The sequence below is a fragment of the Pelodiscus sinensis genome, chromosome 9 (assembly GCF_052426305.1).
Source record: "Pelodiscus sinensis isolate ZL-2025 chromosome 9, ASM5242630v1, whole genome shotgun sequence".
NCBI lineage: Eukaryota > Metazoa > Chordata > Testudines > Trionychidae > Pelodiscus > Pelodiscus sinensis.
In genome coordinates, this window is record NC_143060.1 from 45,707,084 (window position 1) to 45,770,605 (window position 63,522).

The 63,522-nt window shown below is 43.4% G+C and overlaps 1 protein-coding gene across 2 annotated transcripts; it reads left to right on the plus strand.

Annotated features, from left to right (window-relative positions):
• Positions 1-16,819: 16,819 nt before the first annotated feature.
• On the plus strand, positions 16,820-60,027 carry EEIG2 (EEIG family member 2). 2 transcript variants are annotated; one of them, XM_075936647.2, is made up of 11 exons: positions 16,820-17,468; positions 31,370-31,490; positions 33,188-33,217; positions 33,791-33,907; positions 36,277-36,323; positions 48,570-48,676; positions 51,114-51,209; positions 52,702-52,888; positions 52,964-53,118; positions 53,865-53,934; positions 56,703-60,027. In XM_075936647.2, the coding sequence occupies exons 1-11, from the start codon at positions 17,320-17,322 to the stop codon at positions 56,743-56,745; spliced, it is 1,122 nt and encodes a 373-aa protein (XP_075792762.1). In that variant the 5' UTR covers positions 16,820-17,319; the 3' UTR covers positions 56,746-60,027. The 2 variants fall into 2 exon arrangements, with proteins under 2 accessions (XP_075792762.1, XP_075792763.1); XM_075936648.2 differs by having other exon boundaries at positions 16,847-17,468; positions 52,991-53,118.
• Positions 60,028-63,522: the final 3,495 nt, after the last annotated feature.

Here is a 63,522-nt window from a genome sequence, read left to right on the forward strand (position 1 = left end):
TTCTCTGCAGTGGTTTAGCAGTGAGGCTGAATGGGTCCAATATAGCCCAAAGGACTCTCAAGTGATAAATCCCTCCACAGGTTTAATATGCAGCAGGTTATAAAATCATCAAATTCCCTGACTTACTAACTAAAGGACACACTCCATGAATGAGGCTCAGGTTCAGAGATGACTCAGTCACTGCAGAGGAGCTGGTCTCTTCTGGCAGGGATCCTCCTCAGGCAGGAATCAGGCTGCTTTGGTCTCAGAATTTCCCCTCGCCACAAAGGGATGCAAGGCTCAAGGTGCAGGCCACACAATTGCACTAAAATTCAAACTGTAATCTCCTAGCCCAGCATTCAGACACAAACACAGCAGGCAGCAGCCCCGAACCAGCAGACAGAGCAGAGCTGATCATGCGGTGACTGGTCTCACCCAGGGAGCTGGAGAGCCAACTCAGCGTGGCTGGGGAAGCCTCCCAGCAAACTCCACAAACTGGGAATCAACAGTGGAGAAATAAAACCCAGCTGAGGGATCCTGCCTTCAGGTCCTTAGAGGCTAGTTCTCAGGGGGAACCCTGCATGCAGGCCTGGGGCTTACTAGCTCCCACACAGCCAGTCCTCCCCTTGCTCTGGCTGGCTCCAGACTCCTCTAACAATGGCTCCTCCTTACCCCCCTGAACTCTCTGGGAGGGGCCCCTCACTCCCTATGGGTTGCCAGGCAGGCTCTGTCCCTGGTAGGGAGGGGGAGCCAAGTCAAACTCAGAGTGCCTCTCTCTGAGCTGCCAGCAGACAGAGCCCTAGGAATCTAGGTAATATCCTTGGGGGTTACATATATATTAGAGTGTAGGGCTGGACCAGTAGTGATGGTGGAGGAGCTCAGTTCACTGAACTGGACTGGGCAAGAGCCAAGCTGGTATAGCCGACCAAGTGAATCCAGACAAGTTAGCTGTATGTTATAGCTGGACCTCGTGGTGTGGGCTTTGCTAAACTGGAACAGAGCCAACCTCTTCACCACCAGTGAGTCTGTCTGTATTGATGAGAAAAGCATTGGGTGGTGTCACGTTACTGGATTTTAAGGGGAGCAGCCAGATCACTGCTGCACCCGGGGGGGGGGGATATTTGCCTCAAATTGTATACAAAGGAGGCCATGTGAGGTGTCAAATGAGAGCTTATGGTCTACTGATTCTGTATATTCTATTTGTGTACTTGTATGATGTATGTGAGTGGAGTTATAAATATGTGCTCTGTGTTGATGCTGAGAACTAGGTGACTTTAACAACCTTGCTCTCGTGCTTTTCTTTCTTTTAGTAATAAACCTTTAGGCTGTGTCTACACTGGGCCACTTATTCTGGAAAATCAGCCACTTTTCCGGAATAAGCTGCGAGCTGTCTACACTGGCCCTTGAATTTCCGGAAAAGCAACGATGCTCTACTGTACAAAATCAGCCGCTATTCCGGAAAAACTATTCTGCTCCCGCTCGGGCATAAGTCCTTATTCCGGAACACTGTTCCAGAAAAGGGCCAGTGTAGACAGCCCAGTAGTCTTTTCCGGAAAAAAGCCACGATCACGAAAATGGTGATCGGGGCTCTTTTCCGGAAAAGCGCATCTACATTGGCCACAGACGCTTTTCCGGAAAAAGGGCTTTTCCGGAAAAGCAGCCTGCCAATGTAGATGCTCCTTTTCCGGAAAAACTGAAAATGGAATAGTATTCCGTTTTAAGCAGTTCCGGAAATTCATGCCAGTGTAGACACAGCCTTAGATTTTAGATTCTAAAGGATTGGCTCAGTGTGGTCTTGTGGGTAAGATTCAGAGTGTGAATTGATTGGGACCTGTGGCTGGTTTGAGGTAGGTGAGATTGGGTTCTATAACCCGTTTGAGGTAGGTGAGATTGGGTTCTATAACCCTTCTCTTGTGTGTAGACCCGGAGCTGATTGGGGTACAGGAAGAGCTGGAGTATCAGAGGGGTTTTGCTCGTGAGGCTTCTGGCTGGTCAGATCGGCAGCTGAAGTGCTCTGTGTGTGTGACTGGTTTGTGGCCTCTTTGGGAAGGGCCTCCAATCACGGGCTGTAAGGAGCCTTGAGCGGATGCCCTCAGCTGTGCCCAGACCCAGCCCGGTCCGTCACAAGTGGGTGGTCAGGGATAGTTTACCATTAAGGATTCTGAACCACAAAAAACAGGTAATTTATAGTAGTTAGAATTGTGTGCTCACCCATGCCCCTGATACTGTTTGGGATTTTCTCATTTTTATATAAATACTGTATCTTTTCCAAGTACAGTAAAACTCCATTGATCCGGCATCCAATGCTCCAGCACTCCTGATGGTCCGGCACCATCAGGAACCCAGAAGTGCTCTGGCTGCCGGACAATTGAAGCTGCTCTGCACCCGGCTTCCCCGATTCAGCCGCTGCTGAAACTGACCAGCAGCTGAATCGGGGAAGCCGGGGGCAGAGCAGCTGGGGTGCTGCCAGGTTGGTCCCGTAGAGCTGCCCCTCGGGGCTGCGGGACCAACCTGGCAGCACCCCAGCTGCTCTGCCCCAGGCGTCCCCAAGTCAGCCGCTGCTGAAACTGATCAGCAGCTGACTCCAGGAAGCCCGGGTTAGAGCAGCTGGGGTCAGCCGCTGATCAGTTTCAGCAGCGGCTGAATTGGGGACGCCTGGGACAGAGCAGCTGGGGTGCTGCCGGGTTGATCCCGCAATGCCAAGGAGCGGCGCTATGGGACCAACCCAGCAGCACCCCAGCTGCTTTGCCCCAGGCGTCCCCAAGAGCAGCTGGGGTGCTGCCGAGTTGTTCCTGTAGCGCCGCCCCTCAGTGCTCCGGGACCAACACGGGAGCACCCCAGCTGCTCTGTCCCAGGCGTCCTGGATTCAGCCGCTGCTGAAACTGACCAGCAGCGGCTGAATCGGGGATGCCTGGGGCAGAGCCGGACTATCGGAAGGGGGGGCTATGAGGGGCCTGGGGTGGCATCCCCCTACCCCACCCTAGACCCCTCATAACCCCCTCTTCCGATAGTCTGGCATATTTGATAATCCGGGACCCCCTGGGTCCTAAAGGTGCCGGATTAACCGAAGTTTACTGTAAAAAGTTTTTTTGGTTTCACATTCCCAAGAACTCCTGTGTGCTTTCAAGTGGGGAAAAATGCCTGTGATGGCATCAGGGGAATTTAAAATTTTAATTCCCTAAATGCTGGGGGACAGAGTAAGATTTGCATTTCCTCTTCCACGAAACACCCAGCTATGTCTACACTGGCCAGTCTTGCGCAAGAACATATGCAAATGAGCCACGGCGCTGAATAACGCTGCACCTCATTTGCATACTTAATGAGACGACATTTTGCACAAGAAGGAGCAGTCTACACTGCTCCTTCTTGTGCAAAAACCCCCTCTTGTGCAAGAGACGTTCTGCCTGAAAATAAGCGGCAGAACGGCTCTTGTGCAAGAGAGGGTTTTTGCACTAAAATGGCAGCTCATTAAGTATGAAATGAGGCACGGCGGTATTCAGCGCCATGCCTCACTTGCATATGTTCTTGCGCAAGACTGGCCAGTGTAAACGTAGCCCCGCAATCTAGTCATAGCCTGAGTGACAATAGCTACATCAACAGATGCATTGTTCCATCAACATACTTGCAACTACTCTGGGGGTTGGATCGGCATTTTAGAGGATTTTTTTTCACAAACCTGACCAATGTAGCTATGTGACCTAACTTTTAAAAGCAGAACCAAGCCTAAGAGAGGAATCAATCCCACAGATTTGTGCAGAAAGTTATCAGACAGAATACATTGTGGTTTAAAATATTAATGCAGAATGGTTATGTGAGAGTGTGTACCAGGTTTTGAGGCTCCCTACTGCAGACCTCAGCTGTAAGAGGAAATCTTTTTGGTTTATATTAGCAGCATCTGCATTCTATCTTGGATTTCAGGAACTGGCAAGCCGGAATCCTTACTGGTTGCTGTTCTTCCTCACCCCCACGTACACGTTGTCACCCTTTTTACTGTAAAGTGAGAGAGCAGGGCAGTTACCTGACCCAAGTCTGCCCAGTAGGAGCAGGATATTATATAAGAGCTAGCACATCAGTCAAACAGAACTGCCCATCTGAGTGGCAGAGTGCAGTAGTGTTGACTACAGTGTTGCATTTACCTCAGGTATCTAGGTCTGAGCTCCATTCCATAGGATTCAGGGAAGGATTATCTTACTTGCACGCAAAGGTGAGCTGTCAACAGCCATTCTTATTTGTGATCTTACTTGTACCCATGTTGATGCAGGGGAAGAACAGAAGAGACTGTGTGGAGATAAAACCTGCCTGTATCCTGAGATCCACTTTTCACTAGCTGGTCCACCTGGACAGAATCTGGAGCCACTCCCCATCGTGAGGGCTTTGGGTAAAGCTGCAAGAAGATGGTAGAGACCTTTTGATCCTCCATCGCCCTACTTGGTTTCTGCCTTGAGAAAGAGTAAACCCTATTGGGTCACAGTCAGCATACCAACAGTGTTACTCTGACCTGTTTTCCTTAGTCATCTCTGTTGGGGGGTGTGTGTCTTATAGTTTGCCTTTGTACACCTGCTTATCCTTACCTGGTTAACTGTTTTGGATAAATAAACATGCATTATGTTTGCATCTGCAGTTTGGTTAGTTTATTCTGGAACATATAAATACCATTGACAGATGCAGGATAAGGAAGATGGATCTCTAGGACTGGTCTCCGCCAATTGAAAACCAGTCAAGACAGTGTCCTCCTGTACACCATCCCAGAGAAGAGCAGAAGGAGTCAAGTCCTCCAAGTGGTTTAAGGGGACCTGCAGCCGCTCCTTAGCCTCTCAGGCCAGTGCCTGTGTTTTTCCTTGCAGCAGCCCCAAGATCTGCTCCCTGGGGGATTTTCTGCTTTTGGTCTAGCTAGAGATGCAGCCTGGATCCAAGTGCCCTAGAGTGGTTGGGGGGAAGTAGCCAATGAGGGAGGCTGCAAGGAACAGCCATTCAGGGCCCAGCAGGCTCACATAAAAGGAGTTGCAGGGCCAAAGTCACTCAAATGCTTCCTGGAGCTAAAAGAGTAAGGATTGTGGCTGGCTGATGGAACAGCAAGACCATGAATAGTTTATTTGCTGGCAAGGACCAGAGGAGCAAGAGAGAGATCCTGGCTAGCTTCTGGGACTGACCCAAGATAGTCCTCTGGAAGGGACTAGGGAGCACAAGGGAGGAGCTTCTAGCTGGCTTCAGGGACTGAATAAAGATTCAAAGAGGGTTACAGAAAGATAGTATTTCCAGGAAGGAAGTGAGAGTAGGGCTTTTCTTTTGTAGCTGTAAGCAGGGGCTGAACTACTGCATGCTATCAGCCAGCTAAAAGAAGAGAGCTGCCCTGGAGGTGGGTGTGCTCACCCAAATTGTTTAGGTCTGCAAGATACTTAACTGTTAACTGTTGATATGTAAATACAACTCATGCTGGGATGGGGAAGGAATCCGAGGTATGCTTATGTAAATCCAATGTAACTTCTCTCCCTCTTTCATTAAAAGTTTCTTTTCTACACTCAGACTCTGTGCTTGCGAGTGGGGAAGCATTGCCTCTCAAAGGCACCCAGGGGTGTGTGAATTTCCCAGGCTACTGGGTAGGGGCTCGAGCCGCTTCTGTGTGAGATGGATGAAGAGGGACCAGGGGCAGCCCATCCATATAGGCGAACTAGGCAGTCGCCTAGGGGACCAAGTTAAATGGGGCGCCAAATGGTGGCGCAATATCATTGAGGGGATTGGAGGTGGGGGTGCCGATTGCATGGTTCACCTAGGGCGCCAGTTGCTGGCAGCTAGTCTAGGGCTGCCCCTGAGAGGGACCCCTAGATATTGAACCCAGCCCTGGCTGCTGCCTACACTACCTGGCAGAAGAGTTACATAGCCATTTTGTAAAGCCTAAAACAAAGGTCTGCAGCCAAATTATAAGAGCAGCAGCCATTAGCTCAGAAGCAGGACGTCACAGCCTCATAGTCCATCTAAATTACAGTATAAAACAATGTATTGTGCTCTTAAGAGGGAGACTCTGTCCTAACAGCACCACTATCATCAGGAAAAGAAATAGCTCTTAAGATGGTTTAAAAAATAACCCCTTAGTTTAATAACATTCTGTGTGGCAAGCAACTACTTAACAATAAATAGTCTGGTAGCACTTTAAAGACTAACAAAACATGTAGATGGTATCATGAGCTTTCGATAATATCACAGCCCACTTCTTCAGATGACCAATGTTGCATGTCCAGAACTAAAGTAAATAGGGAGGGAACAAGAGGCTACATAAGTTATGGTTGTGAAATCCTTGTTTCTTCATAGTTTTATCTTTAGTCCTCACTTCTCTATTGTTTATCTGTACCGTCTGATTCCTTGATTGTTTTCTGTCTGTTACATAATTAATATTGATGGTGTGGAAGTAAAATGGAAGGTTCGAGAATGTGGCCCGCCCCAGAGAGGTGCAGAAACAGGCAGCCTTGTATTGAATATTTTTTAACTCTTATTAAAATGCTTTTAACTATAACTTTTTATTTATCAGCTTTTTACATGCGTGGGCGCCAGATAACTATTAACAGTAACAACAAACAAACTGCAATACAATAGAGGAAAATGCCCTGGGGTTTCTCTAAGTCTAAGTAATTATCAATAATACCCCAGGGATTTTTATCAGTTATATTTACATTAATTTCACTCATAAGGTTTAACATCTATTTAACTCTTAACTGTACTATTTAACAATTTCTAACTAACTTACTCTTAACACTATTATTTATCAACCCTTTAACTAACTTTACACAGCAATACTCACATTTATCAGACATACAAGAGACAACAGCATATTCGTTATTCGTCACGCTCTGCAAAAGATTCGGTGAGCGGGAGGGGGTCCTCGGGTGATCAGCCCTCAGAACCTGGCTCGTGTTCTGCCTTCCAAGTTTTCGGGAACCCTCAACTGCATGCAGGAGGGGTAGCTGTTTTATAGAGAGAGCAAGAGCTTTCCCCCGCCTAGTTGTGATAGGCTTGACAGATTCAGTCTGCCTAGTGACAGGCTTTGTATGACCCTTACCTGCCTGGTGTCTTACTCCTGGTTTTTACTGATTTTAAGTCACATAGTGCAGGATTTTTGGTTTGAGGGGAAGGTAAACTTGGGCTAGAAAGGCTATGTGCACGAGGCCTGGCCAGAAAAGAGCCTGTTTTCACAGATGGGTGTAAATCCATGGGTGAGGTATGCTTGTTAGAGGGTTTTGTTAGTACTGGTTAGCAAAATAAGTTGGTTAAAGTATAGCTAAGTAGGACTCAAGTTTCACTAGCTATACTGAGGTTCATAGGAAAGGAGGTTTTTTGGACCCAAGTCAAGATCTGCCAGACCTAAACACTCTGCCAGTGACACAGTGCAGAAATTGGAACCCACTAGATGGACCTGATCCTGACTGGCCATCAAGAACACTTAATCTGTCTTATTGGGTGTGGTGAGCATTGTATATATTGTGAATTCTATTTTGGTGATCGCTAATAAATAGCAGTTAAGAGGAATATTATTGCGTAAGGCTCTTTCACTGTTTAACCCTCTCCCACGCCCCAGAAACCTGCAAAAAATTAAGTTCTGAGTCCATGGAGGGGTAAAATTAGGTGCCTTTTGCCTGGAGCCCAAAGAATTGGAAAAGGTTGGGGTGCCTAAATTAAGAGGGTTATGTCTTGAGTCCAGGGCTGCCCCTAGGGGGCTGTGAGACCCAGGGCAATGCCCCCACCACTGGCCCTGCCACACTCTGGCTTTTGATGCCATAGTGAGTGGGAGGAGGGTTGACCCCTGGTGCTCCCTGCATCAGGCCCCCAGGTAATCCCATGGGCCCCAATCATCCTCTCTCTTGCATCCTCTCTCCTGGCCACACACTGCACCCTCCCTTGTTCCTGCTCCCTCCACCTGGCTAGACACTCTACTCCCAGCCTGTTTCTGCACCCCAGCTCCCTCCCACATCCTGCACCCCATCCCTATCCTCCTTGCTGGCAGCCCTTTCTCATGCACTGTACCCCTCATTTTTGTCCCTACCCCAGAGCCTAAGGAGATCCATAAAATCCACTAACTCCAGAACCCCAGAAAAGTAAATCTGGTCTATGGGAAGCCCTGAACCTCAGTTTCCCCCTTCCCTTCCCCTCACCTCGTGAAGTTGGGGCATCAGAGGAGTGAGGTGTCTCAGTTGGGGCCACATCAGTGAGTGCTGGGGGGGTTTGGAGGAGTCTCTTTGCTTCTCACTTGTGTGGTCCCCAACTGATTTTTTTTGTGGTTAAGTGACCCCAGGCGTAAAAAAGGTTCCCCACTCCTCCCAGAAATAAAGAAAACATTGAAACCTTTTGTGTTGGACATAATATTTTTTTTTAAATGCTTAAATCTGTTTCATAATTTAAATTAAACTGTTCTCACTAGCTGCAGCTGGTTCAGAAAATAAGGTCACCGTTCCCAGCACGGTAATTCTCAATCCCACCTTTTCCGCCCAAGGCCCCGCCCCTTCCAGGTCAGCCAGCGGTCATTTCTGAAATTTGTGAAGTGGCCCCCCTTCCAAAATTATTGCCCACCCCTGCCCTAAAACATGGACACTGGAGCAGCTGCCTGGAGCCATCCTATGTACAGGATGACTCTGCTTGTGCATTAAGTGCCCTAGAGAGTGAGTAACAGAGAATTTGAGAATTTTGTGCAGGTAACAAAAGACCTGGATGTATGTCTCCATACCAAGGCTGGACCTATCTAATAACTCAGTCTGGGGAAGGCTATAGAGAGGCCAAAAAAGGGGTATCGGGATATGTCCCTGGTGGACTGTATAATCTAAAAGAAGTCTGTTCTGTTTCATATATAGACTATGTGAGACTTAGCTGGAGGGCTGAGTCACATATGTGCTGTAACAATCGTAGGGGACGCTGAAAGCCATTATACAAAACTGTAAATGATGGTAAGTCAGTTCAAACCAGGGAGAGTCCCTGCATCACTAGTCCTCCAGCACCTCTGCTGAATCACTGAAAACCCACCTGAGAAACCACTGATAGGGGTCATCACAAACTGAGAGTGTAGGCACATACACTTGACCAGGAGGTGCTTGGGAAAGGTGGGTGACATGCTGTTTCAAGTTCATGTTCATTCTTTTAATATACACTTTCATCCAAGGATCTGAAGCACTTTAGAAACACCGATGGACTAAGCATCAGAAATATTCCTGTGAGGTAAGTATTCTTGTCCAACTACAGATGGAGAAAACTGAGACACTAATGAGGCAAGAGTTTTAGTGACTGACCTAGATGGCGTCTTAATGAGTCAATGGGCAGAAATACAATGCAGGCATTCCAACTAGGGATGTAAAATCCTGGTTAATCAGGTAACCGTTATGTTCCTGGGACTGATACAGAAGGTCTGGTGCTATTTTCACATATCCTGGCAGCATCAGAAGCATAAGGTGGAGGAAATGAAGACATTAAAGCTAAAATGCCTTTGTAACTATAAAACTGATCTGGAGAAACAGAAACCTTGTCTTCCAAGCTGAACACTGAATATTCAAACATAATTGTAAGTCAATCCTTTTATATGTTACTGAAACTTGAAGGCTTATTAAACCTTACCTAAACAGCTGCCTCAGACCAATCATCGATATTGGCTGACAATATAGGTGTTGGACTGGAACTCCCAAACAAGAGTTGATGACATAGACCAAGGATAACATGGAAACATACAACAGAAGTGGGAGGAGAGCTCAGTCAGTGAATTGCATTCCTGGTTCAATCTCCTGCCAGGAAGTAGTAACTGGACTAAAGAGGCATCTGTAATTTGAGCAACTCTTTTACCCAGGGTATGTCTACACTAGCCCCCTAGTTTGAACTAGGGGAGCAAATGAAGCCTGGGATTTAAATATCCTGGGCTTCATTTGCATGTTCCCAGGCGGGCACCATTTTAAAATCCCCTTAGTTCGAACTGACTGCCCGTGGCTACAGGACTTAGTTCGGATTAACATCTGACTGCTGCGTGTAGCCGCGGGCAGTCAGTTTGAACTAAGGGGATTTAAAAATGGCACTCCCGGGCTTCATTTGCAAGTTCGAATGCCTATATTAGCCACCCTAGTTCGAACTAGGGGGCTAGTGTAGACATACCCCAATATAGATTTAAAATCTTTACTACTTTAATTAAATGCTTACTCTGTGATTGTTTTATCCAGTGTTAAAACTAGTAAAACCCTGGTACGTTCAAGACCACATGGCTTGTATTTCATGAGTCTGGTATAATCGCTCACTATAAAAAAGGTTTTCCTGCCGCATGACCGAATGACATCATCAGCCTACTGGAAAATGGAGCCTGTGTCTCGCTTATTCGCACTTCAACCAGAACCAACCGGGAAATTCAGATCTGTCTGTAGTGTTGTCTGTAAAGTAGTACGTGAGCAATAGACCAATTAACATGTTTTTTTTCCCTATACAGCTTCATTTGTTCACTTTTCTATATAATCAGTGTAAGATTAACAGGCTCTCTGGCTGCAAAAGCCATAGGAATTAATAAATACTTCAGTTACATCAATGCCACCCACTTATACTGTAGTATATTTATAGGTCTTCATCTAAAAACTCGATGCTTGCTTAATATATTAATAGCCTGGTGGGGGGAGAGGGAAGACAACTCAAATGAATTTTAAGATTCAGTGTCTGCACTAGGTATCATAGCTCTTCACTAGATTTGAAGGCTTTCTTGATGCACTTTTAAACATTTATGAAATGTGCCTATTCCATGAGCCAAAATAATTCCTGGCCTAAATCCACTGATGGTAAGGAAGTTGTAGCCTGTTTACACTGGGACTGAGCTTGACCAATCTCTTAAAACAGAGCTGAGGAAGCTTTTTTGGGCCAGGGGCCGCTGATCCACAGAAAAATCAGTTGGGGGCTGCACATAAGTGAGAAAAATAACCCCAACCCCCCCCCAGCGAAGTGGTCCCTGACTGAGAAGGAGAAAGACACTCTCCACATTCCCCTTCCACACCAGAGCCTAGAGGCCCAGCTTAATAGATTTTGTGTGCTCCAGCCCTGTAGTGGGGCAACAGGCTCCCCAATACTGCGGGGGGGCTTGAGCGTTGGGGGCCACATCCAGCCCCCAGGCCTGAGGTTCCCCACCCGTTTTAAAAGGCTGCATTATGCAAAAAGCACATTTGTTGCTCAGTCATGTCTGTTTCTTTAATGCTGTAAAAGTGTTGTAATTCTGAGAAAAGAGTGATAACTACAGTATGTAAATAACTATGGGTAAAAAAATAGATTTGAGGCACAACTTTCTTATTTTAGGGTAAAAAATAAATTTTTGTTTTCTTGCATGGATGAGATGCATTCTGTTCTTAAATTCTCATATAAAATATTTGAAGGTATTGTACAATATTCAGATTCCAAAACACACAATTAAATATTTCCTTATAACATTGAATTTTATGATTTAATTCCATCCAGTCAATCCCTGCCAGGTTCTAATAAGTTATAATAATGTATTATATTGTTGGAGACAAAAAGGAGTATCTTTGTAGTCATTTTTATTTCTTTAATCAAAACTCATATTTTAGATAAGTATACAGTTTGTACCCCTCACCAAACCTCGTTGGTACTTTCTCTGTAAAATATTACATTACAAAAATTGCTAAGAGAAATACACTTTCCCTGTTACAAACATTAGGGAAAAATAGGGTTGTCTGGTGTCTGGTTTTGAACCAGACAGTCCAGTATTTGAGCTTTCTGTTTGGGAAACAAATTGAGAAAATATAAATGTCCGGTATTTCTAAATGAGATGTAATGTAAATTGTGATGTAATGTCAAGTGTGTCCAGTATTTTTGTTGAAAACATCTGGCAGCCCTAGGGGAAAAAATGATTAAACAAGTTATATGCTGTGACCTGGAGCTCTCTACATGAGGGCTCACATTTACTAATTAGAGCAGAAAGAAGTCTGAAGCTAGTCAGCCAGCTAACAGAAGCAATCAGTCCCCTGGCTACCCACTTTTATAGTGATTGCAGTCCAGCCAAAATACAAATGCACAACAATCAACAGGTAACAAGTAAAATTGTAACATGAAATTCATACTCTGCTTAGTTATGATATTCTACTCTGAGTGGGCCTGATTTTGCTACCACTGAAATCAATTGCAAAACTCTTTCAGGCTTAAACTGTGCAGGATCAGGGTCATACAGATTTGGGAGTCCCTAATATAGATGATGTTCCTGTGAAATACAAAGCACTGCTTTGGGACACTTAAACGTTGCAAGAGTAAATGCTTAAATAATTTACTTTTATTGGGTTTTTTTAAGTAACTGTAAAACGTTATGGTCCTGATCCTTTGGACTGCAGTCAATGGGACTACTGAAGTACTTAAAGTTAAACATGCATAAATGTTTGCAGAGTTGGGGCTCAAATGTGTACTCTTTAAAATAAGCTAAGTTCAGTCATTATGGGATTTATTTTCATGCTTTAAATGTAGCGAGGTGGCCCCTTGCCCATTTTTATTAGCAATTTCTTCAGATGTCTCAAGCTACAGCTTAATTGTTTGAAACTGCTAAAGGTTGAACCTCTCTAGTCTGGCATTCTTTGGTCTGACAACATCCATGGTCTGGCATGATTTTAGTTAAATGTCTGCTGATTATAGCTGTGGTCCCATAAAGTTTAACAGCCACCAGTCCTGGTTCTGAATATTCTGTGGTGCTAGTTAGCTCTAATTTACCCCTAAATGTCTTCTAAGAGCCCAATAAGCAGTGGAAGTGTAGGTAACTGCTAGACAATATTGACCTTCTGTGGTTCAGCAAATTCTCTTCTTTGGCATTGGTCAGGTCCCAAGGGTGCTGGACTAGAGCTGTTCAACTTATATATTTAAAATAAATTACTTTTGTTCTGATTTGTGAAGTGGTGGTGCCAGTACTAGATGTGTCAGAAGAAGGTATGAGAAACCTAATCATGGACACTTAGGCTATGTCTAGACTACAAAGATAAATTGGAAAAAGAAATGCCATTTGCAGTACACAAATTGCGTATCTTTTTCTGATTCACTTCCGAAAGAGGCATTTCTGAAATTTGGCCTGTCTACACGAGGCCAAATTTTGGGGGAAAAAACCTCTTTCGGAACATCCCTTCTTCCTCATAAAATGAGGTTTACAGGGATGCCTACAAAATGTGTCCGCTTTTCCAACATTCGTTTTGGAAAAGCAGATGCGTTCTTTGGATGCAGTTGGTTCTTTGGATGCAGTGTAGACATACCCTTATGGAATAGCCTGTCTCCAGAGAAAACTTCTTCCTGCTTCTGTAACTTAGGATGCATCTATACTGCACCCTAACTCGAAATAAGATACACAGTTTGAACTATGCAAATTCAAAATAGCTTATTCATCTACACAGCACCAAATTTTGAAATAAAGCACTGTTCTGAAACCTTTCTTACTCCTTGTAGAATAAGGTTTACAGGGACACTGGAATAGCAAGCCCGAAATAATAACGGGCTTTCTGTGAAGACATGGGACAGCTATTTTGGGATACTGATTGGCTTATGCCCTGAAGCATAAGGATATGTCCCTTATAATTTTTATACTCTCTGATGTAACTGTGAAGTTTGAAGCCATTAAGTTTTTCTGGATTAGCCACAATAAATACCTGCCTGAATCATATGAAATATATTAAGCACTTAAAAAGCTTCCCTAAAATAACATTTTTGATCTTGTTACAGATTATTAGATGAAGCTCTAAATGAACTGTACATTATACTGATGATCTCAAGTTCAGCATTTTGCCAACAGTATTCTGCCTTTCCTTACGATAAAGATCTTTCTTGCTATTTTAAGAGTGCTATTCTTGATTAAAGGTTCTAAATATAGTAAGAAATCCATAGTTCTGACAATTTTTTACCTTTGACTCTTTTGGCTGAGAAAGGGATATGTCTGTGGTATTGCTGTTGCCATTTGGTCCAAGGATATTAGAGAGACAAGGCAGGTGTGGAGGATATCTTTTATAAGACCAACTTTTACAGATGAAAGAGACAAGTTTTCAAGCTATGCAGAAGTTCTTCAGACCGTGTACCTTGAAAGCATGTATCTTTCACCAATAAAAGCTGGTCCAATAAAAATATGATCTCATCAACCTTCTAAACCAAGGGAATAAAAGGCATTTCTTCAACTCATAGATTTAAAAACATCTCATAGCTAAAGAAGATGATTTACTGAGCTATGACAGGGTTGAAGCAATGTCTACTGAAGGCCTGGAGCATATTTCCATCAGGTTCAGTGGGCTTTACGTCAGGCCCTAGAAATGTCTTCTGTGATGCAGGAAGAAAATACTTGTACTATAGTTCTGTCAATATTGTAGACTACTCACAACAGACCTACATGGACAACATTAAATTATACTGGAATTTTCCTTATATTAATTTGCATGTTTTAAACAGAAATCTTTTGACCTGGATAGGCTGCTTGTCTATCTCTCCAGTCCAGTATGGAATTATCATCAGACCCATGTTCAGAGCCTCTCTTCAGGGCCCCATTTCTAGACTGTACCAACAATCCTTAGCAAATCCAAAAATAAAATAGTTCAACATAAATGCAACAACTATCTTTCCTATAAGCCAGGTGCTTCCTTGCCCCCGCCTCCTGACTCATTGCAGCTCTTCCTCAGTCCTCGGATAGACTGACTAGAAAAGCCCCCTGCTTGAGGAGTCAACTTGATTCTCATAGCTTCCAACTATCTTTCCAGACAGTACTTTATCCAACTAACTTGGTCACACTACACCTCCTCCTCTGGCTGTTCCTGGCTTACTGCTGCTTTCTCTGAGTCTGGGGTGATTCTCCCTCACACAAACATGAACAGTGGTATCTCATCAAACCACCACTCCTGTGTTTATTACCAGATTCTAGGTTAAACCTTTTGGTCACTGTCTGCCTCAACTTCTATTACTCTAGCCTTGCACGTGGCCTGAGTTTTTGGCAGAAGTTCCTAAAGAAGCTCAGTTACTCTGTACATTTATCATGGTTGCTGTTACACTCACCAGGTTCAATTAGCTTTCGTCCAGCATAATGTTATATTACAGCAAATCTCAATGGTTGGTGGTATTACACAATCTTACAAATTGTCTTCTTAGTATGTGAGCAAATGTTCAATCTTATGAAAACAAAATGTTGTGGTAAGAATCCTTTGTGCAAAAACTGATGCATATGTGTAAATAAAACAAATTATGTAGCTTATACCTATACTGAATGTCACTGATTTCCTCTCCACTAGGAAGCGAACCTGCAAGATCCTGGATATCTGTCATTGTGGTAACTTACCACAGGAAGAAAGATGACAGAGTCAGAATGGGACACAGACATCAAAAGTGCCAGCCTTTCACAGACTAAACTGTTATAAAAAGATAAAGAATTTGGACTCCACTAAGACTTGAACCTAGAGCTCCAAGGAGTTTTGCTGTTTCAGAGTTGAAGTTTCAATTGTTAATCAGCCTGTAAGAATAAATTGTGAACAATGAAACCTAAGAACTCAGATGTTTTATTTTCTTGTAACTTCTACAAAATAATACATTTTAAAAATCCTTCATCATTATGAAAATAAGGGGCCTTGTTGTTCCTGTGATGGGGTGAATGAGCTTCAGCACCCCAACAAAATAGCCTGGGAAAGTGACTTAAAGATCACCAGCACATAGCCATCTGCTTATGCTATTGAAGAGATACAACCTGTTGCTTTCTCTGCCCCGGATAACGCTGCTTAGTGATGGACCCACGTTAAATAAGACTTCAGGTTTTTTTTTCCTCTTTTAAACCCACATCTAAAGGACCTCCCCCCATCCTGAGGGGAGGGTCCACAGAATCTGGAAAAACCAACTAATTACTGGGGACAAATAATGAAAAAACAGGTACAGGTGTGAGGGTCAAAGAGTTAAAACGAGGGAACCGGATGGGGACACCAAGCAGAGAGCCCTAGACAGCGCCCACTGCCCCCCGAAGGTCTCGAGAGAACCAGCAGACGGTGCCCATTGGAACTCTGCCTGGATATGTGAGCGGATGCAGGAACGGAAATAGGCCCCACAGTCGCAGGCCCCTCCCCCGGCCAACCTCTTCTCCCTGGTTTTGTAGATTGCCCATTTGGCCATAGCCAGTAGGAGGTTGACTAGGAGGTCCCGCGACTTTGTGGGGCCACGGATGGGATGTGCATAAATTAACAAGTGGGGGGAAAGTGCAGCCAGAACCGCAACAGGAGGTTCTGGAGGAGCCGAAAGAGGGGTTGTAGCCTGGCGCATTCGATGTAGATGTGCGCCAGCGTCTCCCTCACGCCACAAAAGAGGCACGTGTCGGGGGTGGGATTGAACCGCGCCAAGTACACGCCCGTGCTCACCACGCCGTGCAGGATTCTCCAGCAGATGTCCCCAGTGGGCTGTGGAACCAAGGTCAAATAGAGGCTGGCCCACCGGGGCTCCCCACCCTCCATTGGTGGTAGGAGGTCCCACCACTTGGTGTCTGGGCGGGACAGGAGGGTGGGGAAGTGGAGCGTGTGAAGCACAAGTGTGAAGCACAAGTGTGAAGCACAAGCGTGTACAGGTGTCTCTTTGGAATAAGACTTCAGTTGGTTTGCTCCCCTGCATGAAGTGCAAGCCTAAACCTTTGTAGGGCGGCCTAGATTTGGATACACCAAAAAACACTTGGTAACTACGTCTGAGCTCATACTAGATTTTTCCCTACTGTTGCTTCCCCCACTGGCTCCCGTGTTGGGGGCGCTAGGCCAAGCAGCTGCCACAAGCACTTTGAGCTGTCCACAATCCCCATAGCAAGGGAGCCATGCTCTCTGCACAGCCCGTGCCTGCCCCGCACCCTGTGCTGTGCCGCGGGCACACGAAGAGGCCAGGGGGCTCTGTAGAGCGGGCAGGCTCTCGTGTGCGCTGGCGGGGCTGAGCGCTGCAGGGCGCTAGCGGGGACCGGGAGGCAGCGGCAGTCCGGGCAGCGCAGCCTGTTTAGTGCGTTGAGGCGCCCGCCCGCTCTCTTTCTCCCCCCTCCACTCGGCCGGCTGCGCGGCGCGCCGGGACCGCCGGGGGCGCCCGCCCGCCGGGGAAGACTGGCAGGGCGGCCGCGCGGCTGGGCAGCGGGGCCGAGCTTTGCAGCCCTGGCTGGGGCTCGGCGCGGCGCTGCCCCCTCCCCTCGGGCTGTGGAGGCGGGTTGGTTTGAAAGGCAGGCAGCAGCAGCAGCGGCGGCGGCGTAAGCGGCTCGGGCGGGCGGCAGCAGGAGGCGCCGTTGGGAGCCCCCATGCCGGCCCCGGCAGCCATGAGCGCGGCAGGCGGGCGGCGGCCGGCCGGGGCGAGGCGCTGAGGGCCCGTCCGGCGGCTTCCCCCACCCCCATGGCCTTCATGATGATGAAGAAAAAGAAGTTCAAGTTCCGCGTGGAGCTGGAGCTGGACGAGCTCTCCTCCGTGCCCTTCGTCAACGGCATCCTCTTCTGCAAGGTGCGGCTGCAGGACGGCGGCAGCTTCAGCGGGGAGTCCTCCCGGTAGGTGCCCCGGCCGGCAAGCGGTGCCTGTGCAAGCTCCCCCGTCGTGCCCCGCCCCACAGACCTGGGCAGCCGCCTTCCTCCGGCGCGGCGCCTCGCATGCAGCCCCCTCCCCGGCAGCCCTTCCTCGGGGGGAGCCTTGCGATGGAAGCGGTACCCCGCCTCCGCCCGGCGTTACCGCCTAGGGCCCCTCCGCCCGCTCCTGGGCCGGGCTCTGCTGCTGCTGTGGCTCCCGCGCGCGCGTCGGGATAATAACTGTGCACTGGCAACGCAGGTAACACCGACACCCCTGTCAGAGGCGCTTGCTGTTGCTTCCTTCCAGGCTTCTGAACTGGCCAGCACGTAGGAGCAGGCACTTGAGCCCTTCCTTGAATCTTTGGTGCATAGGTGACTGGTGCTTGGGGGGTGTGTGTGCAGGGATGGCTACCCACAGCAACAGGGGGATGAGGGGCCATCCCAGTTAGCAATTACAATGGGGGGGCACAAGGGGCGGAGCACGAGTGCTACCACGAGTCACCTATGTCGTGATTTGCTAGAGCCCTGTGTGGATATAAAATTTAGCAATCATGGTCTGCATATCTGCAGATTTGAAGGGCTCCTAGGGATGACTGTACGTTTAGACTGGGTTCTTCTGGACGTACTCAGTGGCAATGTGCTAAACTTAAGCATGCCAGGGGCTACTTTCCTTGCACAAAGGTGAGGACAGTGATTTATCTTTGGAGCTTCATCATTGTGGACTTGCTCTTAAATTATTCACTGCTTATGATTAGATTGTGCATTCTGAAATGGGTATTAATGGATCACTGCAGATAGATTAGATGACTCAGAAGTGAGGTGTCCATCTCAAGCTTTTTTTTTTTAAACGTTTCTTGCAAGTTTTGATGGCATTTAGCAATGGACTTTAGGGCATCTCATATCTTCTCATGTAGACATGGCATTTAGTGTGATGTTACAGCTTGGAAGAAGCTAGAAAAAGTTGTGTATAGGCTTCAGCTAGGCAGGTAGTTCAGTGACTAACTATACATGTTTTCCTAAAAGTTTATTTCTTCAGTTAGAAAATAATAGTGTGCAATTTTCAGCAGTTACACATTTACACGTGTGTGTGTGTGGGGAGGGAAGTGGCTCCTGGGAAGCCACCTGAATCCCCACCCACTGCTGCCTCTGATACAATAATGGCCATACTGGATCAGACCAAAGGTCCATCTAGCCCAGTATCCTGTCTGCTGACAGTGGCCAATGCCAGATGCCCCAGTGGGAGTGAACACAACAGGTAATCATCACGCGATCCCTCTCCTGTCATCCATTTCCAGAAAAACAGAGGATGGGGACATCATTCCTACCCATCCTAGCTAATAGACATTGATGGACCTAACCTCCATGCAGTTAGCAGTGTGGGGGTGGGGTAGGTAGCTTCTGAGGAGCCAGTGCTCGCAGGGAACCTGCTTAAAAGTTGGTTCCCCCCTAAGCTCTGGTTCCTGCCTGCTCTACACATTCACTGTCTCTTTAAGAAACAGTCTGCTCTAAAGCATGTACTCTTCAGTAACGCAAAGTTATATTGACTTTCAAAACTCAAGGGAATGTACACTCACAACAGTTCCCTACCTCCGCCCCGTGCCATCTTCTGTATCTATCAACATTAATGTTAATGTAATGAGTCGGCATGTAAGCAAGCAACTAGTCGACTATCCCATAGGCAAATGCTTATGGGATAGTTGACTAGTCACTTCCCCTCCCTTGCTGACTCTTATCAGAAAGAGATAGTTGACTAGTCGCTTCCCCTCCCTTGCTGACTCTTATCAGAAAGAGGCAGCAAGAGGGACTGGGGGGGGGGGAGCAGGATCCGGTGCTGAGGGAAGCCAGCTTAAAAGCTGGTTCCTCCCAGCACCATCTCTATAGGGAGAAGGGGCAGGGGCGCAGCAGGGAACTGGCAGCACTTCCACCTTTGAAATGTAGTGAGAGAAGAACTTCTGCTACATTTCAAAATCAGCAGCGCTGCGGGGTGCCTGGGTGAGCTGGGGACTCAGTCCCCCACTGGCCCCACGCTCCCGGTGGTGCTTTGCTTTTGAAATGTAAAGAGCCTTCCTGAGGCTCTTTTACATTTCCAAAGCAGGGAGCACGGGACCCACAGGGAACTGCTTGAGTCCCCTGCTGTCCGTGCTCCTCGCAGCGCTTCCGCCTTTAAAATGAAGTAAGAACTGGCAGGGCTCTTGGTACATTTCAAAAGCGGAGGCACTCTTATTGACTAATTGAATAGTCGATGCAAATTACATTGACTATTTGATTAGTTGATTAATCTAAATTTAACATCCTTAGTAATAAGTCTATGGAAGTCTGCGTGCAGAAATATTGTAGACAGTTGAGAAAATAAGTGCATGATGTAAAGAGGTTGTGTACTCTTTATTCCCCTTCAGACTTTTTTTAAAGTAAATTCTGACTGGAATTTTCTTACCAGTGAAAGATGTGCATCTATCTGTCTGTCTGACCATGAGTCAGTCTGTTCAAGAACTCCTAAATGGTAAGAGCTAGGAACACCAAATTCAGTATGCATCTTCCTTTTATCCTAACTTAAAGCAAGGTCAGGATTTGGTTCTGCCAAGAAAATGAGAAGTGCCAGGAATGGGACTGTTTTCCATAACATGAAAAGGGGGGGCAAAGAAAGGAGGGATTTGATACTGAAAGTGGGTAGTGGGGGGCAGCAAGCACAGGGAAGAGCTATATTGCAGCTTGAACACTTGAGGTGGCAGCAGAGGGGGTGCCGTGCCACCACACCACCAAGAGAGTGGCCGGCAGGGCTGGGGCTCTCCATCTTGCCTGCCACCAGACTGGGTAAGTAATCCTGCTTCCCCAAATCCTCCACCCTCCCTTTTGGTCATAGGGCCAGGAGGGGGAAGGCCCCTGCTGGCTGGGAGGTGTGGGGGAGAGAGAGAGCCCCTGCCAGCTTGGGGGGGGGGGGGAAGTGACACAGAAAGCACCACTGAATGGGACCTTCCCCCCATCCTGAGCCTCTCCTTACTCCCCAACCCTCACACCCCACATTGCCAGCTCTCCGCCTTTAACCCCTTCTCAACCTCCCACTCTGACTTTTGCATCTCCCACCCCACCAGCCTCTTGCCCTGAAGGACCCAGGCAAATGCTAGGTAAGTCTTCTAGTAACGTAATATGACTAAAAAAGGACAGTTTACCCATTCTATGTTAAAGTATGGAAATAAAAATAATCATGTTCTTACAACTCAGTTTATATAACACATGGTTGTAGTCAGCAGTAGGGATGTAAAAAGCAGATAATTGTGTAATCGCTGAAATTCTAAGTGGTTACACGCACCTGTAATAGAGGGCGGCAGCCAGCTCCTTGGTAGCCGGTGTGTATCTGAAGCTGACTGCACACATTGCTGTACCTCTCCCAGGATGCACTGGCTTCTGCCTGCAGTCCCGCTCCTGCTCCTGCACCTGCTTCTGGGGAGCTGGCTGCTGCCCCCCACTCTGCCGCCTTTGTATCAGAGTAAAAAAAAAAAAAAAGTAGTGTGGGGTGGAAGCCAACTCACCAGAAGTGGGGCGAGAGCCTGCATATAACCAATAAGTCCAGGTTTATTGGTTAATCGTTTAAATGATTATACTTTTACAGCCTAGTCAGCAGTATCCATTAAAAATTTGATTTTAGGCATCCTGTACTGTACTCTTCTTCTATTTGATACTATACTGCTTTTTTCACTTTTTTTATGTATTTGAGAATCACAGTAAAAATATTTAACACAAAAGTATCCATAGAAATATAGCATCTTATTTCTTGTATGTGTCTGAGCCATGCACTTAACAGGAATAATTCCACTGTCAAACTGCAGAGCAAATGCAGCTGTGCAAAGACAGCTGGATTCCTTTTTGCCTCATAGGTCAGCAGCAGAACTATCAGCTCAGTTTTGATGGCAGAATATTTATTTGTGGATGATGGTAGGAGACAGAATGTAACTTGATTTTTATCTTTCCAGATATCAGGAGGAAGTTGCATGGTTGGCAATTATAAACTGTTCTATTCTGGCTTGTCAACTTGTTTAATAAATTCTAGAGAGAAAATAAATATCCAAAACCAATATAATATCAGTCCACTTCATGAATTACACCTTTGCTTTAATGTCATTCGGCAATTATTCATTGTGGCAATTTTTTCAAGGCTGGACAGCTAGAAATCAGTATAAAAATTCTATTGTTATTCAGTGCTTGTTATTAAATTACCCTATATAGGTGTCAAACCTACTGAATTATCTGTTTTGATTTTGTGCATAGAAGTGTCTCATTAGGATAATGTTGAGAATTCCAGCAACCTCAGGGCAGAAAGCAAGGCACAAACCCAGTCTGTTTGTGAGTTTTATATTTAGGCCTTGTCTACACTGGCACATTTTGTTGCCAAAAAATGCCTTTTGGTGACAAAACAGTGAGAGCATTTACACTAGGGATGTTAAAATGCGATTAATTACATAAGCATGCAACTGCTGAAAATTTCAGCAGTTACAAGTGGGGGGGGGGGAGAGCTGCTCCCCGAGCACTGTGTGCATGCAGGAAACCGGCTTTTAAATACCTGAAGTATCTGACAGCTGAGTGATCTGCTCCATTTGGGAAACAGCAAATCAATCGAATGCTCCCTGCTAGAAACACAGTGGCAGGGAGACTGCTGGTGTAGGGGGAGGGTTGGAGAGATTGCTGTGCTGCTTTGGCATTCCTCAGCATGGAGAACTCACAGAGCCACTCACCATGCCACTCCCAGCAGCTGAGAATGCTGTAAGAGAACTCAGAGGGAATCCCAAGAAGTGCAGGGATCAGCTCTGCCTTCTTACAAAACTGCACCGGGGGATGCTTACCCACATCGCTTTTCTCTGTCGACTAGCAAACTGGCCATGAAACATTGATAATGGGAGGCAGAAAAACCAGTTTGACTGTTTTCACTTTTGCATGTTGACAGCGCTTTGTGTCAGATCTTCCCAGTGTAGACATAGTGTTAGATTTCACTAAAGCAGTAACAAGTGTAAATCCTCAGGCACTCTACAGCCTTAACATGGAGTCAAAGACAGTCAGTTCCCTTAGGCATTCCAGTCTATCTTGCCACCCTGGCAAGTTTGTTGGTGATAGATGTAATTTCTGGTGTAAAGTGGCCATGTTCAGGTTACTCCCAGTTAGGAATGTAAGAATGTACCTCTTGAAATGGGTAACCCAGTTTATCAGTTACCCAAATGGTTACATGTGGCTCCAAGTCCAGCTCCAGGTGTGCACCAGCTGCCCCTGTATCAGTCGCAGCATCATGGGGCAGCAACCAGCTTTCTGGGAGCAGAGTGGCAGTCATATACCAGCTCCTGAGAAGCCAGCTGCAACCCCACACTGCTGCTGCTGATGCAAGGCAGTACCACATCTGGAGCTGGCTTAAAAGCTGATGCATGGGACAGCAGCCAGGGAACAGGCTGCTGTGCCATGTGTAACTTCTGAAATTTTCAGTAATTACATGGTTAACCAATTTTAATGCATTTTAACATCCCTACTCCCAGTCCCTTAGAAAAGGTCACTCACACCAGGTCAGTTGTACTCAGATCTCAAATCAAAGAGAAGGCTTGTAGCCAATCCTGTAATAAATTAACTAAAGATTTATTAACTGAGAAAAGAAATGTAATAATTATTTATGACGTTAAAACAGGAAATGTACAAGTACAAATAAGATAACGTTTAAGATTTATATAAGCTTCTGTCATAAGCAGTTTTGTACACTCATTAGGGCTGACTCATGCAGCATGGGAATTGCTTGCTTATGTTCAGAAATCTTTGCCAAGAAAGAACTAGGTAAATTCATCGAGGTTAGGTCCATCAATGGCTGTTAGCCAGGATGGGTAGGAATGATGTCCCTAGCCTCTGTCAGAGGCTGGGAATGGGTGACAGGAGAGGGATTAAATTGATGATTCCCTGTTTTTTTCACCCCCTCCGGGACATCTGACATTGGCCACTGTTGGAAGACAGGATACTGGACTAGATGGACCTTTGGTCTAACCCAGTATGGTTGTTCTTATGTTGTCCCTCAGGCTATATCTACACTGCAGTGCTATTTTGGGATACCAGAGGTATCCCAAAATAGCTATTTCACATTTTTTGAGCACGCCCGTTATTTCAAAATATAACAGGCTCACTACAGTATTCCAATGTCCCTGTAAACCACATTCCATGAGGTGTAAGGGACGTTTTGGAATAGCGATTTATTTTGAAATTAGTGTTGTGTAACTATTTCAAAATAACATCAAAATAAGATACTCAATTTGCGTAGCTCAAATTGCGTATCTTATTTTGACCTGCAGTGCCATGTCGATGTATGCTATCTGGATGCTGAGCGTGCAAGACCTCAATTCCTACTGTTCAGGGATTTGTATTCCCTCTTCTGTATGGGCAGTTCTGCATATAACCTCTTCAGGGGATGAAGCATGTGACAAAAACTTGGTTCTACAGCAGCTCAGTAACCCATCCTGATGATCAGGAGATAAGATCACCTGTTGGAATCCGATATTTTGAATTAGGTGAAGTGTGTGTGTTTTGTAATTGCCCACCACCACCATCTGTTTGAGGTTCAGAACAAACATTTCAGTTTTAGAGCACACAGAGATACAGTAATTCCTCATTTAATGTGTGCCCACTTAACACGTTTTCGTGATAGCACAATTTTTTTTTTAGGGAACTTTTTTGAATTACACGACCATCCCCAGAATAACACGATTTCCCCAGCCGGTCCGTTGCTAGTGGCTGCGCGGGGCTTCCCCTGCCTCCCTGCAAAGCGGTGGAGGGTTTGCCTCTTGCCGCACCATTCCACGGCAGACCCGTCACAGGGGCATACTCCCAAACCAGTCCTCATCCCTTCTTTTCCCCTTCCCTTCCCCAGAGCCAAACACCTCCCCTCCGTGCTGTAACCCAGTCGCCCTTTCTCCCACAGCCTTATGTTCCGCTCCCAACAGACACCACCGCTTGAAATGCAACCCCCACCTTTTCCATTATTTTCAATGGGAAAATTGACCCTGCATAACACGTTTTCACTTAACACGATCATTTTCTGAAACTTATCTATAGTGTTAAATGAGGAATTACTGTATTACCTAACAGCACAGATACAGATATTGTAGGTAGGATTAATACATGCAGTCTCTATAAAATTTAAACACAGCTTTTTTAAGTGTTCAGTCAATGTCTGGCAACACACAATTGCTCACGGGAAACTTATGGGAGTTAAGTGCTGTTCCCAGTGACTGCGAGGAGGACACTTAACTACCATTTGTGTCTTTGGAAATCTTCCCTTTTAAGAAGAGTTTTACTCAGAACTACTAAAACAGTTTTATAAATGCCTTGCACTTCGTTCCCAATACTTATTCTTCAAATACAAGATAACAAAAAAAAAGCCAAATATACATCAACATCAGTTTCTTACAATAGCATGAGATGTAGACAAAATGTGACTAAAATACTACGTACATGCTATGAGCCAAATGGATCCAGCTACTCTTACGTCCACAAACTGTATTGCTAAATTGTATTGTGTGTGTTTGAAGTCCTGACGCTATGTCAATAATAATAAAACAATGTCAGTAGTCTCAGTGAGCAACAGGGGATAACAGACATGTCAGGTAAAAGATCAGACTGTTGGAAATATTTATTCTTCAGCACTTTCATATCTTCCTTGTACAATATGTACGTTAGTGAAGACAAAAGGCTTGTTTACACTGTTTCATAAGTCGATAAATTCAGTCCCATCAACAATGTAAATTACATCAACTTAACACAGTGTCTGCAATGTGTTATGTTGACACAAGATGCTCTCCTGCCGATATAGCTTATGCTTCTTGTTGAGGTGGAGCAATTACGTGATCAGGAAAGCATTCTCCCAGCAACATAGTGCATCTTCACCAGATGCGCTACATTGATGGAGCTGTGCCAGCGTAGCACGATAGTGAAAACAAGCCCTTAGTCCTTGCTATTGGCATTTCACAATCTAAGCCAAAGATGCTTATTTAGTTGAAGTGCCTGGAGGTTCTAGGACCAGAAAAAACGTGCCTTGTACAATAAACAGGACTATGTAGCACTTTAAAGACTAACAAGATGGTTTATTAGGTGATGAGCTTTCTTGGGCCAGACCCACTTCCTCAGATCAAATAGTGGAAGAAAACTGTCACAACCATATATACCAAAGGATACAATTTAAAAAAAAAAGTGAACTCATATGAAAAGGACAAATCAAATTTCAGAACAGAAGGGGGATGAGTGGGGGAGGTAAATGTCTGTGAACTAATGATATCAGAGGTGATAATTGGGGAAGCTATCTTTGTAATGGGTAAGATAATTAATGTATTTGTTTAAACTTAGGCGTAAAGTGTCGAATTTAAGCATGAATGTCAGTTCAGAGGATTCTCTTTCAAGTGTGGTCTTAAAAGGTCTTTGAAGCAGAATGCAGGTAATCAAGTCATTGAGACAATGTCCTTTCTGGTTGAAATGGCAAGAAACTGTTTTTTCTTTGTGATCCTGTCTAATATCTGTTTTGTGGGCATTGATTCTTTGGCGAAGTGTCTGAGACATTTGTCCAATGTACATAGCAGACGGACACTTTCGGCACATGATAGCATAAATTATATTTCTGGATGAGCAGGAATATGTGTTCTTGATCTTATAACTCACTTGGTTAGGTCCAATAATGGTATCAGCAGAGTGAATATGTGGACAAAGCTGGCAACGGGGTTTGTTGCAAGGAAAGGAACCAGGGTTGGTATTAATGTGGTATGTCCTGTGGTTGTTGGTAAGAATCATCTTGAGGTTAGGTGGTTGTCTATAGGAGACTATGGGTCTGTCTCCCAGAGCTTCTTGGAGTTTAGTATCCTGTTCCAGTATAGGCTGTAGTGTATTGATAATGTGTTGGACAGGTTTAAGTTGGGGGCTGTAGGTGATGACAAGTGGTGTTCTATTGTTGGTTTTCCAAAGTGGGCGATCAGGAAATAGCATTTCAACCGCAAGCAGAAAGTTTTAAAAGTGGCCCATGGCAGTGGAATTTACAGTTGTGACCAGAGCAGTCACTGTAGTAGGAAATGGGGCATTGTAGAACAACTGCTCAAGAACTATTAGGGTTGACACGGGTCATGCAATGTTTGCACTGTGTATTGTAATGTGGCACTGAGGTTTGCCAGAGACAAATCTAAGTAAGTGTGTGTGTGTAGACATAGGCCTGGTTAAAAGTTAAGTCACCTTGTGTTGACCTAAGTGGCTTTCATTCAGCTGATGAAAGGTCTGTCTTCTGCAGAAGCCCAAAACTCAACAATGAAAAAATATCCCTGCTCTGCATCAGACATACAGCTCTTCTCTAGGCCAGTGTTCTATTTACAGTTAGTCCTACATTTGAGAATTACTACAACCTGTGTGTCCTTTTTAAAGCAAATCACCTAGTATACTATAGTTTTACATACAGGAAGGAATCATAATTTATGCCTTGCTAATTTGCAAATAAACTGGTGCAAAGTTTTATACTGATTTGTTAATTTGCATTATTCTTAGCTTATTCCTAGTGCTAGTGTTCATCCTTTAACTTTGTAACATTAGTTACAGAAATGTTTGATTTGTCAAGCACTACAACTCCTGGAATGAGTTTCACAGGAAACTGACTCATAACGGAAGGCTTTCACTGTTGTGTCCATTATCATCACCATTATAGTTGCCAAGTAGTCATCTGAGTTTATATCTATGGTAACCAATCAAAATTGTGGGGGAAGCTTTGCATACGAAATAGGAAATCTCAGAAATTACAATATGATTCTTAAAAGTTTGAGTTTAAATAGTTTAGTCACGTGTTTGTTTGTATACTGATAACTTGTCTGCTGAAAAAATCACAAATATCAAAACATGAGCTATACAAATTTTCTTTTGGGTGCTCAGTATAACTAAAATTTTTGTGTGGAACCCTTGGACTAAGTACCATTCAAGTCAAATTGGTTTTTTTAGCTATATATGCTAGGTCTGTGATGTCCAATCAGTTCTGAAGCAGTAGCCAAATAGCCACATGTGGTTAATGGCTAGTGTGGTGGACACCATGGTGCTAGGATATGTTTTTTGTTGTTTCAATTACCTTGTTATTGGAATGAAATGGAATATTAGTGGTTCTTTGTAAATGCATAGATGTAACTATTCATCTGACAGAAATACATGGTGCTTTTTGGAAACCCCATCTGATGGGAATCCACGTTTTTGTATAGTCTTTAAACTTTGTAAAATCATCAACTTAATGATACATATGTGCATTTTCCACATTTTCAAATATATTGATTATGACCGAGAACACACAATATACAGTGTTCACAATTTGAATTGTAAAAAGATAAGAGTATTTTTCACGTCATCTAATATAAGTGCTGTAGTGCAATCTCTTTATCGTGAAAGTGCAACTTACAAATGTAAAATTAGTTTTTGTTTAAGTCAAGGTCTGCAAAAAAAATGTAAAACTTTAGAGCCTACAAGTCCACTCAGTTCTTCTACTTGTTCTTCTTCTTTTTCTTGGCTAAGGCAAACAAGTTTGTTTACATTTATGGGAGTTGCTGCTTCCCAATTTTTATTTACCATGTCACTTGAAAATGAGAACAGGTACTGTTATAGCCAGTGTTGCAAGGTATTTATGTGCCAGATAAATTAAACATTTGTATGTACCTTCGAGCTTGGACCTGTAGATCTTTTTTTAAAGTGAAAATATTTATAATTTAGCCCAGTAGCTGGGAGAAGAAGTCTGCACACAACAGCAGATTGCTATTCTCCCAGATCTTGGCAACCAATGTGATAGAGGACTTTTCATGATGAATACGTGACAGTGCTATGTTGCTAAGCCATGGCAAATGAGGTGCCCATAAATTTCCAGTAATAATACATATAACTTTGTTAAGCTCTATGTTCACTAGCCACATGTGGGACCAGCAACACCTGACAAGGGCACAGTACTCTGCTGTTGAATAGTAAAGGACAAGGACTGATGATGTAAGCATCTGCGGCTTGCACTCCCAATTGAACTAGCCAATTTTCTGAGCAGGTTGTTCTGAGTGATGACTTTGGCTAATATCTTCTATGGTGCAAATCTGATCACTGAAATACATTAATTTACTGCTCAGTCCAACATCTAAGGGGGTATACTTTGTCATTTTTTAAGATAATTTGATTTTTATTAATTTAGGAAACTGTATATAGTACATGTTGAATCTTCTAGTCTGGCACCCTCAGAACCTAACCAGTGCTGAACCAGGGAATTTGTCAGACCACAGGAGGTCAATGTTGTCTAGCAACATTACCAACACTCACACTGCTTACTGGGCACTTAGAAGACATTTAGGGATAAATTAGAGATAAATGGTAGCACAGAACCATGAGAACCAGGACGGGTGGCTGTAAACAAACTTTATAGGACTGCAGGAAACTTGGCCACACCCATTATAAGTGGACATGCAGCTAACTAAAATCATGCTAGACCACGGATGATTCAGGACTAGAGAGGTTCAACCTAGTTGGCTGAACACTTAAAAAAGCTGTATAGCAGCAGTACGTTAGGAATGGTAAGAACTAACTCACGCATGCAAACACAATAATAATTAGATTTTATTAAACTAAATCTTAAGTGTTAAATAAATGTTTCACATTTGCAGTTGCAACTGTTTCCAGAGTTTTCAGCTGATGTCTGTCCTTACAATTTGAAAAAAAGGAGTTTATTAACTCTAACAGAGAAGTCCTCAGAAAACTAAGTGTATGGCGTCTAGGGATACCAGGTAGACCCCCTCCCCCCCCCCAAAAAAAACCAGACACACTTGAGTGTGGGCGGGGGGGGAGGGATCAGCTGGGAGGGGAGCGGGGCTGGGCAGGAGGCAGGCTGGCGGGGGGTGGTGGTATTGGGGGCCGCGGGGCTGGCTGGGTGGAAGGGGGGGCGGGAAGCAGAGCTGGGGGGGCTGGATGGCAGGAGGGGGGGCAGAGGAAGGGGGGCGGGAAGCAGAGCTAGCGGGGGGAGGGGAGGTGCAACCACTGGCTGGCACTCCCTCTAGTTGCTAGTAGAAGCTGGGCGGGGGCGGGGGGAGTGGCTGAGAGCCACTTCCCCGGCCTGGCTTCTGCAGGCAACCAAAGGCTCCCAGCTGGGAGGCAGGCCATGATTGGCGCTGGGAGCCTCTGCTTGCTGGGTTGGGGAGGTGGCTGGGCGCAAATACTGGACTGTCTGGTAGAAAACCGGACACCTGGCAACCCTAATGGCGTCCTTAAAACTTCTACAACTAACTCTTATCTTCCCCACTCCTGCTGTCTTTTTGATGCAGATCTGATTCCAATGTCTCAAAAAAGCTAAGACTGATTGTGCTTACAATGCTTTTATTTTTGAAGTAAGCCCCACTGAAAACAAGTGTAGGATGGAGTTTCTTTGGGAAAGCTGAGTTATGCTAAAGTAAAATGGGGAATATACTTATGGCAGCACAACTTCACAGTTGATTAATCAGCCCCACCTGGTCAGAGGCTCAAGGCTCCTACAGGGAACTGACTGACAGGGTGGGGCTGATTAATCACCTGTGAAGCTGTGCTGCCCCCACAACTTACAGGAAACAGTGCTTATTGCATCACCATTATGGTCTATGACAATGATGTTCCAAAATAAAAGGCATGTATTATGGAATATAAAATAAAAAAATGATAGTGGCAAATGGCAACTCTTTATTTCTCTTTCTGCAGTTTTCTATACTGTATACTTGGGTGATAGATTCTACACCTAGTTAACTAATTAAATAGAACATAAAGATTAGCTAAGATAAAATAAATATCTAGCAATATCCAACATCATAGCTTCAAACACATTCTCTTCCAATAAGCAGTTTTCCTTCTGATGTTTCATTCTTGCAGGTAGGCCCTGCATCAACTTCTTGCACTTCTTACACTTGCTACATTTTTCTTTTTACCCAGAAAACAGATTTTTTCAAAATATTCCCAGATAGGGTCTTTTTTACACCCAGAAGCCGTGACAGATTTTCTGCGACAGAAGGAAGCTGTGTGTGCTGAATAAAACTTCCCTTTTTCTTTCCAGTCAATCCAATGTTCTTTGCTGTGCTGCTTCAGTCCTTTCCTGTGTCTTATGTCTCTATCTTTAGGCAATGTCTTAACTAACTCTGCAGTGCTTGGCCCAAGTCTGCTACCACATAAGCACAGAACAAAAATAATCCTCTCCAAACTGTGTCTGTTTTTGCTCATTAGTCTGCTGAGAAACAGAATTTGAAGATCCAGAATTTTAAGAAGCAAGAGCTGGCTGTTAGGCTGGACAGAGTAGTGTCATTATGTCATTTTTATGAGACTGTAAGACTGTCTAAACTACATCCCTTTTTCGATAAAGGGATGCAAATTAGGCACATCGATATTGCAAATGAAGCCGGGATTTAAATATCCCGGAAAGGCTTTTTAGCGGGGGGAGGGGGGGGGTTCAAAAGATCCTGTACTCCTCATTTTACTTCTCACCTAACAGTAATTAGTCCAGTCATCTTTCTTCTTTGTGTCAAGTCTGTATATCTTTGCATAGCTGAGATACAGATTCTCCTTTCTATGACAATGAACCTGGTTGTCAATTTTTTTCCATCCAACATGTTGCATTATGCCTATCACAAGAGCTGTACTATGTACAGGAAATACTGAACATGGTTGGACTATTTTTTTTTTAAATGGAAAAAAAAGAAGTTGTTTAATTTTTAGTTACATACAGACAGTTCAGCAAAGTTTGATAAGTGATTGGGCAGAAGTGGCAGAACATGAATGTTTACTCCTATTTGTCCAGTTGTCTCTTGTGATCTTAATTGCATATGTAATTTTTAAATGTTTGTTATAATTGCTCTCTGTTCCCTTCCTGTCCCTTTTTGCAGGGAGGTGGTGCAGGCAAATTCTGTTCATTGGAAGAAGAAGTTTTTATTTATGTGTAAAATGAGTGCCAGTGTCACTACTGGGATTCTGGATCCTTGCATCTGCAGAGTATCTGTACGGAAGGTAAAAACAGCATTTTTCCTCATCTAGTTCATAGTTTTATCTTCCAGAGTAGGTTTTTTTTTTTTATTTGCTACTGTTCTCTGTATCTTTATAGTTCTAGCAGACATAATAAAATTAATTGACTGTAGTTATAATACTCATTATTAAATATAATTTTGTCATGTGACCATTGCTTATTTAACTCTAATTCACACATTGTAATTTGAGGGGAGCTGTAACAATGAACATCACTTATGCTAGCTAAATGGCAGAATTGCCAGCTATGATTAATTTCAAAATTAGTTGTGACCTAAGAACCATCTCCAGTGTGCCACATCCTGAGGAATCTCGTTAAGTGATTTTTCTGGCTGACAAATTGAGCAGCATAAGTATGTTGCTACTTTGATTAATGCTTTTTCAAGTATGGTGTTAATATATGAAGCAGAAAGCATTGTATGATTTCAAAAGGAAAAATCATAGTTCTTTATAGATGTACGGTGTTTTCAGAGGTAGCCGTGTTAGTCTGTTTCAGGAAAAACAAGGAGTCCAGTGGCACTTTAAAGACTAACAAATTTATTAGAGTATCAAACAAGGAAACTTTCTTTTCATAATTTATGTTGAAACACAACCAAGATAGGTCAGTGCGCATGCAATTTCAGTATTGTTTCAGAAGGATAAACCTCTCACATTATAAAAACTTCCTTCAATTATATTAAGGTACTAAGTATAGTAGAAATTTTTAAGAGCCTGCAGATTGAATATGTCCAGTTGGTCCTCTGTTAATTGTAACAAGGGGACCGCATCTCTCTACTCTGCCACAAACAGATTTTTCTGTATTGCTAGGGGACTTCAGAGGCTTTTGAAAAGATAATAAGGAAGCATTAATGTCTTCACTTCAACACAAGAACTTAAGGATGAGTAGCGTAAATATATTTAAACTACTTGTTCTTTGATCCAGTAATGGCTGGCTTCACTTTATTTCTGGGAAAAGCCCAACTCTTCCTGGTCAGTGACTGATGCGTGCATAGGAGTTCAGCGCAAGAAGCAACAAGCTTAGGGCATGTTTACACTGGACCTGGGAACTCGTCCAGCCAGAGTAGACAAACTTGTATTAGCAGGGCTCAAGGTACTGCACTAAAAATAGCTGTGTGGACATTGTGGCTCCACTAAAGTTTTAGACTAGTTTCTTGATCTCAAGTCTCATGGCTCAGATGGATTTGAGCTTGGGTGGTTAGCCTGCGTCTCTTTCAGAAGGTCCACACAGCTATTTTCAGAATGCCCGCTCAAGTCTGTCTATTTGAAAGCCGATAAACTCATTCCCAGTTGTTGTGTAGATACACCATTAGAGGCCCTGAACTCATTCCATGTACTGTCTTAATTTTGCTAGTCTCCAGAGGTGTACCTCCTGCACTCCTTACCCTAGCAGCAGAAAGAAACTGGTGCTGTGTAGCACTGAACAACACTCTCTTTCTCCTGAGAGAACTTTTGTGAAGGCAGCAGGGATGAAGCCTTTCAACTGCATGAGTTAGAAAATATATTGGAGGACTTTAGCATTTTTATTTAATTACTAGCATGTTCCTCAATATTCAGGGATAGATGTTTGACATAACTAATATTATGGCAAAACTGTGTTCAGATATCTTGTGGGTTCCTTCAAAAAGGCAACATTTTAAATGTTTAGTACTTGTTTAGTAAGTAGTATGTGTTTGTTTTTGCAGGAATTAAAAGGTGGAAAGGCATATGCAAAGGTAAATGGACATCTATTATATAAACTGACACTTCCGTCTTGCTTTGCTATATGCTTTATATATTTTAGTATAGTAGGCTAGAATATCTATAATCTTGATACCAAAATGATCTTCCATCTTATCTGTTTTGTAGACATACTGATATTTGAGAGATAGCTTGGACATATTTATTTTGTTTAGTAATCTTTACTCCACCTTTCCTGTAGTTTGCTTTTTCCCTCCCCCTCAAGAATGATGGAAGACTGTACTTCTGTATTTTTGTGTGTGTATGAGATTTTAAATATTTAGAAAGCCTTCCTAGGGCTTTTTTAGGTGAAAGCTGAAACTAAAAGAGTACAGTTGAGCAGCATTTGACACTTAATCATATTAAATGGCATCAGTTCTAATAGTATTTACAAGGCTTTGTAGATCTGTTTTTCTTTTCAACTGTAACTTCCTTTGGTCAACCCTTCTGCATGAAGCAGTCATTCTCATTCAAATGTGATTAAAGGTTAATAACAAATACTAATTATTGTGCATCCAGCAAATGTCTTTAGATTATAATGTGATTTCTAACTCATTTTCTCTTAATAGCTGGGCTTTGCAGACCTAAACCTTGCAGAGTTTGCTGGATCGGGAAATACCACTCGTCGCTATTTATTGGAAGGTTATGATACCAAAAATACCAGACAGGATAATTCCATTCTCAAAGTAATTCATATTTTTTTCCATCATACTTTTTGAGGTAAAAATGTGTTTCTGTTAACTGAGTAAGGGAAAAACAAGAAATAATATGTTGTGGCGCTGAAAACCGCAAACATTACATCCAAACATTCAACAAAGTTTAAAATATATTTGCTCTCAGTGAATATCCTCTGTCAGTAATCACTCTTACTAGAGGAAGAATGGACTTGTAAGTAATATAATGCAATGAAAATCTTAACCTTATTTTTGAGAACCAAGTGACATCCATACAAGTAACAAATTGGTGGATTATTTGTGCCAGTTTTGGAATTCTGATTAGACAGCTACATAGAAGAACCATTTTTAGGTATTACATTAATTTTAGTTTCCTATTCCAATAGGAATTGGGCATTGCAATGTAAATTCAATGTAAGAAGACAATGAAAGAATCCAGCATAGACATCGTTTATATAACTACCACTAACAGTTATACGTTGGTGTAACTGTGTTAGTTATTTTTAGTGTAGTTTTCTTTAATTAGCTTGCCTAATTCTGTAATGAATGAGCTGGTTTTAACATTCCACCATGTATTGTGATAGGAGATGGAAATGCCTTTCTACTCATTCAACCAGAGCCAAACAATTTGTGGAAATATTTGAAATCTCAAACCCCGGAGACAGATCTAGAACAACCATTTTTTTCTGATGCAATCCATTTGGACAAATAGAATTTAGGACAGATTTATGTAATCTGATTGAACTGTGCTTTTTGGGGGGCACTGGGATAGATCAGTCACACAGGTAACTATACAGTTTAGGTGTTCAGTTTCTCATTGTTTAAGACAGACCTAGGCTTCTCCAAAACATGGGACTTTATTCCAGAAAATGTTCATGAAAACTCTACTGGTGTTGACCTTTTGGTCAAATAAATCCTGATTCATCATGATTATTGACGTTTGAGATTGTTTGCCTTCACCTGTGACTTTCCCAATGATATGAAGTTTTTGTCTCTTGCCATTTAATAAGCACCTCTTCATAAATGATGAATGTGGATGGAAGAATGTGTTTTGTTGCTGGTGTATGTGCACATGGAATTCCTTGTACATCCGCATTTCTGGTCTAGTTCAGGGGTTCTCAAACTGGGGGTCATGACCCCTCGGGGGCATCACACAAAGTTATTACATGGCGGAGTGAGTTGTCAGCCTCCATCCCAAGACCCACTTCACCTACAGCATTTATAGTAGTGTTTAAAATTCAAAAAAAGCTTTTAATTTTTAAGTCCTCAGACTTAAACGCATCAACTTACGACCGTTCATATTTATGACCAACCTCCTATGCAGCCGGAACCCAAGTTATGAACGAAATCCGCACTTACGCACAGCACGGCCGTATGTAAGTGAATGTAATCCGACTTACGAACAGATCGAGTTACGACCTAGAGTTTGGTACGTAACTCGTTCGTAAGTTGGGGACCGGCTGTACAAAAGTTTGAGAACTACTGATCTGGGGGATAGATGAGTTCTCTTAGGTTACATCTAAACTACATCCCTTTTTCGATAAAGGGATGTAAATTAGACGTATTGAAATTGTAAATTAAGCTGGGATTTGAATTCTCGCACTTCATTTACGTAATGGCAGCCACGGCTCTTTTATTTTAAAGCTGCTTGGGGGGGGGGGGGCGCGGTCAAAATGGGGATTGTTCGACAGAAATGCCCCGTTTCGAAAGATCCTGTAAAACTCATTTTTTGAGGGTTACAGGATCTTTCGAAATGGGGCATTTCTGTCGAACAATCCCTGTCTTGACTGCGGGTTTTGTGGGTTGTGGGTTTTTTTTTTTTTTTTCCCTCCAAAAACCAGCTTTTCGGAAAAAAAAGCCGCTGCTGCCATAATGTAAATGAGGCACGGGAAATTAAAATCCAGGCTTCATTTACAATTTTGATACATCTAATTTACATCCCTTTATCGAAACAAGGATGTAGTTTAGATGGACTCATACAGTCCTCCTTTCTTGATTTCACCCTTACTGTTGATACTTATTTTTCTTGCATTGTCTTATGTCCCTTTGTATAGAATCTTTAGGTAGAAATGAGATAATGTAACTGATTTCAAACACTAATTTGTAGTTTTTGCTTTGTTTAAAAGACTGATATGTAAGGATTATTGCAGTTTAACTCTTCTGTACTAGTATTTTTGGACACAGTTTTCTTTACAGAAGCATGTGGCCATTGTGAGTGCATAAACTAAACACACACTAGAATTTTATTTTCAATTCAAATACAAGGTTGGTAGTTTATATAACTTATTGACACCATACAGCATCACAAACCAATTCCTTTGCTGACTAATGGTATCTTCTTTTTTAAAAAAAATGTGTTTTTTGTTTTTCTTGATTTGTAGGTATTGATCAGCATGCAGCTAATGTCCGGAGACCCATGTTTTAAAACGTAAGTTTATGAACACTCTAGGACCTGGAATTGCAATGGTAATTTAGTGGCTCAACTCTTGTTTAAAGTTGTGCATGAACACAGAAGTATAAATCTTTAATATTGTCACTTGGAATGTAAAGAAACATGAAAAATTGAAATAGTTGAATGCTGACTAACTTATAAAATTGGTAGATTGGTGTCAGTTTTGTCTGCTTTGAAATACTTCATGTTGTCTACTTGAATATTATATCAGTTTTTAAATTTGTAATGCTATAGAAATTTAAGAAAATACTTGGGGCTAATACTGTTCCCTGCACAAAGCCATAGTAAACTTGCTTGATGGAGAGGAACTGTATTGAAGTCAGTGTTTAGAAAACTTATTACTACTACTTTCAGTAACTAAAACAAATAGGATTATAAATGGTCTCTTTAGAATTCAAAAATTTGTGGTCTGATTTGGTACAAAAAAGCTTTGTAAGCAAGGACATTGTGTAAGACAGGAAAAATTGAGACTTATGCTTTCTTTGGAAAGGGAAGTCGTAGTGAGGAAAATACATAACTTTGTATAAAGCACTGTGTGTCCTTATGGAGTTTGATTTGTAGCTAAGGCAATATAATAGTTCTGCTTCATTGTATGTTTACTTCTGCAGCTAACCACATAGCAGAAAATCACGTGCTTCACTTTAGGGGAAAAATGTAGTTGTGAGTAAGATAAATATTGCCTTCTTTCATTTTTATTCCAAGTCTTGCAAGCTTGGCGGGTGGCCAGACAGTAACAGTACAACTAGGAATTTTCCCATTTCCAGAAAGCTAAAATTTGGTAAACAATTTATTTAACCTGATCAGTAGAAATGGAAACATTAGGTAGCATTGCCACCATAAATCATTTGTATAACTCTGAAGGTTCGGTTTTTTTTTTAATTATTATTTTTTAAATGTGCTTTCTCGAGACAGCTTTGATTAACATTAAAAAAATACTTTAAATATTAGATGCATCATTGTAAGATATACAGCATTACCAGAACAGTACAATACAGTATCTAACCTGCTTTTCTGGATTGTAAAGATGTACATAGCTTGTCATTTTTAAGAGACTAAAAACGCTGTCTTCAATTCTAGTTCCCAATAACTTTTTTAAATTTGTGACAAGGTTTTCTAACACTTTTGTCTTATTCCACCAGATCTGTCAGGCTTATGTTTAAATCATTCAAGTAATGTGAACTTCATTTGTACTGAGGTTTTTATTCAATCCAGGTTGTAGTTCAAATGAAATTACATCCTGTATGTAAATGCAAGGTTCTAAATATGACTTTTACTGTATATTTGAACATGGTTTTGGTAGGATTACCAGGTGGCTTCAAAAAAATACTGGACACACTTGATCTTAGATGGGGGTGACCAGCTGGTGGGAAGTGGGGCTGATCAGGGAGGAGGGTCGGGGGCAGTGGAACTGGCTGGGGGCGATCGGGAGCGACTGGCCAGCGGGAAGCGAGGCTGGTCAGGAGCAGCGGGGTTGGACGGGGGAGATCGGGAGGAGGTGGGGGGGAGAACCGGCTGGTGGGAAGCAGGGCTGGTCAGCTGGCCGGGGGAGGTCGGATGGGGACTCACTGACGAGAAGCGGGGCTGGCCGGGAGAGGTGGGGGGAGGGGACGAGAGCGGCCGGCGGGAAGCAGGAGTGGCTGGGAGGGAGTCGGGGGGAGAGGGACTGGTGGGGGGAGGGGAGCAGAGGGAGAGAATCGGCCAGTGGGGAGTGGGACTGACTCGGGCGCACGCAGATCCCAGGGCGTTGCCCATCCTGCGCACAGTCCTGGCAAAGCATGAGCGAGTCTGGCCCTGGGGATTCCCTCCTGGCCTGACTCCGCCCCGCCTCGCGTAGTTGCATTGCCTGGCTGGTAGACAAGCTCATCAGCGTGAGCATGTATACCAGACAGGCAGTTTGCAACTTCATACTGATACTCCTAATAATAATAATAAAACTTACCTAATTAGAAAATACCGGACTGTCCGGTTCATAACCGGACACCTGGCAATCCTAGGTTTTGGCACAGTAATGTTTGATTACATATCACCTCTCTCAGAATATTTGTTGTAAAAAGGTGGGAGTAACTTCAAATCAAATAGAGTTACATGTTTAAAATTATGACTCTGGAGCCAATTTAGTTATTGTCCAAAATAAAGAGCTGCTATTTCGGGATAAGCAGGAGAAACATTAATCTTTCAAAGTCCATATCAAGAAGTATATTTCCTTACTTCCCCTAATGGTTGGCTGTCGAATACTTTCTTTCAATACCCAATACAAAAATATACACTGACCTCAATTAAAAAAAGAAGGTAACTGAACTGATAAGGCATTTGGATGTCATTTACACATTTGTAACTTTAAAATAGGTGAACTAGATACTAAGATTATTTATAAATCCCCTCCTCTCTGAACTGAAATCTTAGGTGGCCAGTTTGGCTCAGCCACTATTTGCCAGGCTATGATGCATACCTTATAATTAATGAGGAAAGAGAGAGACTTATCTGTGGTTTGTAACCTATCCTTTAAATTGGCTTCCATACCTAATGACTGGAAGGTAGCTAACGTGACACCAATATTTAAAAAGGGCTCTAGAGGCGATCCTGCCAATTACAGCCCGGTAAGTTTAACTTCAGTACCGGGCAAATTAGTCGAAACAATAGTAAAGAATAAAATTGTCAGGCACATAGAAGAACATAATTTGTTGGACAAAAGTCAACATGGTTTCTGTAAAGGGAAATCATGTCTTACTAATCTATTGCAGTTCTTTGAAGGGGTTAACAAACATGCGGACAAGGGGGATCCAGTAGATATAGTATACTTAGATTTCCAGAAAGCCTCTGACAAGGTCCCTCACCAAAGGCTCTTGTGTAAATTACATTGCCATGGGATAAGAGGGAAGGTCCTTTCATGGATTGAGAACTGGTTAAAAGACAGGAAACAAAGGGTAGGTGTGACGGGGTGAGGCAACCCCGTCACCCCCCCGCTAGCGGCGGACGGGGTGGGGGAGCATAAAAGCGGCGCGGCGGACTCAGCCGCGCTGAGCGCGCAACCGCTCGGCGTTACGCCGCGGCACGGACAGATGCCTGAGGAGGGCGCCTACGTAACGAGCGCGCCGGGGGCGGCCGCTGACGGCACGGCCGCGCTGGGGCGTGGCAGTGAGGAGGGCGCCTCGGAAACGGGGCATAAAAGGGAGACCGGGGAAGACATGGGGAGGGGGCCCGGAGCAGGGAGACGGGCGACCGGAGGAGACTGGAGGGGGAGCAACCCGCGCACAGCGGAGGAACGCGGGCAGACAGGAGGGGCGAAGGAAGCGCACGCCGAGGGTGCGGCGCGGCGCGGGAGGAAGGTACAGGAGGTGCCGAACCTGACCCGTAAAGGGGGAGGGGTGGAGTGTCTTGGGCCCAGGGCGGGCTGTGGAACCCGTGAGCAGGCGAGTTTGGGGGAACATACCCCGTCTGCTTCCGCAGAGTGTGATACGCTCAGCGTTAGGGCCCTGGGTCGGGGTCCGGAGAGAGGGTGGGCCCGGACCCCCACTCCGCCCCGTGCGTATAGGGGCAAACGCATCAGTCGCCAACGGGGGCGACCCGGGACAGTAGGAATAAATGGTAAATTTTCAGAATGGAGAAGGGTAATTAGTGGTGTCCTCCAAGGGTCAGTTCTGGGACCAATCCTGTTCAACTTATTCATAAATGATCTGGAGAAAGGGGTAAGCAGTGAGGTAGTAAAGTTTGCAGATGATGATAGTAAACTGTTTAAAATAGTCAAGACAGAAGCAGACTGTGAAGAACTTTAAAAAGATCTCACCAAACTGAGTGATTGGGCAGCAAAATGACAAATGAAATTTAATGTGGATAAGTGTAAAGTAATGCACGTTGGAAAAAATAACCCCAACTATACGTACAGTATGATGGGGGCTAATTTGGCTACAACAAATCAGGAAAGAGATCTTGGAGTTATCATGGATAGTTCTCTGAAAATTTCCACACAGTGTTCAGTGGCGGTCAAAAAGGCAAATGGGATGTCAGGAATTATTAAGAAAGGGATAGAAAATAAGACACAGAATATCTTACTACCCCTGTATAAAACTATGGTACGCCCACTTCTTGAATACTGTGTACAGATATGGTCTCCACCTCAAAAAAGATATTTTGGCTTTAGAAAGAGTTCAGAAAAGGTCAACTAAAATGATTAGGGGGGTTGGAATGGGTCCCATATGAAGAGAGGTTAAAGTGACTGGGACTTTTCAATTTAGAAAAGAGGAGACTGAGGGGGGATATGATAGAGGTATATAAAATCATGAGTGGTGTGGAGAGAGTGAATAAAGAAAAGTTATTTATTAGTTCCCATAATAGAAGAACTAGAGGACACCAAATGAAATTAATGGGTAGCAGGTTTAAAACTAATAAAAGAAATTTCTTCTTCACACAGCGCGTAGTCAACCTGTGGAACGCCTTGCCAGAGGAGGCTGTGAAGGCTAGGACTATAACAGAGATTACAGAGAAGCTAGATAATTTCATGGAGGTTAGGTCCATAAAAGGCTATTATCCAGGGGATAGAAATGGTGTCCCTGGCCTCTGTTTGTCAGAGGCTGGAGAAGGATGGCAGGAGACAAATCACTTAATCATTGATTTCGGTCCACCCCCTCTGGGGCACCTGGTACTGGCCACTGTCGGCAGACAGGCTACTGGGCTAGATGGACCTTTGGTCTGATTCAGTACGGCCATTTTTATGTTCTTATAGGCTAACTCAGTGGTCTCCAATCTTTTTACACCCAAGATCACTTTTAAAATGTCAGAACAAGCCAAGATCTACCGCCCCGTCCTTCCCCCAAGACCCACCCCTTCCCTGAAGCCCCGCCCTCTCTATTCTCCTCCTCTCCGTCACTTGCTATCCCCAGCCCTTATACACTCTACACTGCCACTTTTTTTTTTTAATTCTTCTGTAGGAAGAGGTTTTTCCAAAGTTTGGCCTGTCTAGACTGGACCAAATGTCAGAAAAACCCTTTCTTTCAGAAGCCCTCTTATTCTTCATGGAACAAGGAATACAGGGGTTACCGAAAGAGCATGTTTGCTCTTCCACTAAAAAAAGCGGAAGAACAAATGCATCCCTGGATGCTATAATCCTGGAAAAACTCCTGCAGTCTAGCCATACCCTCACTGGGTTGAGAGAGGATTTGTGGGCTCTGGAGTGGGGAGCGGTGAGAGGTGCAAGCTTGTGCAAGCTTTGGGAGGAAATTTGGATGCAGGAGGAGGTGGAGAAGTGGACACTGGCTCGGGGAGGGGGTTCTAGGCTGGGGAGTGTTGGGATCAGATGGAGGGTTGGGGTACTAAGCAAGCCACAGGTTTGTGGATGTTAGGGTGCAGGAATTTGGGTTGGGGTATGTGAGGGGCTATGGGCGGGGGGGTCCAGTGTATGATAGGTTTAGATCTAGGGTCTTGGGTGGGGGGTGCAGGAGTGTTGTGATGCTGCAGTCAGATGGGGGCTTGGCCCCAATTGGGGGTTTGTTGGCCAGGCTTCATTTTTAAATAAAATACTATGTCAAACACAAAAAGTTTCTGCATTGTCTTTATTTATGAGAAGAGCAGGGAACCTGTTTTGAGTCAGGGGTCACTGACCCACAGAAAAGTTAGTTGGGGGCCACACAAGTGAGACGCAAAAAAAAACTCCTCCAAAACCCCCCCAAGCCTCACTAATGTGGGCTTAACTGTGCTGGTGGAAGCAGGGGACATGGTACTGGTGAAGGGTGCTAGTGGGTGCTGGGGTGGGGACAGGGTGCCAGTGGGACTAGGGGACAGGGAGTCCTCTGCACTCGCCTCCTCCCCCCACACACCTCCTCCCCCCACAGAGGAGGGAACTCGTGGTGCGGGCCTCCTCTGGGGACTGCCCGCACGCCCCACAAGTTCCCAGCACACCACAGACATGGGGGAGGGGAGCAGCCAGCGCACTTCCGGAACCCCTGGAAGTGGCACGCAGCTGCAGGACTTCTATCCACCCTGCAGGAAGCCGACACTAACTCCATTGTCATGATCAATGGGTTGGTGACCATGGGTCGAACTAAAGTAGTTAAAAATGGGGTGAAAGTTCTGTGTTATGAGATGTTTCTATTAACAGTATGAGCACCCTCTCAATAGATTATGTAGACTTCTTCAGTTTATATTGTTGGCTACTGTTCTTTTAGTCTGTTCAAACAATATCCAAGAAGACAAGATACAAAAACCTTAGATGATACTCACAGATGTAAAAACTAGTCTAGTATAAAGAGGAAAATAATAGTAATCTGAAAAAATTGCTGTCTTCCCTCTTATTCTGTCAGATGTCTTCTTTTTTTGAAGACTTCTAATTTTTTTTTCCTACATTGTGAGCCTTACTCTTGATCAAAGTTCAGTCCCCTTGTGAATAAAATATAGTGGGTAGTGAACCATTACACTGCTGTCTTCAGAGGCTAGTATGTAAGAACTAATTATTCACCTGTTTAATACATTAAGTGCTATATGAATTTCAGGGATTACTCTTTCATCAGTTAACATAATAAACTTATCAAATCGCCATTCCTTTGTATAATCCATCGGAATATTATAAACTGACTTCAGTTTGTTATATATTCTACACAAATAAACCAATACAAATTTCATTATTAAAGTAAATATACTGGATGCTATTTTGGACTCAATTCTAAGAGATGTAGCACAATATTCTCAGCCTAATGAAAGGTGTGGGGCTGGGGTGACTCTAAGACTATCATTTGCACCTGTCAGATACTGGGAGGCTCCAAAGTTCAAAGCAGACTCTAATGTACTGTAGATGCCTAGAAGGGGCTGTTTAAGTTATGGCAACCAGGGAATTTGGCCATATCCCCTGCACTAAAGCTTGTGAGGGTGTCCTCAGAAGATGACCTGCCAGAAGTCTTTCTTGGTTCTTACAGTGGAGGCAGGGAGGGATTCTCCCAAGTTAGATCTGGAGCTGCTAGAGTCCCGGTACACTGCTCTGGACTCTTTTTAATGGGCCTAGTATAAATGGGTCTGAGTGAAAGGATAAGGATTACATTCTGTACATAGTGAACAGGAAATGAAAATGTATTTCAATCTGTTTAGCAGGGCAGAATTTGTTTTATTCTGTTTACTGTACACACCTGTATTTACTTTTTGAATCATATATTGGCACATGTCTACATGTGTCATTGGAACTGATTACATTAACCTGTATTACTCAAAGCGATGATTGCCAAAGGGTTACTAAATGCTAATAATTTATTCTTTTGTTATGTACACTAGTATTTACAGCTGAAATGAGCATTTTAATGAGGTTTACTGATTTGCCACAAACAGTGTATCTGGGATTTATGGATAACCTTGTTTCCAGAAAAACATGAGTAACCAAGCTTTCCAAAGTCCTGTTACAAGATTACAAGTCTGTTTCTATTGTATAATTGATGTTAGGGGCTTGCATTAAAAGCAAAATAGAATATTTTGGTTGTGTGTTTAAAACTTGTATTTTATTTCAAGATGGTGTGGTGATCTCTTTCAAACTGATGATCTAATTGTTTCCTGGAATATTAAACTTTAAAATAAAACCCAGCAAACATTGTAGCTGATCCAAATGTCTGGTTTTGTTTTTTGTTTTGGTTGCTGGCTGTCTTCTGAGATAATGGAAATTTTCAAATTTTCTAATCTAATAAAAATCAGCTCCAACTACTTTCTTTCTAACTGGCTCCAGGTGTGGAATTGGAAGCATTTCAAAGAATGCTACCATGGAGGAATTTTAATCTTTTACCTAGCAACCTAAATTCTCCTCCCCATCTCTCTCCCACTTTTGTCATTTGTACCTAAGTGTCCCACCACGGGCTCCACCCTAGTACTGCATATGTAAGCTTTTTTAGATGCCTCAAGACATCCGCAACCTTCACATCCATCAGGCAGCTCATCATGTGGTTCTCCTGGTCATCACAAACCCATCTATATTGCTATCTGATCCCTATTGTCTCTTCCTAGTAATTTGGGTTCCCTTCCCAGTAGGGATGTTAAAATTAGATTAATCAACTAATCAAATAGTCAATGGGATTTCCATCAACTATTTGATTAGTCGATAAAGGCGCTTCCGCTTTGAAATGTAGCAAGAGCCACCCAGCTGTTGCTACATTTCAAAGGCTGAAGTGCCACGCAGGGGCTCTTGTGCATTTCAGAGACTGAAACACCACATGGAGCCTGGGGCTAGTGGGGAGGGCCCGGAGCTCCATGCAGGCACTTCCACTTTGAAATGTACAAGAGCCCCTTCTGTGACTCTTGTACATTTCAAAGATTGAAACATCGCATGGAGCCCAAGCTCCGCTGACCTGGTCTCCATGCAACATTTTGATCTTTGAAATCTACAAGAAACCCTTCTCAGTCTCTTGTACATTTCAAAGATAGAATGCTGCTGTGCCTCTGCCCCCTCCCATGCAGCTGGAGGGAACTGGCTTTTAAGCTGGCTCCCCCCAGCACCACCTCCTCTTCCCCTCCCCCTTGCTGCCGCTTTCTGATAGAGGCAGCAAGGGGTGGGGAAGCAACTAGATGACTAGTCTAGTCAATTAGTCGCTTACATCCCTACTTCCCAGTGGATAACTCCAGTGTGAGAGGGTAGCATGACATCTGGAAAGAGGTTCCCAACCATAAAAGAGTTTTCTTCTGCTCCTCCTTGACGATCTCCTTCCCTGAGACTTTCTCTGCTCGTCCTCAACAGCATGGAGGCTCTCAGAGTCCATGATATTGTGGTAGACATACTTCTGTAGTGAAACCAGTTTGTGTTCAATAAACTCTGTCACCTTGAGGTATACAGTGATTCCTCATTTAACACATGCCTGCTTAACATGTTTTCGCAATAGCATGATTTTTTTTTAGGGAATGTTTTTGAATTACATGACTGTCCCCGGAATAACACGATTTCCCCAGCCGGCTCGTTACTGGCAGCTGTGCGGGGCTTCCCTCGCCTCCCTGCAAAGCGGCAGAAGGTTTGCCGCTCGCTGCGCCGTACCCCACTGACTCCCCCTCACCAGACTTGCCATTCCCTGCTGTCTCCCCCTCGCCAGACTTGCTGTTCCCCGCTGATTCCCCCTTGTGCCCCCTCTTCTCTGCCCCTGCTTGCAGGCTGGTGGCTGGGTTTCCCCAGCTGGCCCATCACCAGTGGCTGCACAGGGCTTTCCCCGCCTCCCTGCAAAGCAGCGGAGGGTTCGCCACTTGCCGCACAGTTCCCCACTGACTCCCCCCTTGCTAGACGCAGTGCGGGTCCTGGCAGACCCATCACAGGGGCATACTCCCAACCCAATCCCCCTCCTCTGTCCTCTCCTTCCCTTCCCTTCCCCAGAGCCAGACACTTCCCCTCCCTGCTGTAACCCAGTCCCCTTTCTCCCCCAACCTTATGTCCCAGTCCCAACAGATACCACCACTTGAAATGCAACCCCCACCTTTTCCATTATTTTCAATGGGAAAATTGACCCCACATAACATGTTTTCACTTAACACGATCATTTTCTGAAACACATCGATAGTGTTAAATGAGGAATTACTGTAGTTAAAATTGGCGTGCTGATAATATTTGGTATGGGGTAGCTGAGTTATTAACATTTTTATACATTGAACTGTTCTAGTTTTAAGTATTTTTATGCCTATTACTTGTATATGTAACCAAACTTATTGCTTAGGCAGGGATAGGAATAATTTTTGACCGGGGGTCACCCCAGGCCAATCAGAGCTTGGGGGCGAGGGGAGCACGCAAAGTCTCCACCCACCCTGCCAGGAGCGCACAATGCTTTTATGTGCCATGCACTCCTGGCAGGGCAGGGGCAGGGCAGGAGATGACTTGGTGCACTTCCCCCAACCCAAGGCCCTTATTGACCTGCGAGAGAGGGGAATGGCAGGGCCTCCAAGGGCTGGATCAACTTGCTTGGTGGGCCAGATCCAACCCACGGAGGCTCTTTTGCCCACTCCTGTGCTTAGGTATGCATTTGATCTAAGAACAAGTCAAAGGGAAGGAATAAGGCTTAATAGGAAATATGCCTGCTACATCCATGTTCATGGTTGAGGTCATTGAGGCAGTTGTTAATTATTGCTGTTGCAGACTATGAAAAGCTTTTCCAGATGGAAATAAACCGGACAGCTCAACTCTGCTATTGTTTGACTAGCCAGTGATCATGTAAGCATTAGCTTAGTACTGTGGTATTAAATGTCATTCATTCCACATTGGCTCTCCTTATGTAAAACAAATTAGTAATATCTTAGACTAAAATAAATGTATTCAGAATTGGAGTCAGGGGTCTTGCGTTATATCCCAGCAAACAAACTTACATTCTATTAATGTAAATGTTATGGAAAGGAGACACTGGACACTTTTTTATTTTTACTTAATCAGTGTATTCTGCCACGTATAGAAGTATGTTTATACACTCAAAATGTGTATCCTGGGCTTGAAATGCACTAATTAAAAATTCAATACAAACCAAACACCTTTCCTTCCAATTAAAAATAACATCCAACAGTCAATCAACAAGATGCACCATATATTGGCCCTTAGTAGTAGCTAATATTTCCACGAATCCTTCAGAAGTCTCACAGTCCTCCCTAGGAAGCTGAGCAAATGGATGGACTTCGCAGGAGATGCTGAACGTGAATAGTTTTGGATAAAGGGAACTGAGGGACTGCATTCCTGTATCCTTTATATATTTTGGAGTGCATCTGTCTGTGAGTGCATTTGTTCAAGGACTCCTAAATGGTATGAGGTAGGCCAGTGGTCTCCAACCTTTTTACACCCAAGATCACTTTTTAAGTCTCAGAATAGGTGAAGATCTACCGCCCTGCCCCTTCCTTGAAGCCCCGCCCTCTCTATTCTCCTGTCCATCACTTGCTATCCCCAGCCCTTATACACTCTGTTAAACAGTTTATTTTAAAATTATGCAATATATAAAATTAAAATCACATGTTTATAGTTATGAAATAAGTGGTCTGTTTTTAATTCATGCTATTTAAATGTCAAATGAAGCATTTACAATTATACATTTTGTTCTCTGCTATTTTGTAAATCTAAAATCAAGTATTGATAATTATATAGTTTTTCTTCCAATAACCAAGTCTCAGTGTGACACCTGTGACTGAACAGTATCTGCCAGTGTCTTGAAGTCTGGGTTGTAGTCTGAGATTGCTAGTCATATACAGTCCATCAGATGGGCATCTGTGATCCTGTGTTCAGCCTGGGAAGCTTTCTCCAGCACAGCTGGAGCTAGATGCAGCCTCCCTGGGCTGAGCGCAGGGTAGCCGGGCTGGAGGGAAGAGAAGTGGCTGCCCGGCCAGCTGGCCATGGCGCTCAGCCAGGGTGCACTGAGCTCCACGGGGGCAGGCACAGAGGAGAAGCCGCCAATCAGCTGGAGCGCAGGGCAGCCTCTTTCAGCTGAAAGCCACAGTCAGCTTGCTGGGGTGTTTTCAGCTCTCCTGACCTCCCAGCTCCCACCATTCCTCGCAGCTACTCACCTGTGTTGTTTCTCGGTGAGTAGCTGCTCCTCAAATGAGGAAATCTAATGTAAATGTACTGCGCAGGCGCGCAGTTCAGAGAGGGCTCAAGAGCTACTCTTAGAGCCCCTGAGATCTACCAGTAGATCGCGATCTACCAGTTGGTGACCACGGAGCTAGGCCCACCAAATTTGGTATGCAGCTTTCTCTTTTCTGAACCAAAAGCAAGGTCAGGGTTTGGTTCTGCCAGGACAACCAGAAGCCCTAGAAAAGGGACCGTTTTCCATAACGTGCCAAAGGAGGGGGGGGCGTTGTTCTGAGGGATGCGATATGAGAGTGGTCACTAGGGCAGCAAGCTATACTGCAAAGTGTCCATGTCCACTGGGGGGCAGCCGTACCACCAAGGGAGTGGCCAGTAGAGCTGGGCTTTGCCAGCTTGCCTGCCAGCATATCAGTAAGTAGCCCCTCTGCCCCAACAATTGGCCACAGCGCCGGTGGCGGGGGAGAGGAGAACAGTCCCTGGCAGGCTGGTGGAGGGGCAGAGCCTCTGAGCCCCATCCTCCTGCGCACACACCCACATCCTCAAAGCCCTGCCCTGAAGTACCCAGGCAACACTGGGTAAGTCTGCTAGTTTATATATACTACGGTCGTAAGTGCCAATGAAGTCCAATGTGAACTGAACCTGTACACCCCCCCCCCCAAAAATCATGATCCTTCCAAAATGACAGAAGCATACATAAAAGAAACCCATATCTCTGCATTTGCTTATAGGTCTCCTTCCACAGGAATGTTCATAGCAGTTGCTGGAGAATCAGAATCTTTACATGAGGACAGGAAAGGTGGAGAGAAATTGAAAGAGGTACATTTGGGTGTTTCAGGTATGAAATAATGCCATTGGTTTTACTTGCGTTTGAGATCTAAGTAACGGCTAATACAGTCATGAAATATTTTGAATGTTAAACAGACATAGACATTTTATCCAAAATTCCCTTTCTACCCTACTCTTTGAGCAATATTGCTGTTGGTACCACTATGTAAATGCAGAGTAATTATTTTGATGTGCTGGATTTACACTAGTGTAATTGCAGCAGCATTTCTATTGGAAATGGGAAAGCAAGGGAAACTGGATCAATTGTCTGTGTCCCTTTAAAATTCAGAAATATTTTGTAAGTGTTTTTGGTGTTACTTAAGCAAATCTTAGTGGCATTACTCTAGATTTATACCAGTGTAACTAAGAGCAGAATCTGACCCTTAACCTTTAATTTATTAATGATTATGCTTTTGTGGATACATTGACTCTAAGGCTACACACCTCTGTCGGCAGAGGGATGTAATTTAGATGTATCGAAAGGGCAAATGAAGCCGGGATTTAAATATCCCATGCTTCATTTATATAATGGTGGCTGCAGCTTTTTTTCGAAACAGAGCTTTTCGGGAGATGGAGGGCGGGGGACGGCAGTTTAGACCGGGCATTTTCGACACAAATGCCCTGTTTCGAAAGATCCTGTAGTCCGGGGGGGGGGGGCGAGGGGGGAGGGGCAGAGAACAGGCCTCTGAGCCCCATCCTCCTGCACACACACCCACATCTTCAAAGCCCTGCCCTGAAGTACCCAGGCAACACTGGGTAAGCCTGCTAGTTTATATATACTACAGTCATAAGCGCCAATGAAGTCCAATGTGAACTGAACCTGCTTCCCCCCCTCTCCCCTCCAAAAAATTATGATCCTTCCAAAATGACAGAAGCATACATTAAAAAAAAAACCCCATATCTCTGCATTTGCTTACAGGTCTCCATCCACAGGAATGTTCATAGCAGTTGTAGACTGCCAGTTTTTTCCAAAAAGCCCCGTTTCAGGAAAAAAGCGGCGGCCGCCATTATACAAATGAAGCATGGGATATTTAAATCTCAGCTTCCTTTGCCCTTTTGATACATCTAAATTACATCCCTTTGCCAACAGAGGGGTGTAGTTTAGACATAGCCTAAATGTCTAGCTACAATATTAAATTTGATTTATCATGGATAGATATTGAATAAGGTTTTCAATGGTACAAGTTTTAAGAATCACTTAAAACTCGTGCCATTTATCATACTGAAAGCTGACACTCTAGAACTTGGTTCACTTACTATTAAAAGGCTTGAACTTGAGGGTGAGCTTCACTGTATTTTATTAGTACACATCACTATTAGATTAATATTAGGACATGAAATGGTACTCTGTCAATTAAAACTACAAAAATTTTTACAAAATTGACTGAAAAGTGGCCAGCACTAGGGTAACACTGCTCTTCTGGGACAAGTACCATGGCTCTTAACTCAAGTCCCAAGGTGCCCTGTGGTCATTAATATACTTTAACTGAAAGCTATCCTGTTGTGTACCACTGATCATCTCTCTTTGGGATCAGTAATTATTTATGGACCAGGAGAGTGTCATGTACTTGAATACTGACATTACTTTCAGCACCTAGATTTTCCTTAGAGGCTTTTTATCTAATAGTATCAAGTCCCAGCTCTACTTACTTTGTGAGATCTAATAATATATCTCAGACTTATAATGGCTATAGGCCTGGGGCAGGTAAGATCCAGTCCACCAAGCCTTTTGATCCGGCCCGCCCGCCCAGGTGGCACAGAACATCGCCACTCAAAGCAGCTAGCTGCTCTCTCTGGCTTTCTGCTCTGCGAGGGGGAAGGGGACAGGCTTCCTGTGCTGTCCCCGGCCCCAGCAAAATCTCTCAGATCCTATTGGCTGGAAACATTCCAGTGGGCGCTGGGGGCAGAGGCAGTACAGCTCAGTTTCTCAGTTTCCATTGGCTGGGGGAAGGGGCAGTGCATAAAGCATCCCTCACATCCCTGCAGCACAGAGAGCCACAAGGGACAGCCAGCCAGGGGCTGCTGGCAGGCAGGGAAGCCTACTCGAGTGTTACTGCCCAGGAGCTGGTTAGGTAAGCACCTCCTGGCCAGAGCCTGCCTCTGGCACCCTACACCCAACTGCCTGCCACTCCTTATTATGCCCCTTCCTCAGAATCCCCATCTGCACACATACTCCCTCCCAGACCATGGTACACCATTCTCCTGCCCCAGGTCACAAACGCCTCCTTCACCAAACTCCCTTTCAGACTCCACACCCTCTCCTGCACCCCAGTTTCCTACCCAGAGCTCCCTTCTGCGCCTAAATTCCATCCCAGACCCCAAACTCCTCCATAGAAAAGTGCAGCCCTTGACCACTTACGAAAATCTAAGAGTGGTCCCCCCTGCAAAAATTATTGCCCATACCTGCTTTGTATTCACAAATATTTTCTGATTGCCATTTATTATAGATCTCTCAGCAAAGAGTGTATCAGTCCCAGATGAACTTGGTGCATGTGGACATTCCAGAACATCAAGCTATGCAAGCCAGCAATCAAAACTGTCAGGTAGAAGTTGATGTTGAATTCCTTTGAGGAGTTTTAATTAGTTTCTGTGTTTCAGGAGCTTCACAAAACATTTTGAGATAAATAGGCTTTGGTGTAAAATGAAACTTTCTACCTTGTTAGAGCTTTTGAATTGTTGAACCTTTTTAAAACCAAACTACCAACAGTTGTGAAATTACCTGGGTTTGTATTGGTTTGTTTTGGGGGGACTTTTTTTTTTTAACTCTGTCATTCTGAAATGTTTATATGGAGATAGTGTATATGGAAGCTTTTAACAACAAATAACTGAAGTTTGAATGTTTCTTAAATTGAGACTAAAAGCTTCAAGCATTCTAAAAAGTTGAAAAGGGAAGTAAGTGATGATGAAAACACCAAGTTGTTAAGTCTCATTTCCTAATAGACTTAAGCCCTTGGGTTTTCTAGACTCTAGCAATATCTGGAAGTTAGGAAGACATCTAATAACATGGCTCTGCTGAAAGCTGACTGACTCACCTTATTTCTCATTCATCAAAGTGTAGAATTCACTAAATGGGAAATTCTTCTTCTAATTGTAGTAGATATGAAGCTGTTGATTCACACCACAAATGAAAGAGTAATGTTCAGTGATTACCAACCATCATTGTATGACTTCATGTGATTCCTCTTGCCTAACATTAAAAGAAGGGATATGGAAGAAGCAATTAAACAAAATCAAATAATGAAAACTGCTAATTCTTCTAAAGTAAAATGTAAACATTTTCAAAAATTGGTAAATGAACAAGACTCATGCTCATTCCAAAAGGCAGAAAACTAGATTTTCTAAGTAAAGGTTAAATGTGTAAGTTGAATTGAAATTGCCTGACGTGCTTGACCAAAACAATGAGGAGACAAACTTACAACAGAAGCTTTTTTTTTAATGTCCCTTAGTCCTTTTTGTTCCTTTTGCAGCAGCTGCACTTACAATTATTTGTATCCAGAATATTGGCAAAAATAAATCTGTAATTATGCCATATAATACTGAGAGAAGGATTTGAACTTTATCAAGTTTCGTCCTTCTTTTACATAAACAAAATTACCAAAGCATGTCTGGCTCTGAATATGTATCTCCAAATGCAAGAAGTGAAGAAATTAAAAAAAAATAAAGACCTGAAAAAACCCAACAGTGACCATGAAGACAAAATTAATCAGTCACATATGAAAAGGACCTGATAACAGCTAGTCATCCACATGAGAAAATGTATTCCTACTTCATGTTTCTTTCTTAACCTGAAAAGAAAACACCAGATTATGTCCAAGCTGATGAAGCTACTATCCAAGAAGGCAGAGAAAAGAACAACAAAGACTCCAAAAGCAAATATATTAAGTGATTGGATTGTGTGTGGGTGTGAGGGTGAAAACATTTGTAGGCTCTCATTAGGGAGAAAAAACAAACCAGTGCTTTTCAGAGTTAAAGAAAAACATAGCTCTGGCCTCCAATAATCTAACTAATGTGTGTCTCTTCTCTCTTTTCCAATAGGGTATAGCACATGTCACTCCAGATCATCCAGCGTTTCTGATCTCTGCCATAGGAGAAACACCTCAGTGGGAAGTACATCTACAGGAATTGGAAGTATTCTAGAGCCATGTGAAGAGACTGAATCCAAAGTAACAGATGATAGTTTTTATACTCCTGTTAAAGATATGTCTTCAGAAAAACTCAGCAGGTACACTTAACATAACTTGAAAGGCTTCTTGTAGTGATAGTGCTCTGAATTAAATGTGTTGACCATTAGTTTTAGACTCTCTAAATGTATTTATCCTGACAGGCATCCAGTGAAGCAAGACTCCGTAGAGTCACAATTGAAGCGGGTTGATGCCACCAGAGTAGATGCAGATGATATTGTTGAAAAAATATTACAGAGTCAAGACTTCAGTTTAGACTCCAGTGCAGAAGGTATATATGGGGACAACAAGTAAAACCTTGGAAAGATGATGAATAGTACAGTAGAAGTCCAAATGTACTAATTTAATGAGCACACCCCCACCTCTACTCTGTGGGGGTAAGGAGTGTTTAACAACTGTGCTGGGAAAATTGCTGGCTGATATGGTCTTCTGATAGGGAGGGAAGGTTGCAGGGTATGTGCTCCTAGGACCCATCACTTCAACTAGGGGCACGACTACACAGCAGGGCTAAAGCCAAAATAAGCTATGTAACTTGAGCTACATCAATTGCATAGCTTAAGTCAAAATAGCTTATTTTGGTTTTGGCGCTGTCTACGCAGTAGGAAGTCCGAGATAGAACTCTTCCTCCAACTTCCCTTACTCCTAGTACAATGTGAGGGTTGCAGGATTCGTAGTAAGAATTCCTCCAGCTCGACATTATTTTGAAATAACTGCTTGTAGTATAGACACAGACTATGTTGTTTCTGAATAACATCAGTTATTCCGAAATAATGCTGCTGTGTAGACATAGCCTAAGTCTGTGCTGCAAAGGCAGAGGCAATCCTAGAAGAAAACTGCCTCTCCTAAAGCACAGCTTTTTATGACTAGGTCCCAATTGTTTTCAGATGCAGTCATTTTAAAATATAATTTACAAAGTTCATGGATTTAAAATGGCTTTAAAAAAGATTCTTTAAAGAATATTTGTTTGGCAATATTGAAGGTGTCCTGTTTAAACATGTTAACTTCTTTCCTTAATAGAAGAAGGCCTGAGATTATTTGTGGGCCCTGGGGGGAGTACTTCTTTTGGAAGTCATCATCTACCTAATAGGTATGTAATTTTGAACAATAAATACTTGTTAGGTACCAGTAAGCAAAACCATATTGTACTAGGGTTTTGTCTGACATATGACAGCTCAGATTATTTGGATAATACAAGGCAAAAACTTCAAACCTGGAAGTATAAAGTTAAGTTCCTAAATCCATATTGAGGCATCCAGATAGATGTGATCTAACTGTAAGCATCTGTGTTTGAAACTTATAGTCTTACTCCTCTGGGTCTAATTATTCCACAGCCTAATTGCTCTCAGGAAGCCTTTTTCTTGTCAGTCTTGCCTATTCCTTTAGTATCTGAATTTTTTCCTTATAGTCAGTTTATTTTCCCTTTCACTTAATCCCACGGTAGAGATGTAAAATGCCATTTAAAATGTTAAGCAGTTAAACTATATGTAAGCTTGTTGTAGTCCATGTAGGAGGGTGCTGGTGAAGTATAATTTTAACCAGGCAAACCAATGTCTGCTTTGTAGATCTGGTATTATGCTTTCTCTTTCTGGTTTTGACAGTGGTCCTGTAAAGAGGGAATGCAGCCAGAGACTTAATTCTGTGGCTAAGGCCTTAGATCCCTCAGTAAGAGTAAACATTTCCTGGGGGTCATTTTAGCAGGTTATGTAAAGACCCAATAAATTGACCACTGATCACTGTCCCATCAACTCTGGTACTCCACCAGGTTGAGAAAAGTAAAGGGGAGTCAACACGGGGGAATTTCTCCCAGTGACAGACACAGACACACCTCCACAATAGGGACACCACTCTACTTTGAACTAAGGTACATCCATTCCAGCTACGCTATTCACCTAGCTCAGGGTTTCCCAACCTATGAGTCGGGACCCAAATATGAGTCACCATTACATTTCAAAAGGCTCACCAAGTGTCTCCCCAGGTTGCTCTGCCCTCCCCCCCCCCCTCCTCCCCCCGTTTTTGAATTACCTTGGGTCACCAAGTCTTCCTGAATTGTCAAAATGGGTCCCCATCTGGAAAAGGCTGGGAACCGCTGACCTAGCTGGAGTTGTGTACCTTAGTTTGACATTGCCCCCTAGTGGTAAACCTGACCTAAGAGCTACCTGACCCTGCTGTTCAGAGCTGTGAATTGTAGTGCACACTAGCATGCTGCCTTCCAAGTGCCCTGTTTTGGATGCTGGTGTCATAAACCAGGGGTTTCAAACTCCTAGCCCACAGGCCAAGCCTGTACAGAGCAATTGTGCAATTCAGCCTCGAACTTTGGGGGAGGGGATGTCATACTGTTCATTACCAGTCCTCAGACCCCTCCTCCCTGCCATCACTCCACCCTCTTCCCCCATGGCACCCTGCAAGCCTGCGGCTTTTGGGGGGTTGGCGCCTCCCAGCAGCAGTGGTGGCAATCTGTGGGGGAAGCATAGTGGAATGAGTGCGCATCTCAGTGTGCTCCACTTCCCCCACAGCTCCGGTCACTGTGGGAAGTGCAGTGGTGGGGAGGCCACCACTGTTGCTGCCGCATGGCACCAAGCTTCACTGCCCCAGGAATCCCCAAAGCCACATGCTTGGGGGGAAGGTGCCATGGGTAGAGGAGGGTGGGCGATGATAAGGGATGGTTCTTAGGGGGCCAGTAACAGACAGGGTCTCTCCCCCCCACTCCCCAAGGTTGGGAGAGTCCCAGGGTGGATTGTGCAATTGCTCTGCCCAGGACTGGCCCATGGGTTGAGAGTTTGAGACCTCTGGCATAAAGTAAACGGTAGCTAATTTGCATTAATGTAGTCCTGTTTGAAAGAAACCTGTTAATGTGAACTAACTACCCCTTTTTGTTCATACCAGTAGCATCCACATAGGATGACTAGAACTCAGCAATTTAGTACATGTTGCAATTCACACACCTTTGTAATCTGCAAAAACTAATCCATGATTTGACTACATCAAATAATTGACTACAGGTGCCTTCTTGTAATGAGACTGAGGGAACTGGTGCTTTTGTTTCTTCTCTGGTAAATACAAATGTTATTGGCTGTGTGAGACTTGCGTGTCTTAAACTACAAGCTATACATAACTTCTGTTTGTTATGGAAATTGTTTACCTTCCCCAAGTAAATTAATTGTACTGGCCTGAAAATAAATATGTATGTATAAAAATGAAAACCCCTAGAGTGCGTCTAGACTGGCAAGATTTTGTGCAAAAGCAGTTGCTTTAGCGCAAAAACTTGCCAGCTGTCTACACTGGTCGCTTGAATTTGCGCAAGAGCACTGACTTTGTAATGTACAAAATCAGTGCTTCTTGCGCAAATACTTTCACACTCCCGTTCGGGAAAAAAGCCCTCTTGTGCAAGAATACTTGCGCAAGAGGGCCAGTGTAGACAGGGAAGAACTGTTTTGCGCAAAAAAGCCCCGATGGCTAAAATGGTGATTGGGGCTTTCTTCCGCAAAATTGCGTCTAGACTGGCCATGGATGCTTTTGCGCAAAAGCATCCATGCCAATCTAGATGCGCTTTTGCGTAAATACTTTTAACGGAAAAACTTTTCCATTAAAAGTATTTCCGCAAAATCATGCCAGTCTAGACGCAGCCCTATTGTATACAGTTGTTGATCAATGGCATGATAGGGCATTTTCTAACCTGCATATTCTGCTGTTGTACTAAATAGTTTTACACATTCAAATAGACATCTGGAAACACTTTGCATTTTGTTGTTTCTCTGAATTTGTAAGTAAACAAATTCCATTGTTCTATATTCAGTATAAATACCTTCCATTTAAATTAGAACTGAAAACTTGTTTGTTTTTGCAATATTTTTGCAGGGTGGGATCTGGAGCATACGAACAAGTTGTGATTAAACGCTAAAACAGAAGCATTTGAACATAAGAATACTTGTAGAGTTCCTGAGTGGATAATTAAGATGTGTTCATTTAATTCTAACATTTATCAAAGTTGTGTGTGATGAGAGAGACTCTTTCAAGAGGCCAGCTCACATTTGGTCTGGAGTATCTGAGTGGGGCCTGTTCATAAAAGATCCTTCTTCAGTGGTTCCAAAGCAATTTTTAGTATCTGTCCCTTGTACAAGTTCATAACCATTGTTGTGACTGTTACCCAATGTTAGTGAATTACTTGCTTTTGTGATTTAAGTGTAAAGTATCTTGTGGAAACCTGATAAATGACGTCTATTTGAACATAGCTTAATATGGAAACTCATTAATAAGGATGTGCTCCATTTGCAATGTGACCTTTTAGAAGAAGCCCTTTATAAGATCAGTCTTAAATTAATGTAGTTCAGAACTTAAATTCTACATTAGAAATAATTCTTCATATTTAACTTTTAAAATATTACTTGCCATTGCAGTGCTATAATGGCTTATTCCCTCTATCAGGCCATAATTAATATAAAACGGCGATCAATTTTTTCCCAGAAAACTAATGAGTTGTGCTTTAAAGATGCCATCTGCTTCAGTAGTACTAAACGTGTGAATGCATTGAGCATAATGAACTGTAAGGTTAAATAAGCAGATGGTAGAGAGAAATATATAAAAGCAAAATATAAATGACTAGATCAAACCATATTTGTTGCAACTTGTAAATAAAATATCGTGACTTAAGTACATAAGCAGGACTTCTGGCCCCCTATGTAAATGACACAATTATATTTGAAATTTCACATCAGAATTACCAAGTCATAGTAAAGCACTCAACAAGCAGGTCTTGTATGCTTAAGAATAGTGTGATTTTATGTTTGGGGGAATAAAACTTTAAACTCTTGAGATTTAGCTGTCTAAACAAAAAGTAAAAGTTTCTTCCAAATATGATTTTTGATAACGCCTGAATCTTAAAGCTCAGTGGATGATACTGTCTGGTGAAAAGCAGTCAGCAGCTTGACACCACTACGAACATGTTTTCTAGCTTAATCCTTCACAGTTGCGTATTACTTACATCTGAAGGTGCCTTGTTCCTAGGGGTGGAAGATAGGAGGGAAGGATAGACTACCAAATGAAGTTTTTAAGAATAAATGAACATCGAGACTACTGCCAATATAATTTACTAACAGAAGCACTTTATATAGTATACATGCACTCTGCAATCTGAAAAATCAATCTCTGAGTAAAGGCCTTACCCTTTTTTATGTAGAATCACTATCCACTTCACTATCTGTCTATTGTTACACTTACAGGCATGAAACATTTTGACCAAAATGTATTGTACTCTAATGTGCACAAATGCAATGGCTTTATTCTAAAATGTATTAGTTTTAGACAAATGGTGAATTAAACATCTTTTTACAAAATAATTGTTTTGCTGTCAGCTGTAAAAGTATGTTTATTTTTTTAAAAAAGATTTCCAATGGGCTGCCAATCTAACAGTTCGAGGTTATATGAACTGTATTTCAGTATAAAATTGCAGAAGAAACCCTAGTTTTGTTGAAAATTAACCATATAGTTTACCATTTTTTTTCTTTAATAAACTGAAGGTTTCAAATTCTTCTCTGAAACAAATGGTATTTAGGATCCTTTTCTCTGGAAGTCATCTTAGTCTATATTAAGACATTTTACATGGTTTTACTTTTTCATAAGTGTAGAGTATAAATAAAACTGAGTTCAGTGATGAACACTTTATATTAGCTTAAAGGAAACATTAGTATTCAAATTCTATTGAATATTATTAGATAAGAGATATTTTTAAATCTGGTACGTAAAAGGAGTATTTTCCACTGATTTATGTAATTTTTTTTAATTTGGGCAGTTCTAATGGATAAAATGTATTAAATACAACTTGTTTGTAATAACTGCAGTTAAAAGGTGAGATTGTAGAGAAATAACAAAATGCTTATAAGAAATGTAAAAATGATCCTTTCATTAAAAAGTTGCCATTGAGTGTTTACATCATACAGGTAATACATGCCAATTTGTTTTCCAAATTTTTAAATAGAAAGAGTCGATAAGGTTACTGGCTCTAAGTTAAAATTGAGAGACCATAGCAATAAAGAAAGAAAGTTGTATTTGAAATAGAAAAAATATATACTACTAAATTGTTTATGGAGAGTGTTGTGGCGCCAAAGAGCATAAATAATAACCTAAAACTCATTCTGAAGGGCAAACAACTTCAAGAGGGGTCTATTTTTTTCTTGAAACGTAAGGATGTTGGTTTTGTACATGCTGCTTTAAACTGACTTTTACTCCAGTAAAACTATCCATAATTTGCTTGTTGCCACAAATCAGTAACTAATTTTAAAAGCTTCTAATTTACATTTACAATCTCTTTAAATGCAACCTGCCTAATATTACATCTTGCTATTTCGTCTGTTTTAGCATACTATGTTTTTTTAAAGTTTAATCAATTCAGTCCTTCAACTAATATTGTTTAATAGAGATATTTACCAGACTTTATTAAAAATGTACCACTGTAATAGGCAAATATTAAACACATAAAGCAGAACTTGAGGCATCCTTAAAGAATATGAGGAATAGGGGCTGGCTGCTACTGATTTTTCAAATGTAATCTATATTTTTAAAATATAAATTAATTGTAAATATATATATTTTATAAGGGTAGAAGCTAATGTTGATACTTAGAGGAAAACAAATGTGTCGTTCAGTAGAGCTGGTTGGTTACAGATAATTTATTTAAAATACACAGCATAGACATTGCTAGTAATCCAGTAACCAAAGATGCTCCCCTCATCCCTCTGGCTTTCCTACAGCAGCATGGTTCTGTGACTGACTGCAAAATTATTCATGGCTTAAAATTTAAATGTATGGAGAGTGCTCTTCTGTTTTGAGTTCAATAAAGCATATTTGCAAAACCACCTTTTCTTTTTGAGCTACTATATCTATTTGTCAGCATTCAGAACAAAGGTAGGTGCTCCCTTCACTTGAAAAGGCAAAACGTACTACAGTATTTGAGTACAATGTCAGATTAATTTTCTACAGTGGTCTCTTTCTTTTTTGGAATATCATTTAAAAATGTTTGTAATAGTACTCCTTGGTTTTGCAGAACAGTACTGCAACTGGGTCATTTGATTTTCATTTTGCTTTTATAAAAATAATGAATGTGTGGGCTTCTGTAATAACCTTAACAGGTTCTACTCACTGAATGTGAACTGCAGAGCACAGCAGGGCATTAAACAGTGCAAAGCTAGCTTAACTTACTGTGGTGAGTATTTTGTTCAAAATTCCCTTCTCAGCCTGTGCATACACTAAGGCCCCTTAACACCACCATTCTGGAAGTTTGCAATCACTTATTTTGAAATAATTATTCCAATAGAACTGCTTCATTCAGCAGCAGGTATCATTGTCAGTTCAGAGGAGTCTTGAACATCTGGAATTTTCCATAACAACCTGGAAAATAGTTGCAACATATAGATTTGATTGCATTGAGACCAATGGGTTCAGCTTTTGGTCAAGGTACAGCATGAGTTACTGTAAATTGGTTTCTTGATTCAGTGCCTGAGATCTGAAATGAGTCAGCATCATTAATCACTTAGTGTACAAAAAGCACAGGTGTTAGTTTATAACATTACAAGTATTTAAGCCCTTGATAGCTTTTAGTTTCTGTACCTAATTTTTACAAGCATTTATGCCAAACCCATTGGCTGTGTCTACGCTGCACCCTTTTCCGGAAAAGGGATGCAGATTAGACAAGTCGGAATTGCAAATGAAGCGGGGGATTTAAATATCCCCCGCTTCATTTGTATAAACATGGCTGCCGCTTTTTTCCTGATTTTAAGAGGAATAAGGGATCTTTCAGAAAAGGCTTTATTTTCCGAAAGTTCTCGTCTAGACTGGCGCTTTTCTCTGGCAAAGCCCCCTGCCGGGAAAAAGCGGCAGCCATGTTTATGCAAATGAAGCGGGGGATATTTAAATCCCCCGCTTCATTTGCAATTCCGACTTGTCTAATCTGCATCCCTTGTCCGGAAAAGGGGTGCAGTGTAGACACAGCCCACATGTCCCCCAGCAGGATTTTTGAGCATATGTATGGTACAAGTATATGTATGGTAAATTGAGCTTTTAATTCTGTTTTCAAGTGGCTCAGGGGACAGGGTTGTGGGGTGTGGATGGTGCAGGAGAGTTGTGGCACAAGACTGGGGATGTGGGGAATGCAGGAGTTTGGGGATGTGAAGGGCTCAGGGCAGGGGGTTGAGGTGGGGAGTGCAGGAGTGTTATGATGCTGCAGCCAGGTGGGAATTGGCCCCAACATGGGGGCTTGTTGGCCAGGCTTAATTTTTAAATAAAGTATGTTCAACACAAAAGGTGTCATCATTGTCTCTGTTTATGGGAGGGGTGGGGAACCTGTTTTGGGGCGGAGGCCACTGACCCACTGAAAAATCAGCCGGGGACCACACAAGTGAGATGCAAAAAACCAACCCCTCAAAAAAAAAAAAAAAAAAAAAAGCCTCACTGATGTGGCCCCAAGTGAGACGCCTCCCTCCTGTGGCACTCCTGCCCCATGGTCAGTAGGGAGGGTAGGTAGGACTGAGGTTCAAGGGCTCAGGCCAGATTAACACTTCTGGTGTTCCAGGTTGGTGGATTTTATGGGCCCCCTATGCTCTGAGGTGGGGCCAAAATGAGGGGTCCAGTGTGCAGGACAGAGCTGCCAGTGAGTGGGATGGAGGTGCAGAATGTGGGTGGGAAGTAGGGTACAGGACCAAGCTGGGAGTAGGTGTCTGGGCAGGAGCAGGGCCCTGGTGAGAATCTGGTCTGGGGCCAGAGTGCTGGTGGGGGTCTGGCCACAGGACAGGGTGCTGGATGGCATCTGGCCAGGGGACAGGGTGCTGGTGGGGGTCTGGCCAGCGGAGAGGGGGGCAGGGGCAACTCGGCCAGTACCTGGGAGTCTCCAGGGATGAGGATCTCTGGGGGAGGATCTGCAGACGATGCTGGAAGAAGCGCACACACATCTCCTTTAAGAAATCCAGCCGGTCCGGATCCTGCACCGCCATTTTAGCTACTCCCGCCCCTCTACCTGCCCATGTTCGCAGAGCATGGGGAAGGAGGGAAAGACAAGAAAGAGTGCACACTATTATGTGCAGGACAGGAGTGCGCACTGTGTCTTCCCTTCCTTCCCTATGCTGCCTGCCTTCCTTCCTGTGGCACGCAGGGGTAGTCCCGTGGCTCCGTGCCAGATCCACAGCTGGATCTGGCATGGACCTCAGAACTTCCCATCATGCTGCAAGAAGCCGGAGCTAGCTCTATTTTTGCAGGAGGCTGTTGCACCAGCAGGAGCTCCTCATTGGGGGTGGGAGAAGCAAAGGGAGGCTGGGAACGTTGCCTTGCAATCAACTGGTTGGCGAACATGGTTTTAGACTGTCTAACATGTAGGCCCCAATGACTGCTATGGGAAGTATGCCATCTCTTGGCCAATAACAGCATCACATGGAGACAAATTTTTATTCTGCAACCTCTTCCATTGGGCTTCCTCACTTACAGCATTAGGACTGATCTTCCATATGGACCAGATTTTAAATTGATAAACATATGCTAAGTTGTCTAACTAAATGCCTGTTAAAAACATCTAAAATTAAACTGCTTATTATGAAGAGACATGTTTATAATTATAGGAAATTCTGAGGGAAGGCTTTAATATACTAGAGAACTACACTAGTTTAATTTAAAAATTGCTCTAGTTAAACCAACTTCATAATGTAGACATACCTGAAACCCTTTAAGCTTTGCTTAGATCACTTTAATTTAAATTAGTATGTTACCAACTTATGCTAAGATAATATAAGGCTGAGAGTACACACCGGTGTTCACATTTGTTGGAGGGAGAAAGTCTTTTGTTAACCTAGAATGGTCCATACTGGTGCTTAAATCAGTGCAACTTACATTGCTCAGGGGAGTGGTTTATCATACCCCTGAAGGACATAAGTTTTACCCTTATGTAGTGGGGTGGAGTGACCACCCACTGATCTGGATGTGGAGGAGCTCCTCTGGGAGGCCTAACCAGCTTCATTTGGTGGAGAACGTGAGCACGACCCAACCCCTGAAGAAAGGGGCTCAGGGCGTGCCTCAGTGGTTCAAAAAAAATGTCCCACAATGGATCCAGGCAAAGTTTTTAAGTTCCTGGCTCAGAGCCAGCACCGACAGCAGCAGCAGCTGGTGCAGCAGTTAGGCACCCAGCTCCGGCAGCTCCTCCAGCAGATAGCGACGCAACAGCAACAAGATCCCCAACGGCAGTGTGTCTAGCAGTTGACTGCCATCTGGTCTCAGCCTAATGGGCTGCAGTACGGACCTGCTGGAGAGCCAACCAGCCCCACCACTCCTGTCCACCTCACTGAGATGGGGCCTGAAGATGACCCCGAAGCCATCACCTTGATGGAAAACTTGCTGGCAGTTGACAACCCCATGGGTCTAGGAACCTGCACCCCAACGCCCACCCTACGGGCACTTGCTTCAGCATCAACGCTGCAGCCTAGCCTGAGGGCAGCACCGCATGCCAAACTCCCACCAGCAGAGGGCCCGGGTGGCGTGGCCCCATGTCCAAGTAGGCCCAAGCTACAGAGAAACCCCGAGACACCCCCCCCCCCATCTGGTATCACGGGAACATGGGTGCTACCCTCCACTTGAGGGCCCTGTGAACTTCCCCCATCCTGAACTTGGCCCAGGTTTTTTGGGCAGCTGCCTGGGATACTTACAA

Bases quoted from the DNA above. Each gene is read 5' to 3' on its own strand.
- EEIG2 (XM_075936647.2), top strand. From the start codon at position 17,320: ATGGCCTTCATGATGATGAAGAAAAAGAAGTTCAAGTTCCGCGTGGAG. The intron at 51,210-52,701 runs GTAGAAGTTGAT...CTTTTCCAATAG, and splicing joins CCAGCAATCAAAACTGTCAG to GGTATAGCACATGTCACTCC. The intron at 52,889-52,963 runs GTACACTTAACA...CATTAGTTTTAG, and splicing joins TCTTCAGAAAAACTCAGCAG to ACTCTCTAAATGTATTTATC.